At 38.3% G+C, this 72,089-nt stretch overlaps 1 non-coding gene across 1 annotated transcript; it reads left to right on the top strand.

Annotated features, from left to right (window-relative positions):
• The first annotated feature begins 37,439 nt into the window (after positions 1-37,439).
• Positions 37,440-37,573, top strand: LOC125939215 (small nucleolar RNA SNORA70). Its single transcript, XR_007462968.1, has one exon. It is a non-coding gene; the product is annotated as a small nucleolar RNA SNORA70 (small nucleolar RNA).
• Positions 37,574-72,089: the final 34,516 nt, after the last annotated feature.

Raw genomic sequence — 72,089 nt, forward strand, 5'->3', positions numbered from 1 at the left:
GAGATAAAGTACTTTCTTCCTCTCTACACATAATTTGCTGCAAATTCTGTTAACCAAATATATATTTCAGAACGAAAATTATTAAAAATTCTGCATAGGTCTTAAATAGTTTAATTATTTATGGCTATGATATGGATTGATTTTTATTTGTTTGTGTATGTAATTGGGGTAAATCCAGATAGAAGTAAGGTAAAAGACATATAATCAGATTAGAATGCTTGCCAGAAAAGTAATGATTTTTTAAAAGCTATGCATTAGGGGGGAAACTTTGCAATCTGCTATTAAAAGCATTCTATTTTTATCATTTATTTAGTTGCAGATTGAATCTGAGATAAGGCTTTATTGTTATTTGTTTTTAATCCACCTCTAAACTCCTGTCCTGGTGGAAAATCTTGTTTATAGTGTGATTTGTGATTGCTGACAGGAAGTTTTCACAGATGAACTCTTATTAATGCCTTTGTTTTTTTTTCTTACTGAGGAAAGGAGTGAGCAGCCAGCAGTGTTTTCTGTAAACTACTTTTATTTAATACTAAGAAGATACAGTTTGATTCTTTTCTGTTGTTATCTTTTTTTTTGACTGATGCTCACATCCTTCCCAATTGGGTGTTTGTGATATGGAAAAGTTATTCTCTTTCCAGGTCCTCATTAATCTGAGGTGTTGGGTATTGATTAGGTAAATGTTAACCCTACACTTGAGTTTCATTACTTTGTAAGCTCTGTTGGTTTCTGTTCTTTTCCCTCATCCTGTTTCCCAAGTGATCAATTTCTGTAATAGGCCTGTTTGTTTCCAAAGGGATTGTTTTCCTATGCAGTTTGATTCAAAGAGATTGATTTATTTCCCCCCTCCTTCCTCTGGAATGATATTTTGATCTTATTTTACTTCTTTATTTATATCCATTTATTTGCTTCATTAACTTGCTCGCAAAGAAATCAGTCTTCCCTTTTCCCCTCTGCTTTCTTGTAGAAAGTTATTTTAATGGGCATACCCTGTGGTTGGTTAACACACTTGCATGACAGGTGAATGAAAGTGTTCTATTCTTTCTGTGGAGAACGTAGTCTAGCTTCCTTCTCTCCTTCCCTTTCTCTCTCTTTCTCTCTCCTTTTCTTTTCTGTTTTCTTTTTTTCCCCCTTTTTGTGGCCTATTATCTGCTTCAGGAAAACATATTTCAGATTTTAAAAATGGAGCCAAAGAAGGTACCAGAAGACATTGAATTAGGAATCAGGGTCCAATCCCCATACCCCTAAATGTTAAAAAGATCAAACAGGACAAAGGAAATTAGGCAGGCGTCTTTTACAAAATGGGCATAATTTTCTCTAAGTTCCTTTAAGATCTGATTTTTCATGACCATCAGTGGAAGGCTGGCCCAACACCAATTCTTGTTATTTTCATAGGGCTTTCAACAACTGGATTAAAAATTAATTGACTTTTATTAATTAAAAATAATTGTTTGACTTCTCCAAAGGGAAACGTGAAGGGAAATGCTTAGGAGATAGAATGGTCTTTAAGAACAACGGGGCAAGTAGTAAGTGAGGAATGAGGGCAGAGTGAGAAGGGGGATCCAGGAGGCCGAGTCCTGGCGGAAAACTAAGGCCCTGTGCCTTGGTTCACTCTCCTCTGTGCCTCACCCTGGCTGTATTACTTTGGGCACAGTCCCTAACCTTTCTGACTTCAAATTTCTTCATTTGTAAATAGGGAGATAGTACGTACCTTGCAGGGTTTTGTGAGAATTCAAGGGGGTAATGTTCACCCTGGACAGTGCCGCCCTGAGTGCAAGAAATTTGTCTTCTGTACCTTTCTATGCCCCGGCATCTAATATGGGGCTCACACAGAGTAGGTGGTTAGTAAACATCTAGTCAAAAGGGAGGAAGGGACAAAGAGCCTGCAAGAGCAGTATATTAAAAAAGTGGGTCAAGAAGATGAGCAGGAAAACAAAGGAGGAAAAGTGGAAAGAACAAAAAAGGTGGAGCATAGAGAGCTGGTCAGACCTTCAGGTTAAAACTGTGAAGTATCTGTGAGCCACCTGTCCCCCTACTTCTCATATCTCCTATAGAGGGGCTCTTCTGCTATTTATTTAAAAGTCCATCAAGATCTAAACTGCCAATAGAGGATAAAAGTATTCCGTGTTAGTAAGTATGCTGGGGATGGTCTTTTCTTAAATGAGTTTGTAAACCAAACCCCTCTTCCCTTCCCTGTCAAACACTGATGGTAATTGGTTCAAATATTCCCATCTTAACCCACATGTGTATGAAAACTATAATTTCAGTGTCACTACTCACCCTGATTCACATGAAGTAACCACTAAAATTGTCCTGTGTCATTGTTTTATTTATTTGGGCTAGCAAGCACTGAGAAATGTTAGAGAGTTGTGTTTCTTGTTTTCTCGGTGATATTTATTAATCTGCATTTGACACCTTGAGAAACGTTCATGGGTTGTAGATGGTCAGTTCAGAAAGGTCATCTAATGTCAGCTCAGCCCATGGTGTATTGCAAATGAATCCTGACTGCAGCGCCCTGGCATTTTAGTGCCTTATTTATCATAAGTTTGGAATTGTTCTCTCATATTTCACCCTACACAATCCATCAAGACACGATGGATCTGGGGGGATCATTCTCCTCTGTTTACATCAAGATCAAGAACTTGAGGATTTCATGGGATTTTTTAAATGCAAATCTACTTTTGATGTTTATTTGTGTCTCAACACTCAAAATAATGAAATCCTTACATGCCAATAAAAAAGAAGGCACTGGTATAAACAGGGATGGACATTTAATAAATAATCAATATCAGAGAAGTTGCCAAATTCAAATACAACTAAACAAAATAATGAAGCCTCAAAATATAATCACTCCACATTTAAAACTCTGATGTTTTAAACCAAACGGAAGACTTGAGCATCTGTTGGGAAGAAGATAGTTAAAGGAGAAATAGGACCTTTACCTCCAGCCCAGAGGCACCTGCCTCCTCCACTATTGAGCTGTCATCTCAACAGGTCCTCAGTCATCACTGACCATTGGGTGGTCAGGGAGTGTGACCTCTGGGCTCTAAGAAGGGACAGCTGCTGTGCTGTTTCCTCACCATTCGTTTAGACAGACCCATGGGAGGAGTTCTTCCATGTGGGTTCTTCCATGTGAAGTTGAAACATAGGAGTGATTAAAGGCATCTACTTTGCAGCTCTCCTTCCCATAACACAGATTATGTCTCTGTTCAATCTATCAATGGCATGCCCTTTGTACATATTAAATCCTCAAAACATTTCCTGTGTATGAAAATTTCTTTGAATGAGCAATTAAATCTGATCTTTCAGAACGGACTTTCAACACAAGAAGAGTGTTAATGAGGAAGGGATAAGATAGTAGATTCAGTATCAATGAGTTTTAATTAAAAAACTATTGGGGCGCCTGGGTGGCCCAGTCGGTTGAGCGTCCGACTTCAGCCAGGTCACGATCTCGCGGTCCGTGAGTTCGAGCCCCGCGTCGGGCTCTGGGCTGATGGCTCGGAGCCTGGAGCCTGTTTCCGATTCTGTGTCTCCCTCTCTCTCTGCCCCTCCCCCGTTCATGCTCTGTCTCTCTCTGTCCCAAAAATAAAAATAAAAAACGTTGAAAAAAAAAAAATTAAAAAAAAACTATTATGTTCCAGCACTGTTCTGGGCATTTTCAGAGCAGGGAACGTGGTAGCTACAGAAGGTTGACACATAGGTCTGTATCATGATTATTGTCAAGGTAATGGTGCAAGTGTAAGTCCTACAATAAATTATGTTGACATAGCATCTCAGATGATGGTAGGATCATTCTTACTTGTTTTACTATCTTGTGCATTTTGTAGCCTCCTGGAAATGTCAAAGTGAAGTTCCATTTTGGGGAATAATTCACTTACTCTATTAGAGTGATAAGTGGTAGCCCTTTGCTAAAGCAGAGAGAGCATAGAGAGCCAATGAAAATAAAATGTCCTTGGATTCTATCATTACTCACAAACTTGTGACACTGTGTTTCCTCTGTATTATAAAATGGCCGTTCCTCATGCTGTTATGAGGGCTGAAATGTCATATAGCCTTTGGTTTATTATTCAGAGCTCTCAGAGAAGAGTTTAGTATTTTTTAACTGCATCACCCCACCCCCAAAACGACATTAGATGCGTGTCAGATTGGAAAAATCAGGCTAGGATGGGCTAAGGTGCCTCCTTTACCTGTGATAAGCAGCAAATATTTTCATTACTGAAATAATGAATAACTTATGAAAAACTTGGGATGAACATTTATTCTGAAGGACATTATGTTCTCAAATATTTCCCTCTCTGTCTTCAAAACAGCCCTAAGAGGTAAAATGATGGAGCAAATATTTCTGACCCCTTTATACAGATGTGGCAACTGAGGCTCAGAAAGATTGTCTTGCTCAAAGTTATCTGTGGGTTTATTTGTTGGCTCAATAAATATTTGTTAGTCATAGAATCATTGACAGAGCTGAAAATACAATTTGATTTTCTAGCTTTATGGTTTCCCACTGAGTTAGGTTTCTACTACTTTATAAATGACCAGATTCAAAATCTTATTTTGTAAAGACATGATTATATAGGATCTAAAACACAAAAATATGTCTACAATGGAAGAAAATTGTCTTTGATTCAGAACCTATCTTCCCAGACATGGACAACCTAAGCCAAGTAGGAGATGGCTTCTTCCTTTGGAAAGCCATTGCAATAAATTTTTGAAATACCTATCATCAGTCACATGTAGCAATTGACAATGAAATGATAATATATAAATATTCCTTGTGTGTTTATCAACAACCTCAGAAAACATTTATTTTGTTCTTCCCATTACATGGGAAGGGGCCTTGATCTCATAAATCTTTGAGAGATTTTTTTCACCCTAGTTTTGAAGATGTCACCTCATTTCTTGTGACATTTAGATGGGCCAATCTCAACATTGGTTTAACAGCAAAGCAGAACATTTTCATGGAAGACTATCCTTGGAAGAAGGATCTGGGTCAGTGAGTGTAGGTAGGGTATACCATGTTGAATTACTGGATTGGCAGCATACCAAACTGAGATCCTTCTCTTTTCATCTCTGGTTCAAGCCACCTGCTCATTACATCTGCTCATTTCTCCATACTTTGGTGGTTCACACACAGGACCAGAAACAAAAGAACACCAGTATGTGTTTTTGAAGAATACTCCTGTTAGTGACAGCGTTTTAAAATGTTGTTGCCTTAAGATTTCTATCACTTAGCTTTAGAGTGAACATTATTTCAGTAACTACACTCTGCCAAGTACCTTGATAGATGCTTCTGCCCTGTGTGGCCTGAGGTCTTAAGAGCCAACAAAGGGAATTGGGGAAGAAGAAAGAGGTAAAAAGGAATTCAAACACAAGAGACTTAAGGCCCTCAGTAAACATTTGTCATCTTTTCAGGTAAGTGGAAACTAATATTTGTATTAAATATTGATTTTAAAATACATCTTAAATAGGATATTATTATTAAAAGTTCTCATCACAAGAAAAAAAATCGTAACTATGTCTGGTGTCGAATGTTAACTAGACTTATTGTGATGATCATTTTGCAACATACGCAAACATTGAATCATTATGTTGTACACCTGATACTAACATAATGTTATATGTCAATTATGTCTCCACAAAATTTTTAAAAAAGAATAATGATATTATTCTAATACTATTCTCTTTTTACTGATATTCTAATTCACCCAGCAATTAAATTGGAGTGGAGAGCCTCCTTTGCTCCAACTTCTTTGTCCCTTTAATTACCATGGGGGCTCCCTCAGGGCAAGGGCTGTGTCTTTAATAGTGTTACCTCCCTTCCCAGCCTATAGAGTCTGCACACAGTGGTAAGTCAGTAAGAGCCGTCATCTGTCTGATGGGTAATACAATTTTGTGCATTAGTGCAATGGTGATTTTCCTTCTCAGTGTAGTGTGGCTGAGCGACCCCATCTGCTATCTGCACTGCTTGCTATAATCATGGCAGTAGCCTGTGGCTAGAGGGCCAGTTTTTGATCAGAAAGTCATCTTTCGGTCTCTCAGATACATGTGGTTTTCAACAGAATGGCTGATTTTCAAGCAGTGTAGAGGAAGATGAAATTTCATATCCACGAAAACAAGACAGCAATTGCTCTGGTAAGCAGACATGGTAATCTAGCTAAGTTTGGTCTTTATGATGAATCATCTAGAGACTATTACTTGCTCTGGGTCATTAGCTATTTTATTTTTAGAAAATCTGAATTTCAGTTCAATCCTTTTGGTGGTACATAATCAGAGTGGACTTAGTCCAAACTAGGTAATTATAGGTCAGCTGGAGGTGATTATCTCCATCCACAAGCCTGCCTGGGGGTATGAGGCTCTATGTAAGGCTTTTAAAGCAACATTTTCTTCCTTAGGACCCATTTAGTATAAATGAGGCTCATTAAGGGCTTTTCTTGCATCATCTTAACTCGGCTTGTTGTCATTCTGCCTATTCTGGGGAGTGGGGGGGAATAAATCTTCTGGCCAAAATTCTATCTGAAACAGTGAGAAAAAAAGAGTGTGGTTGTGCTGAGCTGATACCAATGGACATGTTTGCTGTTGTCAGGCCACCTTTATTTTGGGTGTCCTTTTTGAGGATTATTTTACCAGGCTTTCCAGGACAGCTTCAAACCATCCTATGATCAAAGAAGAGATTTCACAGGGATACTCTTTCTCTTTAAATTTTGTAGCCCTTAAAGAAAGCTCTAAAGAAAGATCGGCAATACACTTTTCTTTATAACCATTAACAGGAGAAAGCAAACACAACCGTAGTAAATGGTTTAAATTTGCTGGGCTGGTTTGTGTCTTTAATGGGAGAAAGAGTGCTTGGTGTGGCAATGAGAATTTTTCATCTCCCGGCAGGTGCTTTTTCCCTGGGCACCAGATGTTTTTCTATTGTCGAGCAGTCAGTATCTCTCTCATCTGGTTGACTCTTCATGGAGGCTCTGCTTCCTCTTCATGCCACCTCACTGACATGATGAAGTTCAAGAGGTTCTAATAAATGTGTCATTAACATTACAGGCTTTAGATCTTCTATTTGTCACTATCTGCTTAGGGATCTTAGCAGGGAAAAGAAGAAATGTCTATCACTTAGATCCTGCTGGAAATAAGCCTGAATTTCTCCGGTAGTGGTTGTATGTTATTTCAGAAGACGTTTTCTGGAAACCCCGTCGATGACCACGTAAGCCCATTGCCTTCCTTCACTGATCACTGGCTGCAGACAGCATTTCTGGCTTCATATAACCTGGAAATGTAACTTTCGTGACCCCTTCTTCTGTCTTTCACTCTTGAATCTAAATTGCAACAAGTGCTATATGTTTGTGCCACTGAAAACATGATATGGTGACAGGAAATTAATTTGTTAAGTTAGACGAATATGGGCCAACTAATAGAATAGTGATTCATTGACTGAGTAATCTTGGCATGCTTAATCTCCCTGTGTCTCATTTCTTCATTTAGGTAGTGGGATAATGTGTACCCTACAGGATTATAGAAATCATCAGATGTGGTTTATGAACCAACGAATATTCCAAAGTTAATAATTGTTAGCCTACTACCAATTTATGCATCCATATGGTCTAATTTTGTCACATTTATAGGTGGCAGAATTCAGTATTTTATATGAGTATGTGTTTAGGGTCTGTATTATATATATGATCATTTCTAAACTAGCAGTATGAGAGGTATGCATAGAAACATATGTCATATAAGCATGGAGAAGATGAACTAATAACAGAAAAAGAAAGCTTAATTTAAAAAAAAAAAAACTCCCTTAGGGTGTCTGAGTGGCTCAGTCAGTTGAGTGTACGACTTCAGCTCAGGTCATGATCTCACAGTTCATGAGTTTGAGCCCCGCGTTGGGCTCTGTGCTGACAGCTCAGAGCCTGGAACCTGCTTCAGATTCTGTGTTGCCCTCTCTCTCTGTCTTCTGCCTCTCTCTAGCTCACACTCTGTCTCTCTCTCTCTCAAAAATAAATCAACATTAAAAAAACTGAAAAAAAAACCACTCGCAGAGTTCTAAAATCATAAAGCTGGAAAAGACTTTAAAGTTGATGTAATGCATTCTGATTTATGGAAAAGCAAGGTCCATAGATAGTATGGGACCTGCTCAAAATCTCCCCAGCTACTTGGTCACGGACCTGGCTTAGCCCCAAATTGGACCTGAACTGTCAGTCACCCCTTTGCTCATCCTGCATGGTCATTATAACATGGTCTTCTTAAACTCTACATGCAAGCACATTGGGTAAATATGAAATGTTTCCAATTATAAGAGAACAATAACCTAGAACCCATGGTATATTTCCACATGAACAAAACATTACAATAGGATTGTACAGTGCTCATTATTTCCATTCTGTTTTTACCTCCACCCTAACTAAAGAGGTTGGTTTAGCTTATGTTGCTTCTCTGACATCTGCCTCCTTCTGTGATCATCTCAGATATGTTTGTGAGTCTTAAGATGGCAGGGAATACTGGAATCTCTCTCTTTTTTTATTTACTTATTTTGAGAGAGAGAGAGAGAGCATGAGAAGGGGGAGCAGGGAAGGAGCAGAGAGAGGGAGAGATATCCCAAGTGGGTTCTTCATTGACAGTTTGGGGCTCGAACACACGAACCCCATGAAATTATGACCTGAGCCAAAATCAGGATGCTTAACCAACTGAGCCACCTAGGTGCCCTGGAATCTCTTTTTTGTTTTCATCCAGTAGGAAATATGCTGTGACATCCAGAATCAGACTTTTAATATTCTGTCTAAATATCTTAAATTCTGGTTGTTATAATACATTTATGTTTGACTTGATGAACTAGGGTGGTCCAGCAAAGTGAGGGCCAAACTTCTAGATTGAAGTCCAATAGTTGACATATATAGTGGTAAGAATGGAGATCCTGGGGGGTCTGGGTGGCTCAGTCAGTTAAGGGGCTGACTTTGGCTCAAGTCGTGATCTCACCATTTGTGAGTTCGAGCTCCACATCGGGCTGTCTTCTGTCAGCATGGAGTCTGCTTTGGATCCTCTGCCCCCCTCTCTTGCCTCTCCCCAACTTGTGCTTTTTCTCGCTCTCCCAAAAAATAAATACTAAAAAAAAAAAAAAATGGAGATCCTGTTGTAACTACATCAATTCTCCTTTAAAGATACAGAATATTTCCCAAGATTCAAACCAATCCCAAAAACTTATTTTAGGGGTAAACAGCTGTTGGCCAATAACTTGACCAAATAACAATCTCATCAGGCCTCAATTTCCTCTGTAAAACAGGGATAAGAACTATTAGCAGTGCTAGAGGGAGGATTCAATGAGGTAATGAATTTAATGTATTTAGCACAGTGCCTGGCATAGAGTAAGTACTACCGATAAAGAAAAACTATTTTTTTCCCAAATCAAACAGAACTTGAAGAAACAGGAAAAAACCCTCATTTTGTAATAAAAATAAAGAAGGGTGATATTTGCAGGTTATACTGGATAGGATGTAGACGTGAGTTTGTGTGAACTACTTTGATCAGAGGACACAGAGAGTGAGTCAGCCTCCAGGTCAGCTCATTGGTCCATTTCTAACTTTGCAGGGTGTTAACTTTAGATACATGACCTATTCCAAATAGGAAGCATGCTGCCCATCTTAGATCAAGTTTTATAGGTGAATATTAAAAATATGTTTGGTTCATTAAACTTCCATTTAGATTAGCTTTAAGTACTTCCTAAACTGATGCTTAAATTTGGGTAACACTGCCTGATTCTAAACTCTCCTAACCCCAGTCCCTGGAGTAGTTACACTTCTCATTTCTGAATCATCACTAATTTCTGGAATGGTCTGGCACAGTGTAGCATTGGCATTAGATAATGGCACAAAGAAAAAGTATAGAAAATCTATAAAAGACTCCATTTTACTTACTGGCTGTATGGCTTGTAGATAAGATATAATACTATATTAAAAAACCCTAATGATTAGAATGGATATTTAAGAAAAAAAAACAAGCTAGAAGTGATGCAAACTTTTTATCATCTATCAAATTTTAGTAAACTTCTTTTTTGAATTTTATTCACATCTGTTTTATCTGACTCATTTTAAATTGGTAGACATCATTATTTTAAAACAAAACAAAATAACCACCAGACTTTTAATTAAAGAATCTGAATTCATAGTTTTCTGAAAATGATTTGAAAATGGAACTGTATTTTAATTGAGCAAACCTTAATGTAGTAAGATTTACAGACTTGAGGTACTTCAAAGATAATTGAATTCTTTTAAGAGTATTCTAATTTCAGTGGAAAGAAGAGTGATAACTTTGAACTAACATTTCAAATAGCCCCCCAAAATAAGGAAATTGATTTATTTTTTCCTCTCCTCCCATACCATGGATCCTCTTTCTCTCACAAGATCTCATGATGGTGAAAAATGCTCATTCAAGTTTTAAACTGTTTCCCTTCACTTTCTGCTCTATCTTTAATTATTCTGTTAGCTAAGCATATTGTCAGATATCTTATTTCTATATTTAAACTTAAAAATCTTTTTTAATGTTAATTTATTTTTGAGAGAGACAGAGCCTGAGCGGGGGAGGGACTGAGGGAGAGGGAGACAGAATCTGAAGCAGGCTCCAGGCTCTGAGATGTCAGCACAGAGCCCAACTCGGGGCTCCAACTCATAGATTGCAAAACCATGACCTGAGCTGAAGTCGGCCGCTTAACCGACAGAGCCACCCAGGCACCTCTCTATATTTAAACTTTATAGTGTAATAAATCATCCACCAATTAATTCAACAAGCATTTACCTAGTGCTTACCGGTTCCCTAGGTTAGGAAAATATGAACTTGCGTAAGACACACCCTTGTAATAAAGGAGCTCATTAACCTTTGTCAACTCTCCCTATCCAGGCCATTCCAGGGATAGTGACCCAGTACAGTGGTAGGATCCCAGTTAGCACAGACTCAAGCTGTTAATTTTCTTTTGTCTTCATCACAATGACTTATAACTCTTGCTTGTGACACTTTGTTGCCTTCTTTGTAATTTTTGGACTGGAAGTTAACTAGTGAATTAATCAGATTTCTTTCACAAAGGTGTAACATCACTTTTCAAGGATATGATAGACAGTTTTTCTCCAGAAATAAGGTTTAGAATCCTATTTTTTTTCCTTATTCTGATACTAATTCTTTGTATAATCTCACCAATGTTTTCTACTTCAAAATTCTATTAATAAGAGCTGTTTGAGGATTTGCCAAAATTAAAATCAGCCATAAAATTTTGAGCTTTTGAACAAAGTATCATAACTAAGTTTATCCCAGTAGGGTGCCTTTCATTTTCCTTCAAATTGCTTGATACAAAAAAATCCACTTTGCAAAAATCTAATCAATCACTAATTAGTAAATAGTGGGCAAAAATATGTCAACATCTGATCTCATTTTCATATTAGGGGATAGATCTGATTTTTATGTAATGCTTCCTATAGCAAATTACCTATTCCCATTGTCATATACAGGAATATGCTCCCAGAAAGAAAGACAAAGTTATGACAATCCCTTTCCCACCACAGCATATTTAATCTATTAACAAGCATTTTGTTTTATTTTATTTTATTTTTAAATAGACAATTTAAATAATTTACCTTTTTCTATGTACAAGCTTGTTCATGTATTTCTCCCATAATGCCTTTCAAATATATTAGTCAAATGGCTAAACTTTTGAAATTTGCAAACTCATTTTAGTATGGGCATATGTTTAAGTGGAGCACACAATTTCCCCATCCTCAGGGGTCCTCACTGAGTCTGGCTTTGAATATTTAAACAGTCATACTGCTTATGTCATTGCTTCAGTTATTTGCTAGGCCACACTAATTACCTAAAAGCCACTGGAGGCATGATTTAATCAGCTCACCCACAGCAAATGTTCTATAAAGAATGTAACAATTTCTTTAAAAAGACCAGACTTCTAGAATTAGATCGTCTAGCCCAACCTTCTTCAAGCATCCCTTTTAAGGTAACTTTAAAGGGTGGTCATCCATCCACCACTTGATTATGTCAAGAATTGGGTGACTCACTACTAGTTTATGGGGCGTTCCATTCTAATGGTGGTTAGTACAAAGTCCCCTCACAAATGTACTGGTTATGGCTTTTTCAAAAACAGAGGACAAATCTTCCTTTTTTCTCAGAACTGTTTCTTAAATATTTGAAGAGAGAACCATTTCGTAAATATTTGAAGACACTATAAGGTGGAATCAAGCTCCTGGCCTATTATTGTCTCCATTTAGATTTTTCCAATATTTGGACTAGCTATTCAGAAATGCTGGCTGAGAAGGTTTAAATACCTTAGAGGTTTCCAATCCAGTTTATAATAAGTTGAGACCAATGTGGAGGGCAAGAGTGTGGCAGACCTGAATCGTCATTGTGAAATCAGGTAGCTGGGCGAGGACAGAAAAGTATAAGCCTAGTAGAAGAGAAGGTCTAGGAAGCAAAGGATTTAAACAGTAGAAAGTCAGAACGCCCTGACAGCGGTTACTCCTATAGCTCCCTGAATGTATGTGCTTGAACCTTGGTAAGTGTTGTGAAATTAAGAGGTACTATAAGAGAGAAGTTAGTGGTAAACTGTCTAGGAGAAATCTTGGGTTGAATAAAATTAGACAGGTTTCTTTATCACAGGACCTGTCAGTCTTCAATATACTACAATAAATTGTCACTCCCCAGATGGGGTGTAAAATACAGTATTTTAAAGCATCTTTAAACCTGAAATCCTCTTTTGCACAAGCAGCTTGCATCTATCAGCTCATCCTCAGTTTGGATGGCCAGCATCTCTGGGCTTTAAGAGTTCTTAATAATTTCTCAAGTAATTAAGATGATCTCAAGTTGAAAGGAGACAATAAATCTATGTCAACTCATTATGGGAAATATGAATTCATATTACCTGTAATAGATGTTATCAAAACTGGCCATATATCAGAATCACCAAGGGATATAGTCCATAAAATAAGATATTTGAGCCCCATCTCAGAGTCAGAATCTCTAGTATGGGGACCTGGGATCTGCATGTTTAACAAGTTTCTAGCTATCTTCTCTTCAGCCATTCTGTCACTGACATCAAGTCTGCAAGACCTTTCCCTCGTAGACCTGTCTCTAAATATTGTGAGCAATGGAGAGAGTTAGGAACTGGGGCTTTGCAGCAGACCTAAGACCCATGTTGCTTGTTACCTGCTCTGTGGCCTTCGACAAACTTTTTAAACTTCCTAAACTTTGACTTCTTCATCTACTTAATAAAATCTTCCTCGTAGTGTTTTTCTGAGGATAATTTCTTAAAAGTAAAATACAGTATTTAAGAGTCTGGATTGACAGGGGCTGGGGGAGAGGGGAAAGTGGGTGATGGGCATTGAGGAGGGCACCTGTTGGGATGAGCACTGGGTGTTGCATGGAAACCAATTTGACAATAAATTATACTTAACAATAAAAAAAAAGAATTGCTAAAGAATGTATAACATAAAAAAATTAAATAAATAAAAAAATAAAAAGAGAAAAAATAAAAAATAAAAGTAAAATACATAGTATGTCTCATGGCACATACTTAGTTCTTACACAATACCTGGGAGCTATTATTATTTTCACAAGTTTGTTAAAATTAAATAAATATAGCTGAAGAGGATAATTTATTCAATATAACTTCAAAGAATTTTTTAGTTAAAAGCACATGGGCTTCCTAAAAGCCATTTTCCTTCACCCTCCTTTTACAAGGGGCAACACCTGCAGCTAAAAAGAGAAGGCAATCGAATGTTCCAGTTGACTTGAGGCTTTGTTTCCTTCTCTTTATTTTTTTTTAATTTTTTAAAATTTGTGTTTTTTTAATGTTTATTTATTTTTGAGAGAGAGAAAGTGAGAGTACAAGCAGGGGAGGGGCAGAGAGAGAGGGAGACACAGAATCTGAAACAGGCTCCAGGCTCTGAGCTGTCAGTACAGGGCCCAACACAAGGCTTGATCTCACAGATCATGAGATCATCACCTGAGCCAAAGCCGATGCTTAACCAACTGAGCCACCCAGGTGCCCCTGTTTCTTTCTCTTCAGAAGTGAGGCTTGACTCTGACAATGGCATAGGTTCAATGTAGTTTGAGAAACTTCTGTATATTATGGAATATGTCATTTAACAAAAGCTAAAATGTGTTATTTATGAATGTGTTTCAAGGATCCCACCTAAATAGCCTCTTTGCCAGATGCTGACTAGAGTTTTAGGATTCTGTCCAAGTCGGTGTTTTCTTGATCATTTCCATGACACAAATGGCTAGGATCTCACCAACTCCTGAGACAGTAAATCCCATTTCTGGGAAGCATCAGCTGGGAGAATATTCTCTCTTACAGTAGAAAGTCTCGTTAGCCTGAGCTCTGGAAGTTTCCTTCCACCAGTGCAGAGACAAACCTCTCTCTGAATTGGTAGGCAGTTTTCTCCAACCACCTTTTTATTAGGGCATATCCTTCCAAGTTTCTGCTTTCTGCATGGGTTTCTGTTCCAACTCTCCACTCCTCCCTGGACTCCAAAATCTTAAATTCCATCCTCTGTCAGTGTTAAAGCCATTGATCATTAGGGACAATTTCTGGGTCTGATAAAGTCTTCTTCCTCCTACTATCTTAATCCCATCTGAGTTTGCATTCTTTTTCACTTATGTCCCATGGAGACTTTTCTTTCCACCTGTTGGTTTTTTTGCTATCTTCTGGTGTCACCCAATAGGTCTTAATCCTTTTCCAGACCATAGTTCTTCATATATTTGCAGATAGTTGTGTAACTCTACATCCTTTCCATGGATTTAAAATTCACAATTACTCAGTATATACAGACTGTGGTCCGTGTTCTTTAAATGCTTTTTACTTTTTCAATTTACCGTAAACTTGCAGATCCAGAGTAACGCCTCAGGTGTGTTTCAACCAATGTAAGTAAATAGACTGCACTATCCCCTCTTTTGCTCTAAATGCTATTCTTCTGCTAATTAGCAATCTATGATTGTACTGGTCCACTTGGACAGTCTTGTTGACTCAGATTAAGATTGGTCAAAGAAAGCTCTTTTATGTCCTGCTGTAATGCTGGGTAGAATTGAAGTTTAATTCTGTTGACTGATTTTGGTCAGTTAAAAGAGATTGAAAGTATATGTTAATTGCATTGGTTTTTGGAAGACTTGGTGATTTCTATTATCTATCTGAAGTATTTTGGTTGGGCTAAGGAGAAATGAAAATATTCACAAGTGAAATCTGTGAAATTAATTCAGACCCCATAATTTACCAAGTATAAAAAGGCAACACTTCACTAAAATGTATTCAACATGTGGCCGATTTGGCCTTTTCACTTTTACTGGCTCAATTTATAGATGTTTTTAATAAACATCAGTGTTTTATACTTTCTATTTTGATACTTTTTAATTTTTTTTTTTAATTTTTAACATTTATTTATTTTTGAGAGACAGCGACAGAGCATGAGCAGGGGAGGGGCAGAGAGAGAGAGGGAGACACAGAATTCGAAGCAGGCCCCAGGCTCCAAGCCGTCAGCACAGAGCCCAACGCCGGGCTTGAACCCACAAACTGTGAGATCATGACCTGAGCCGAAGTCGGACGGTCAACTGACTGAGCCACCCAGGTGCCCCAATTTTTTCTTTGACATTGGCCTTGTGACTATATATTTCATTTAACATATAAAATATTCAATCTGTTTTTTTCCTGCCATCATACCCCCCCTCCCCAATGAATTTTTAACTCTACAAAACACTTGGAGATAAATTTGGTTTAATTCAGCATGTGGTTTCCATTTTTAAAAGAATAGGTGGTGCATTTACTGCCATCTGGTGGAACATTTTAGAGGAAAGAGAAATAGCAACTAGAATAGTTAAAACATAAAAATATGTAACCAGGTAAAATTGCTCCATTGAAGCAATATACTTGTTAACTGGAGCTATGTAAAATTAATTCAGACCCACATTAAACCTAAATTAATTGAAACCAAAGAAAGAGTGGTATTCAATTTTATCTCTTCTTCTGGTTGTTAATTTACTATCCCAACTGTGTGACAATACTTCTGATTGTAATTCCCAATTGGTTGCTTAAACATGGAGGTGAAAGTCAGAAAAAAGGAAACTAAATGATTTCTATCTTAAATGTTCTTAATTTTTGACTCTGTGTATCAATGTTTGATCTCCTTGGTATATTAGCTTCATTTGGGCTTTTTTTTCCCCCTTAAACTCTCATCTGGGTTTTGCAGGTTGTCTGTTTAACATCCTAACAAATCAAAATCAGGTAAATTTTGTATTGGTGTTTCCTCACACTATTTTCCCTTTCTTCTCAAGGCTTCTTTATTATTCGTCTCCTTCGTTCATGAATAAATAGTGAAAGATCTAGTTCCATCTACTTGCTAAACATCTCAGGCAAGCAAATGTACTTTTCATTCTCAGATTAAATGTCTGTATAATGACACAGATTGACCTGTTTATACTAAATGGTTGTTTATAATTCTGAGACTCTATGAAGTCATGAATGAATTATTTAAATTGGTTTGACCAGTTAAATCCAATAGAAGTGTTAGCATTTTACTCAGAGCACTAAAAGCTGGTAGAATTGCCCAGACTTCAACACCAACCTGAAAAAATAGCATTCCCTGAAATCATACCACATGGGCGGCTGCCTGGTTTATTATTTAAAATTTATATTACATTTGTTGTTTCTTTTATTTATCAACATAATGACTCTGTTTTAGGTTTGGGGACATAGTTATAAACAAGCAAACATTAGGGGAAGATAGACAAACAACAAATGCTTATAATAAACCTCAGTGGTTCATCAACTTTAATATCCAGAAAATCAGCTTTCACATCAATTTGATGAAACTGAAGCTTCCTTACTCTCCAAGATTCTAGTTGAATAGGTTTGGGATAAAACCACAAACCTGTATAGTTCAAAAGCAGTTCAGGTGGTCCTGATACAAGTGATAGAACACAGCAGAAGAAAAGTTGATGTGAGGGATGGATATTATAGAAATGGTAAACACAAATGATAAGGGAAGGAAGGGGTTTTTAACTTAGAAAGATTTAGGGAGGCTTTTTAGGAGTAAAGAAAGAAAAGACTGAATCCAGGAAGAGGTCTTAGATTCCAAGCAAAGGAATGAGAATTCCAGGTGGGAAAACTTGGCACTTTAAGGGCATAGCAAGTGGGTCAGTATTTCTGAAAAGTACAATTTGGGGATGGAATTGACCACCTATTCAGATATAAAGCAGGTGGCAGGAGTGCCTGGGTGGCTCAGTCGGTTAAACGTCTGACTTCGGCTCAGGTCATGATCTGGCGGTTCCTGAATTCGAGCCCTGTGTTGGGCTCTGTGCTGACAGCTTGGAGCCTGGAGCCTGCTTCGGATTCTGTGTCTCCCTCTCTCTCTGCCCCTCCCCGACTCACCCCTGTGTGTCTCTCTCTCAAAAAATAAACGAGCGTTAAAAACATTTTTAAAAAGCAGGTGGCAAATTTCAGAGAATTAGTCTAATTTGGACAATGCTTTCTGATCACAATGAGGGTCACTCATTAAATTTTTTTCTAATGTTTATTCATTTTAGAGGGGCAGAGAGACAGAACACAGGTGGGGGAGGGGCAGATAGAGTGGGAGGCACAGAATCAGAAGCTGTCAGCACAGAGCCTGATGCAGGGGCTCAAACCCACATACCCTGGGGTCATGACCTGGGTCGAAGTTAGACACTTAACTGACTGAACCACCCAGGTGACCCAGAGATTCACTTAGAAACCAGTAAGCTATTTTACAACTGCTTATGTCTGGAAATTTAAAACCCAGATGTTTATTTTATTTTTTAAAAATTTTTTAATATTTATTTTTGAGAGAGGTAGACAGACTGTGGGCAGGGGAGGGGCAGAGAGAGAGGGAGACACAGAATCTGAAGCAGGCTCCAGGCTCTGAGTTGTCAGCACAGAGCCCGATGTGGGGCTTGAACTCATGGACCATGAGATCATGACCTGAGCTGAAGTCAGACGCTTAACCAACTGATCCACCTAGGCACCCCAAAAACCCAGATGTTTAAGTAGTTCATAGGTGAAAGAAGAAATCATAAGAAACATAAAAACTGACAAAACCAAACTTTCATGAAAATGCCACACATTGAAACTGGTGGGAAATAGTTAAAATCGCATTGAGAGGAAAATTTAGAGCCTTCAGATATGCATTAAAAAAGCAGCAAGCTTAAAAACTAAAGTGGAAGGAAGGAAATAATTGAAATATAAACTACTGAAAGTAGACTCCAAATGCAGCAGAATAAGAATACAATATCAATTAATAATGTTTTTAGCAATTAAAAAAAACTTGCATGTACATGTGTGTATATTTTTGACTTATGAATTATTTAAACATGTGAATTATTGATTATTTGGCCTTTGAATTAAACCTATGAATTGTTCAAACATGTAGGTTTTAAACTTCCAGACATATGAAATTTAAAAATAAGGTTTGTAGTTGTTATGGATTTCTACATCCAGGCCAAAGTTGGTGCCCCATGGTAATCTATCATAATATGATTCCAGCTGTATTTAAGAATATATATATATATATACATATATATATGTATGTATCAACATATATTAATATGTATGTATCACATGTTAATACACATATTATATACATGTTAATATATATACACACACACACACATAATTTTCATGGAATCAGTTACCAGACAAAAGAGCACATCATTAAGCCATAGATGTTCGTGTGATGCATGAAATGACTCCTTAGAGTGTTTTCACTTAGAGATCAGAAAAAGATGTATTGTTATCAGGGTTATTATGATGAAGATGCAATCCTATAGATATGTATCATGTAAATATCTGTCTTCTTTGTATGTCAATAGATAAAGAAAAAACTTATCTCCTAAGTAGTTGATATTCACAAATAAATGAATGAAAGTATTATTTTTTGCGTAAATATTCAACCTCAGTTGATCAGTACAATACCATTTTTTATTTCTTTTCAAAATAAATATTTTCAGTTTATTTATTTTGAGAGAGAGCAGCATGAGCAAGGAAGGGGCAAAGAGAGAGGGAGAGAGAATCTCAAGCAGGCTCCTCACTGTCAGCACAGAGCCCGATGCAGGGCTCCATGTCATGAACCTTAAGATGATGACCTGGGTCGAAATCAAGAATCGGACCTCTCACTCTAAAAAATGGGGCCCTACCATTTTTTATTTCTAATAGCAATTATAAATTTTTTTTAAGGTCTATTCATTTCTCAGAGACAGAGACAGAGCGTGAGCAGAGAGAGGGAGATACAGAATCTGAAACAGGCTGCAGGCTCTGAACTGTCAGCACAGAGCCCGACGCGGGGCTTGAACTCATGGACCGCGAGATCATGACCTCAGGGTCATGACCCTGGGGGTTCATGACCTTCAGTTGAGCTGAAGTTGGACGCTCAACTGACTGAGCCACCCAGGTGCTAATAGCAATTATAAAAACAGACAAGTCCTGATAATATGATTAAGATAGGAAGAGGTTGCCCAACCAAAAGTATTTTTTGAATACCTAGTGTAATGCTATTGCAGTAGCCCTATCTTTCTTAAAAGTTTGCCTCTAACACAGTGACACATGAAGAAAAACATCTGCAGCAATTTAGGATTCATAAACATGTTGTACTAGGTTGGAATTATAATGAAAAAAATGTTGATAATCCTGGATACTTCATCTGCCCCTCCCTTTTGACTGCTTGCTTTAGGAAACTTGCTGGCACTGCAGGTGTTGGGAACTTTGGGAGATCTTTGGCAAGGCAGGAAGCCTTAAAATGTTGGTTTATGAGCTTGGAGAAGGTGACAATGCAGAAAAGAATTAATATAGTAAGTCTGATATTGCTATTCTTAGAAAGGTCTGCTTGCAAGGTCGAACTTTGACTGGTATTTGGTAACTTGGCTGGTAAATAGTTCTCTATACTGATATAAAATTTTCCCTACTGTGAAAACAGTGCCTCACTGAAACTATTTGTGCAAGCAATGATTTATGTTGAATGCCTACTTTCCTTCAGGAATTTGGAATTTTGGTACACGGTAGACAGAGAGTACCTATGTTACCAGACTCCAATGAAAACTTGGAGCACTGAGTCTCTTCTAACAAGCTTCCCTGGTAGACAACATGTTGTCAGTTTCAAAGAGGGGGCGGGGGGTGGGGAGGGGGTGACTAAGAGTACCGTGTGTGATTCCAGCGATGGAAGCTTACACCTAGTTTCATCTGGACTTTGCCTGTCTGTCTCTTCCCTGTGCTGATTTTTTAATGTATCCTTTGACTATAATAAGTGACAGCCGCAAGTAGGACTATTGGTCCTCCTAGCAAATCATCAAATCTGAGGGTGGTCTTGAAGACCCCCCCACACAGTGGCACACAGGAATAAATGTTCCGGAATGATTGAACTGCCATGTAAGAGTCCCTATTCATGATGCTTGAAAGTGGAATAGTACAAAGGAAACAGAGGCATATAATAGACCAACCTGAGTTTTATCTGTATTAATAAACATCCTTTAAAAGTGTAAAAGTGTCTTCTAAAATTGCCAAGGGGTTCATCAGTTACATACCACACGAGCATTAATACTAACACTTAATACCATTGTAACACTTATACTAGGCATGTTCCTAAATTCTTTACATGGGTTATGTTATTCAATCCTAACATTGCCTTATAACAGTACCTATAATTATTTCTACTTTACAAATGGAGACTGAGGCTCAAAGTGATTAAGTAACTTGCCCTGGCCGCACCTCTGTGAGGAGCAGTCAGGATTTGGACATAGGGAGTCTGACTCCAAAGCCCACCCTCTTCACCAACAATCTTTATTGCATCTTGAATTTGGACCAGATTTGTTTTTTTCCAATTACCACAGAAAGAAGGATAATCTTGATTGGAGAAAGGAGAGATGGGTAATTTTGGAATAAGGAACACTTGATTCCTGGCATGTCAAGGTTGTAACTCCACTATATTCCATCACACTGTATTGCCAGATATATGTATATTTTAAAAAATCGCACACAGCACTGAAGACATAAAGGAAGGGTATTGGAGCTCTGTTGGCCCAGAGGCCCCAAAGAAGGACTTGGAAATGTCAGAGAAATGGAAAAATAAATTAGGAAAGTGACAAAGGTAAACTTTAACCTATATTTTTAAAAATGTGCCTAGAACCCAGTGGTCTCACTGAAGAAAAAAAAAAAAGCTGAGTCTGACAACCCAAGGAAGCCAGACTGGGAGGCAGGTCTGCAAAAGGGTCCTCTTTTTAGTAGAGGTTTGGTAGAATTCTGATCTTGGTTTGCATGTAAGAGACTACAGGAGTCAAGGGAGAAAAAAGTCATAGAAAAGAGCAGGCAGAACAATCCCTAGAGCTCACACAGGATGAGGGACAGATAGGGTGAAGGAGAGTTGCTGTTTCCAACAGCCAGAGTGGAAAAATGTCTTCATACACACAGCACTGAGTAGATTTCTTAAGGAGTTATTGTCTCATGGGCACCTGGGTGGCTCAGTCTGCTCAGCATCTGACATCAGCTCAGGTCATGATCTCACGGTTTGTGGGTTTGAGCCCCACATCGGGTTCTGTGCTGCCAGCTCAGAGCCTGAAGCCTGCTTCAGATTCTGTGTCTCCCTCTCTCTCTGTTCCTCCCCTGCTTGCAGTCTGTCTCTCTCAAAAATAAATTAAAAATTTTTAAAAATTTTTAAAAATAAAAAATTTGAAAATTTGAAAAAGGAGTTATTGTCCCAGTAGTGGTCCAGATTAGCCCCCAATTTACCCCAAGCAGAATAAAAATGAAGACAATGCCATAGGATACAGCATAACAAAATTGCTTAAGTCAGTGCTAAAGAGAAAATGTTAAAATAAGCCAGGCAAGAAAAAACAAACAAACAAACAAACAAACAAACAAACAAACAAGGAAACGATGTGAAGTATAGAGGAATGCCAGCAGACTTGTCATCAGAATCCATGCAAGCCAGAAGAAAATAATGCAACATCTTTAAAGTACTGAAAGGGAAAAGGAAATCAGTGTAGGATTTTATATCCAGCCAACATATATTTTTAAAATAAAATAAAATAAAAATGAAGACTTTTTCAGACATAAAAAGGCTAAGAGAATCTACTGCTACAGACCCTCACTGCAAAAAGTGTTAAAGTAAATCTTTCAGGAGGAAGGAAAATATTACCAGAAGTTCAATCTACACAAAGGAATGAAAAGCAGTTGAAGAAGTAAACATATATTTTGAAGAAATTTAAAAGATAATAGACTTTCAGAAACAAAAATAACTATATTTTGGAGTATACAACATATGTAAAAGTTAAGTCATGACAAAATAGCACAAAAGCCAGAAGCAGAAAAATGGAACTACACTGTTGTAAAGTTCTTATACTATATATGAACTTGTATAATATTATTGGAATGTAGATATTATAGAATTACCATAAAAAAGCAAAAAAGAGTTTTAGTTAATAAGCCAACAATGCAGATAGGCAAAAACACTCAATTAATACCAAAATGGCAGGAAAATAGGAAAAGAGAAACAAAGATTAGGAAGAATAAATAGAAAATAGCCAGAGGGTAATTTTAAGCTCTAGTCTATCAATTGCATTAAAAGTTAATGGTATAATTAAGAGGCAGAGATTGTCAAGTTGATACAAAAGCAAGACCCAATTATATGCTACCTAAAAAAGTCCAGTTTAACTATATTGAAACAGGTAATTTAATGGTAAAAAGATGGAAAATTATATCCCATAAATTACTGATCAAAAGAAAGCTGGAGTGTTTATATTACTATCAAACAAAATAGACCTTGAAACAAGGAACATTACCAGGGATAAAGAAGTTCATTTCATACTAATAAAGATATTAAGTTATCAAGACCTATCAATCTTAAATGTATATACACTTAGTAACAAGCTTCAAAGTGTAGGAAACAAAAATGTATAGAATAGACAATAAAGACAAATCCATGATTATATTTGGGTCTACTAACCCCTTACATTCAATAATTAATAGAAGTAAAAGAAAGAAAATCAGTAAGACTACACTAGTCCTGAATGACACTATCAACCTTTAACCAAATTGACATTTAGAGAATACTTCACCCAGAACAACAGAATGCGCATTCTTTTCAAGTGCACATGAAACACTTTCCAAGTTAGACTATTTTCTAGGACATAAAACAAGTCCCAAGAAATTTAAAATATTTGGAACCTTAAAAAGTATGTTCTTTGACTACAATATAATTAAATTAAAAAAAATCAACCTCAGAAACACACCTGGAAACTCCCCAGATATTTGCAAATTAAAAATCACTTTCCTAAATAAAACATGGGTAAAAGAAAAAGTTTACATGGAAGAAATGGGAGATACTTTGAACTACGTGAAAATTAAAATGCCACATAATGAAACTTATGAGATACAGTTAAAATAGTGGTTAAATGAAAATTCATAGCAATAAATGTTTATATTTGTAAGATTTCAAAATCATTGACATAAATTTATACCCTAAAAACCTATAAAAAAAGAGAAAATTAATTTCAAAGTAAACAAAAAGGAGGAAATAATAAATATGAGAAGTATTCAATGAAAAAAAAATATAAAAACAACATAGAATATCAGTGAATCAGGGGCGCCTGGGTGGCTCAGTCGGTTGAGGGTCCAACGGTGGCTCTGGTCATGATCTCCAGGTTCGTGAGTTCCCGCCCCGCATCAGGCTCTGGGCTCTGTGCTGACTGCTTGGAGCCTGGAGCCTGCTTCAGATTCTGTCTCCCTCTCTGCCCCTCCCCCAATGGTGCTCTGTCTCTCTGTCTCTCTCAAAAATAAATATATATATTAAAAGAAAAAAAGAATATTAGTGAATCAAAATTCTAGTTGTTTGAAAGATCAGTAAAATTGAAAAATCCACAGTTAGACTGTTGAGGTAAAAAGGAAAGATATAATTATTAATAACAGGACTCAGGCAAAAGATATCACTACAGATGATGCAAACATTAAAAGGATAACAAAGGAATAAAATGAGCAAGTTTATGGCAATAAATTTTCAACTTATTTGAAATAGACAAATTTCCTGTAAGGTACAAATCACAAAAGTTACTAGTGAATTTTAACAAACATATAAAGGAGAAATAATATCAATTCTATACTATATTATACCTATACTATACTACATGATACCATCTCTTCTTGAAAATGGAAGACTTTTCGCAAATCACTCTATGAAGCTAACATTACCCTAATACCAAAGCCAAAGATAACACAATGAAAAGGGAACTATTTATCATTATTTCTCATAAACATAGATGCAAAAAAATTCTTTACAAATGTTTAGCAAGCCAAATTCAGCAATATATGTATATGAAGAGGATTAATCACCACCAAATGGGATTTAGCCCAGTAATACAAGATTAGTTCAACATTTGAAAATCAATTGTTGTAATTCACCATGTTAATAGCTTAAAAAATGGAAACCATATGACTATCTCAATAGATGCAGAAAAATCATTTGACAAAATTCAACACCCATTCAGAGAAAAGTCTCTCAGCAAATTTAGGAAGAGAATGAGGCTTCTTCAACTTGACAAAAGACACCTAACAAAAACCTAAAGATAACATCATACTTCATGGTGAAAATTTGAATGTTTCTCCCCATAAGTTAGGGAATGAGGTCAAAATGTCCACTCGTAAAATTTCTATTCAACATTGTATTATATGTCCTAGCCAATGTGATTAAAGAAGCAAAGGAAAAACACATACAGACTCTAAAGAAAGAATTAATGTTTTTATTTATGAGCAACATGGTAAGTTATAAAGAAAATTTTATTTATTTATTTATTTATTTATTTATTATTAATTTTTTTATAAAGAAAATTTTATATCTACAAAATATTAGAGAAAAAGAGAGCTACAGAAAAGAGAGCTAAGTGAGTTTAACCAATTTGCAGGATACACAATCAACATACTAGAATCAATGTATTTCTATTTCACACAAAAAATGGACATTGATATTTTAAAACAATGACATATAGGAGTGCCTGGGTGGTTCAGTCAGTTGAGTGTCTGACTTGATTTCAGCTCAGGTCAGGATCCCAGGGTTGTGGTATTGAGCCTCACGTTGGTCTCCATGCTGAGTGTGGAGCCTGCTTGGGATTCTCTCTCTCTCTCTCTCTCTCTCTCTCTCTCTGCCCCTCTCCCCCACTTGTTCTCCCTCTCTATAAAATAAAAAAAAAAATTAAATAAAAATAAAATAAATAAAAAAATAAAAACAATTCCGTATAAAATACTTAGGAATAAATTTGACAAAGTATGTAGGAGAATGCCCTGTATCCTAAAGCTACAAAATAGTTTTGAAAGAAATTAATGGAGTAAATGGAGGGTTATATTAGCTTCCCACATCAGAAGACTAAACTATACTAAGTTGTCAATTTCCCTGCATTGATCTATATATATTCAGCACATCTCAATCAAAATCCCAACCGACTTTTTAGGTAAGAAATGACAAGCAATTTCTAAACTTTACATGGAAAAGCAAATGACAGTGAATAGCTAAAACAATCCAAAAAAAGAAACACAAAGTCACAGGACTTATACTACCCGAATTCCAGATTTAATCCTAGAGCTTTAGTAATCTAGACAGTATGGTGTTTGGATAAAAACAGATATATACCTCAATGGAACAGAATGAGGAGTTTGTATAGATCTAATTGATTTCCAAAAAAAGTGCCAATTGATTTTCAACAAATTTGGCAAGGTAATTCAAAGGGGGAAAAGATCTTTACAATAAATGATGTGGAAACAACCCGAAAACTATGTATACACACACACACACACACACACACACACACATACACTATATATATACACATACAGTATATATATATATATATACAGTATATATATATACAGTAAAACCTTGAATTGTGAGTAACTTGTTCTGTGAATGTTCTGCAAGATGAATAAACATTTCTAATAAATTTTAACTTGACAAATGAGTGAGGTATTGCAATATGAATAGCATGTGATGCTGAATGTCACATGATTACAACAAAGCCAATGGTTCTCTCTTCTCTCTCTCCCTCTCTCTGAGGGATTATGGGTGATTGTTTCCCATGCTTGGCTACTCAGTCTCAGACTGTGGTGTTTGGCAGAAATCAGTGATTTTTGAGAACATTGGAAGGTGCCCATAACTGGCACTAGTGTGTTTTTGTCACTGCAGAGTACCTATGGACAGTCCTTTGCTTCCCATTCAAGAGTAAGCTTAGGAATGCTTTTCTTCACTCTAGGTCAGGCTGCCTGCAGATATAGACCTTTTCTTCTGCTGCCTTATTGCCAGTTACATTAAATAGAGTATATGACAAGAGTTTATTAATACTGTACTGTAGTCAACATTCGTGCAAGCATATACAATGGCCCATGCAGAAAAAGAGTCCATTGAGCCAATAGACAGCAGTGATTCTGTTAGTGAAAGTGAAAGTTGTCCTACACAATAACGCTGCTCTCTCTTGTCTCCTGCACACCAGTCACAAAGGTTTGCAAAGGCAAGTACAGGTGATTTGTTTATTTTTCTTTATATTTTTTATTTCCTTTATTATTTTGTATTATATTACAGTTTTGTAGTCATTTTTATATGAATATCTTTGGGTTGTGGAACGAAGCATCTGAGTTTCCATTATTTCTCATGGGGAAATTCACTTTGATATACAAGTGCTTTGGATTACAAACCTGTTTCCAGAACAAATTACGCTCACAAGACAAGGTTTTACTGTATGTGTATGTATATATATTATGTCATATATATAAGGAAAGTGAGAGAAAGAGAGATTAAGCCTTGGCTCTTGGTTCTTAACTCACACCATCTACAAAATTTAACACAAAATTGATCATAGACCTAAGTTAGAACTCAACCTACAATACATCTAGAAGAAAACATAGGGAAAAATGTTTTTCCCTTAGTGACCTTAGATTGGGCAAAGATTTTTTTTTTAATAGGACCTAAAACCAAAAAGTAAGAGTGAAAACTTAATAAATTGGATTTTACCAAATTTAAAAATTTGACTCTTTGGGAAACTGTTACAATAATGGAAAGGAAAACCAGAGTCTGGGAGAAAATATGTACAAGACACACATTCCCTAAATTCCTTTCATTCAGAATATAGAAAGAATTCTCACTGCTCAGTAAGAAGACAAATAAAACAACTCTGTAAAAAAAAAAAATAACAAAAGATTTGAAAAAAATTTCAAAACCAAAGATACATAAATGAAAAGATTTTCAACCTCATTATTAGGCAATTTTGAACTATAATAAGATAGCACTAGTATTGCTAAAATTAAGAATTGATAGTAAATGGGTGAATAAAACGGACAAAAGTCATCGAACTGAAAATTTGAGATTGATGCATTTTATCACATACATTATACATTTTTTTCAAAATATCTACTTTAAAAGGTTCCATGATTACTAAGATGTTAAGTTGGAAAAGCTGCTTGGGTCATTCATCTCTGAAGTGAGAACTTTCATGCTTACCATTTCAGTGTCTTCCAGTGTTTCTAAGCACTGTTAATATCATATTAATAATAATAGTGGAGTAGAAGTAGTGGTGGGCAAAATAGTGAAGAGAGAGTGCTTCCGGTGCATGTAAAATATGTCCTCCCAGTTTCCTTGCTGATTTAATCTGTCTTGTTGCTGAATCTGATATGGGTTAAGCAGTTTTATAATAATTTGTGTTATTGACCCTTTCAAGATGAGAAGGATCAATGACAACGATCAAGAGACATCTTGAATGGTGAAGAATGATCAATCTTTATGCTGCTGATAAAATGTCTGTTCTATTACAAAATTACTCCACAAAGAAGAAAAGATGTTAATTTTCAACCTTACTCGTCAAAGCACAAATAAGGTTACCACTCAGGAGAAAAAAAAATATTTCAATGCCTGTAACAAAAAGCTCAATTTATTGTGACTTATCCAGTTAGAGCTCTTTAAATTGTTTTTTGTTTTTGTTTGTCTCCTAAAATACGAAGCAATGAAATAGGAAGTCCAAGACTGGTAAATTAATTCCATGATGCCATTAGAGACCCTGGCTTTTTCTTTTTGCTCAGCCTGCGATTCGATTCTTCATGAATGTCTTCTTAGGGCAAAAAAAAAAAAAAAAAGTGGCTGTGACATCTCTTGTATCACATCAGTGTTCCATGCAGGAAGAATGTTTTTTGTTTCTGCTTTTTTTTTTTTTTTTCACGCAGCAAGAATATTAAGAGCAAGGAGTCAGTGGCATTTGTTCATCTGCTTTTATTTTATTTATTTAATTAATTAATTTATTTATTTATCAATATATGAAATTTATTGTCAAATTAGTTTCCATACAACACCGAGTGCTCATCCCAAAAGATGCCCTCTTCAATGCCCATCACCTACCCACCCCTCCCTCCCACCCCCCATCAACCCTCAGTTTGTTCTCAGTTTTTAACAGTCTCTTATGCTTTGGCTCTCTCCCACTCTAACCTCTTTTTTTTTTTCCCTTCCCCTCCCCCATGGGTTTCTGTTCAGTTTCTCAGGATCCACATAAGAGTGAAACCATATGGTATCTGTTTTTCTCTGTAGGGCTTATTTCACTTAGCATAACACTCTCCAGTTCCATCCACGTTGCTACAAACGGCCATACTTCATTCTTTCTCATTGCCACGTAGTACTCCATTGTGTATATAAACCACAATTTCTTTATCCATTCATCAGTTGATGGACATTTAGGCTCTTTCCACAATTTAGCTATTGTTGAGAGTGCTGCTGTAAACATTGGGGTACAAGTGCCCCTATGCATCAGTACTCCTGTATCCCTTGGGTAAATTCCTAGCAGTGCTATTGCCGCGTCATAGGGTATGTATATTTTTAATTTTTTGAGGAATCTCCACACTGTTTTCCAGAGTGGCTGCACCAGTTTGCATTCCTGCCAACAGTGCAAGAGGGTTCCCGTTTCTCCACATCCTCTCCAGCATTTATAGTCTCCTGATTTGTTCATTTTGGCCACTCTGACTGGCATGAGGTGATATCTGAGTGTGGTTTTGATTTGTATTTCCCTGACGAGGAGCGACGTTGAGCATCTTTTCATGTGCCTATTGCCCATCTGGATGTCTTCTTTCGAGAAGTGTCTATTCATGTTTTCTGCCCATTTCTTCACTGGATTATTTGTGTTCAACCTGCTTTTAAAGAGCTTTCTGAGAAGCCACACATAGTAACTTTGCTTACATTTCATAAGCTAGAAGAATGTCACTGGCCATGCCCGCCTGCAAGGAAGACTGGGAATTTCTTTCTTCTTTTCTTCCCTTCTTTCTTCCTTTCCTTTCCTTTCCTCTCTTTTCCTCTCCTTTCCTCTCCTCTCCTTTCCTTTCCTTTCCTTTCCTTTCCTTTCCTCTTTCTTGATCAGGAGACAATATCACAGCAATAAATGGGCTCTGATGGTAAGAAGTAAAGGGAAATGGATATTTAATGATAACAAAGTATCAGCTACAGGCTCTCTTCCCTGCAATCAATGGAAGGCTTTCGTTGACTGGCTGTCAACTACTGAAGACATTGTATCTGTATACAAAACTTTAACCTAATTAGGTTTTGAATCTTTATAGACCTAGAGAATAATTCAACCATATCTACAGTAACTTCTGGTTTTCTTTGGTGTAAACTTTGAAGAAAAAGTGAAAGAATTGGTCTCCTGAGGTGTGGAATGGCTGAGGTCTCTCTCCATCAAAAATAAAGATTGTATTTCTTCAAGTTCTCCTAATCTTGACTTGTAAAACATTGAAGAAAAGGATTTCCTTTTTTCAAAGAAACACATGGGTTAGGTTACCCTACTTATGGCTTTTAAATATATGTCTGAATTGTGTCTACTCAAAATGCCAATTCATCAAAAAACTGCACATACCACCAATTATGCAATATTACTTTTTTTTGTAAACAAGTATATGGGTACTTGATAAATAGCATCCTGGGATGCTCATCAATGAGGAATTTTAATCTAACATGATTGCTTAGTTTGTCTCAAAAAAGAATTAATTTTTCAGTCAATGAATTGTGAAGTAATTCATTTACTTTAAAAAGAAGGAGAAACATTTTCAAAAGCAACTGTGATTTTTGAAAAAAAAAGCATAGATACATTTTAGAAACAATGAGGAGCACAGAAGCGTTGCTGCAAATGAATGAAGCATGATGAAAGGGGGACCTAGAAAATCTGGATTTCGTTCTTTATTCTTCTACTCTGATTTTCTAAGACTTGCAGAAATTTACTTTGACTCTACATAATGTCAAAAACATCCAGATGCGAAATGAAAAAGGTTTTGATATCTTTTAGACATAGCTTTCATCTATTTGCACTTCAATTTTCTTGACACTCAGAAAAGCAATGCCTGTTTCTTACCCACTGTGAAGAGATTTTCTTTTAAAGTTTGAATTCTTTAGCCAAATTGATTTCATTGCATGAACAATACACAATTTTTACCATGAGGAAAAGGATTTTATTGCCATCATTTTGGACCCCTTCTTCTTCTGTTCAAAATCAAAACAAGTTCCCAAATGAAATAAGCTTGGAGCTGTTGTAATTAATAGAAGTTTAGCTTGGAATAGGTGAAAAGAAAAGCAAAGGGAAATAAAATTAATACCTATTGAGTATGCTGGGAGTCAGACAACCTGACCTAGTTCGGTCATTAACTGGGTTTGAGGTGTTGGACAAACACACTTCCATGGATGGACCTCATGTTTCTGTTACAACATGGGGTTGTAATACAACTGATACCTAAATTTTAAAATGTAGGATCAGTTTGGGGCACCTGGGTGGCTCAGTCAGTTGAGTGTCCAACCTTGGCTCAGCTCATGATCTCGAGGTCTGTGAGTTCAAGCCCCACCTTAGACTCTGTGCTGACAGCTCAAAACCTAGAGCCTGCTTTGGATTCTGTGTCTCCCCCTCTCTCTTTGTCCCTCCCACACTCACGCTCTGTCTCTCAAAAATGAATAAATGTTAAAAAAAATTTTTTTTAATGTAAGATTAGTTCATTTTCCAGTGGTACTGTTTTCTCAAAGAGAAATGTGGATATAATACTGAGCCAAAATAACTTCCTTTGTGGTTATATTTATAAAAATGATTCATATTCTTCAGGGAGAATTTGACTGGGTCTCTCAAAGCAAGGCATCACTTGGGTTTGCAGTCAGCCATAGCTGAACTGTTCAGCTTGAGCTGTTGAGCTGAGCCTTGACTGACACATCTCACCTAAGTCCTGGAAAAACTAAATGAATTTATGAAGCTTATGTATGGACCAGGCTTGAATAATTGACTCACTAGAGTCAAAGTTTTGCCAGTTAACTAAACAGTAATTATATTTGGCATTTTCTTAGCACATACTTTTTTTGGTAGGCACTGAGATTTGTATATATTATCTCAAATCTGCAGAACAAAAACTCAAAAGTGGTCATTAGCAGTCCTATTAGAGGAAACCAATTCTCATAGAGGTTAAGTAATTGCCCATGTCCAACTAATTGTTAAATCCCAGAGATGAGATTCAAACTCTGCTAGACTTCAAACCCCATGCTCTTTCTTTCACATACTTGAGCCTCAGTCAGGCCTCAGCTTGGAGGGGTATGAGGTTCCTTATAGGTCATTTCTCAGGTAACACTGCCTTTGGCAAAATTTAAAATCCTTGGTATTTCCAAAGTGATATGAAACTTGTCGAGTCCCTGGAAAGTGTAATAAAATACACAGGAGTAGAATGTTGTTTTAAAAAGCCACAGAGCTCCCTTAAATGAGAAGACTAGGCAAAGGATTACAGATGGGTTAACATTTGAGCTGGGCCTGTGAAGGAAAAGGAGGGTTGACAAATTGGGTAAGTAGGGGCAGAAGGGACATTGGAAATTTTGCAAGAGACACTGAGATGTCCCTACCCACAGAAGCACGGAGGGAGTTGTAGTTAAGTTGGGCAATAATATTCAAGGAAAAGAAGGCAAAGCAAGACTTAATGTGTGCCAATTATACCCCAAGCCTTCTGACAGATTCTTCATAGTTAACATCTTGAGGCCCTTTCAGTAGGGAGGGAGGGTGTCAAGATAAAGAGTGTGTGTTTGAATTATTTGACAATGACAATCCATTGAAATCTTTTGAACAGAATGTAACCAGATTAGTGGCAGGTTTTAGAGAGATTACTCTGTCAGTCCTCTGCCAAATGCATTAATCATATAGGGGAAAAGTTGAAAGGAGAACTGTTAAACTGTAAGTAGAACGCTAATCCGTGGCCACAAATCCATTAGATATACAAATGTTTTCTTCAACTCCACCTCACAAGCAATGATTTGCATTTTTTTCTCATTTTTAGGGCTATTCATTACTTTTTAATTTAAGACAATTATTTTAATGAATAACAGCTCATATTTTCTAAGTACTTATTTATGACTATTCTAAGTGCCTTATATCCATTTTTTCAATGTATATGAAGGCAGATAGTTAGCCTTATTTGATAGAAATGGAAACTGAGATTTAGACAGATTAAGGCACATGCCCAAGACCACACAGCTGGTAAATTCTGGTGCTGGCATTTATACTTAGCTGTGAATCCAGAGATTTTGTTCTTAACCACTGTGCTACCAAAGAGCAGGCCAAGGAAAGAAATGTCTTGCCACTTTGAGAAAAACCTCATTTCCTTTTAGTGAAGTTGAAAAATTGACTTTTGAGGCCTAGATAGTGAGAGAGCTAACAGAATGTTAAGAGCACTCCTGATATTAGATTGCTAGAGATAACTCTTTGGGTAGAGAGCCAATAAAACAGGCCCACCAAGAAGGAAGAAATCTTCAAAGTTCTATTTAAAGGAGATCCAGTGAGAATCACTTTGAAAATAGGAAGTGGGACCAAATGATTCAGTGAAGCACATCAAATACCCATTGTGCTTCCAAAATCAAGATCCGGCTGAAAGAACTGAGGAGAATTATGGGGAAGTCTCTTTGTGAGCAGGTGGGTGGTGCCACAATGTGATAGGTTAAGGGGAGAATGTGTTAGAAGGACTGACTCATTCTACTCCCTGCTGCAGCTATTCTGAGTTTAAAGATAAGGTTTAAGCATTGAATTCAATTTGCTTTAAGGTGACTTGTTGAGAGCTGGAGATAATCACAACTGGATCTCAAGTCTCTGCTAAATAGGCTCTTAAGTGACATTATCCACAGTGTTGTGGACACTCATGGAGACCAAAATGTTTCCATTGTAGTTCCAATACCTGCGAAAGATCAGGGGTTGTTTCAGGTGGCTTTATGGAGTGTCATTTTAGCAAATTCACCATTGGTCCAATTGCTGGATCTGTGGCACTGAAGGCTAGTTTATCATAAGGAGAAATTGCACTGGAATTTATTCATGCTATCCAATTGTACAGGGTGCTGATTTATAAACCAGAATTCAGTTATTAATTTTAAAACCTCAAATCCTTCATGGAATGATTCAAAATACAAATAATGGGAGGCTGGGTGAAAATATGGAGAGAACAGATGGTCTAGATTCAGAAACAGACAAAGCTGTTTCTGAGAACCCAGTTTAGCTAGATGACCTTGAGCAGCATCTTAACAGCTCTGAGTCGCAGTTTCTTTTGGGAAATGGAGATGATGTTATGGAATAAGGCTAGTTTGACTCTAGAATACTCAGCTCAAAGGCAAGGGACATGGTGGGGAGAATCGCAGCCTGCTAAAGCTGGCCCCAGCAATTACAGATGTATGTTCCAATACTCAGGGTCCCAAGAGAAGCAGCTGTCAGGTATGAGTTAAGCTAGGTGTGTTATCAGGAGTCTTAATTTGGCGATTGGACTGTAGCAGTATCAGTAGATCCTTTCCATTTTAGAAAACCCTGGACTGCAGTATTCTTCACCCCAAAGTACAGAATTGCCAAGACATTAAATCAGGTCTTTGATCACATGGCACTGGTTTCAGTGTCTGGTCCAAGTGATAGAAGAAGAATGGCAAAATAAGGCGGGTAGCCAGTACAGTTCTAGATGGAATTCTGTGCAATGAACCATCTATCATCATCATCATCACCACCATCATCATCATTGGAGGAGAGTCCCTGGTGCATCCAATCTAAGCCCTAACATTTGATCCAATTCCTTCTGTGTGATGAAAGCAAGGTCGTTATCTTTCCCGCCAACTGTACAGCTAACTTTGGTCAACTGTCAAAGATCAAATCAGGGAGGCAAGGCAGAGTTTCTTAGCATCAGCATAAAAGACATTGGATAGTAATGAGGCTCGAGGGGAGTTTTGGAAAGTGCCCCAACTTCATAAGGAGCATCTCTTCCTAGTGCCAGTAAGGTATCAGTTGGGACCACTTGTATGTTGGATCTAAATAGCATTGGTACTGCACCCTCTCCCAATTTCTCAACCTATAGAAGTCACACGCCAAGATTTCTCAGAATATTTTTGTATTTTCAAGGAGATATTTTTTTCTTTTTTCCTTCCATCCCTTTTCTTTCTTTCCTTCTTTTTCTTTTATTTTTCGATACCTCTGTTACATACCACAATGGCCAAGATATGAAATCCAGTCCATTCTTCAAGTTTAAAATACCCCTACCCGCCCCCCAACACACTCTCAATAAAGTGATCATGACCCTGGTAGACTTCACTAGTGATTTTTGGAAATGAGCAAGAGGATAGGTTCACATAATAGCATGAGAAAAAATAAGTATAATGGATAATTATCTCATCTGGAGATTTCATTACTCTTCCTCCTCCTTTCTCATTCCTCTTTATTTATCTTTTCCATTTCCTTTTGGGTGCAAACTCCCAAAATTACTCTTTTCTCAAACAAAAGAGCTTTCTTCCTCATCAGTTACAACATCCTTTATTGATGTTTATCCCCTCTGCTAAGTTCTTGTCTTTCTAAAGGGAACATAAGGCAGCTTTTGAGGAGCATGATCTCACTACGAAAAGTTCTTACTTGACCAAGAAAGACAGTAAAATAAATTTGATCTTAAGTACTGGTGACCAGGATACTCTGGTGCTCAAATGATTCAGAATTTTTCTTGAATGATGCCAAGAAACACTTCGCACGTTTTTTAAAAAGCCATTTCCCTTCTTTTTAACATTTTAAGCAAATGGCTTTATGAGTCTAATGTTACCTAATGATAATAAAGTTTAAAATTGTCAACTTTTAAGCTGATCTTGTGTGGCTCAGCCAGTTGAGCCACTTGGTTTCAGCTCAGGTCATGATCTCATGGTTCCTGAGTTCCAGCCCTGCATCAGGCTCTGTGCTGACAGTATGGAGCCTGCTTGGGATTCTCTCCCTCTCTTTCTGCCCCTCCCCTGCTCTCTCTCTCTCTCTCAAAATAAATAAATAAACTTTAAACATTTTTAAAAAAATAATCAAATCTAGCTTTCCTTGGGTTTATTGCATTTTCAATGGAGGTCGGAACATACAGCGTTTACAAAACACTGTGCTCTCATCAGCAATACTTTTTGATGAAATATCTATTAGAATATGATTTTTTCTGCAAAGAATTCCACAGGAGACCAGAATCTATTTTATTTTCTTTTTGTTAGGTTCAGTTTCTGAAAGATACTTTTTTTTTTTAATTTTTTTAACGTTTATTTATTTTTGAGACAGAGAGAGACAGAGCATGAACGGGGGACGGTCAGAGAGAGAGGGAGACACAGAATCTGAAACAGGCTCCAGGCTCTGAGCTGTCAGCACAGAGCCTGACGTGGGGCTCGAACTCACGGACCACGAGATCATGACCTGAGCCGAAGCCGGCCGCCCAACCAACTGAGCCACCCAGGCGCCCCATCTGAAAGATACTTTTTAACCCTCTCCCTTGATTCTGAGAGTGGCCCTTATATAAAATCAGTGATTTCCTGTACTCTGAGAAGTACTATGATGGCAACTTTTGTCAATTGTTGCTGCCAGTATAAATGGAGGCACAATCGACAGGGATCCAAAAATATTGCTTCTGATTTTGTTGTGCAGAAAAATGTGATTAGTGTAACCAAAATTTTTGCTGATTCTGCCAAAAATAATCTGTCTCTGTGCAACAGGAAATTTCACTTTTTTAATGCAAGAAATTTATTTTAAAACATTTTTCATATCATTGGTATTTCTAAAGAAAGCAAAACAAGTCAACTTCATGAAGAAAGATGTAATTCTCAATTTTTAGGAGGATATTTTGAAGCATTGTAATTTTTTTCTATTTCTCTTTATAGTTCCATCAATTTCTGACTTATTTATTTTTTTAATTTAAATTTTAGTTAGTTAACATGTAGTGCAATATTGGTTTCAGGAGTAGAATTCAGTGAGGAAAATTCACTTTTGGGATACTTCATCATGATGGTGGCCAGCAGTATATTTTAGAATAAAAGTTACCTTATACAACCACATTAACAGCAAAACATTCCAGGTATTGAAAACTACGAGGGGAGGAGATGAAAAGATAAGGAATAAGTAAAATAGTAGGGTAAAATAAAAGAAAAGGATACGATATTGTACCTCAATGTTTAAGCATAAAACTGACTGACTTTTTATAGAAGTTTTCTCTAATACTTAGTTACAAATCTTTTTGGTGATTTAAAATACGGCACATCTTTGCACGTATCTTCCATTGGTATTGCCTGGAATTGGGGCACTTGGCTGGAGAAAGTTGATGCAACATCACAAAAGAAAAGATAATATAAAACTAAAAATTGCTCACGCATGTTCCAATAATTTCCTGTCAATGAACCAAGGCAAAAGCAAACCTTTCTTGGCATCACTGTAGTTTGAATGGCACATTCAGTCACTGGCCAAAAACTTTGTGTGTCTGTTTTCTTTTCCTAAGATTCCAGCATATTAACTAGAAGAAACAATGAACTGTTTGGTGGTCCATAATTCCATTGGTGGATTAACATGCTTAATCATGCATACTTTTTCCACTTCAATTCTGAAAACATTAAAGAAACATCAAGAGTAATAAAATAGCTTCAAAACACACAGCATAATTTAAACAATAATTCCCATATATAAAATAGATCCCTGCCATTTGTATCAGTGATGGGGCTGCAGCTGTGCTGCCTTATAAATCATCCTCCAAGACAGAAATGAACAAAGCAGGACCAGACCATGGACTGAGGTGAGATGGGGGAAGCCTAAGACAGTAAGGCTGCTTGCTTCTTTCTTTCCTCTTGGGAAGGGAACAGGAGACCAGATCAATGAGTATGTGACAACCTGGAAGCCCTGCTCAGGCGTCACAGCTCTATGAAATAAGTGTTGTCCACAGCCCTTTGGGGGAAGAGGTCTTCTCGGGTCAAATGGAGGTTGCCAAGTTCTTAGTTGGAAGGATGGCGCAAGCTGATACCAAGAACTGTGGGAATATATCTGGAAGAGATGGGGAGGAAGAAGAAAGACTGAAGGCCTCAGCTCCCCAAGCCAGCCAGCTGAACCCTCAGGGAGAGCCACTAACCCTGTAGAGAGCTAGAGAGCCACAGAAAATCAAGGGTCTTCTGCAGCCAATTAAGCTGACTGTAATCTTTCCCCATGGGAGCCTGGTGTGCAATGGCTGCAAACAATAGCCTCCTTGGTAGTGTATGCAGCCTGTTGAATGTATGGGTTGCTCTAAGGAACCTTGGAGATGGCCCTTTCCAATGGACATTGATGTTTGACCTCATGCTATCTCCAATCTAGGCTCCAGACAGGTATGCAGGGTGCCTTTGGAAAGCCATAGGGCACAGTGATCAGGGTCCACATTGGCCAAGCATCATGTCCATCTGTACCAACTTGCAGAACAAGGAGCATGTGACTCAGGCCCTATGTAGGGCCAGTTCCCTGGCTGTTAGAAGATCCATATTTCCAAGAAGTGGGGCTTTACTAAGTTTAATGTAGACGAATTTGAAGACATGGTGGCTGAAAAGTGGCTTATCCCAGATGGCTGTGGGATCAAATACATCCCTAATGATGGCCCCTTGGACAAATGACAGGTTCTGCACTCATGAAAACCTCGGCACTGCCCTTCCCTATTCATGCCCACCAATAAACCTTACTTCCTGTCTGAAAGAAAGAAAGAAAGAAAGAAAGAAAGAAAGAAGAAAAGCCAGGGTCTTAGTAGAAGGACCATTGAGGCTCATTCTTATATGAAGTGGGTAGTTGGAGAGATCTAGCCTGATGCCCACAGAATAAACTTTCTTTCTGAATTTCCAAGAGTATTTCCAGAGACATGTTGCTCATTTAGAGGACCTCCTGATATACCAAAGGCCTGCATTCCAGTGGCCCAGAGACTGAGTGGCAGATATTATTAGTATAGGTATCTAGGTCCAGATTGTAGCTACCTGAGAACTACAGTTTTGATATGGCTTAGAGAATGATTTGAATATATTACAAATTAAGTTATATACCTTTCCATAAAAATTAAATGTTAAAAAAGTGAAATATTAAAATTAGCCTGTTACAATATTATGTTTATATGGGCTTTTTGTTCTTATTCCTTTTGATCCTAAAGAAGAGTAAACAATGTTTTCTTTCCCCAGTGTCCTGGGGTTGGATTTTTTTAATGTTTATGTATTTATTTTGAGAGAGAGAGAGAGAGAGAGATTGAGAATCCCAAGCAGGTTCCATGATGTCAGCATGGAGTCTGATGCGGGACTTGAACCCATGAACTCTGAGATCCTGACCTGAGCTGAGATTAAGAGTTGGATGCTTAGCCAGCTGAGCCACCCCAGTGCCCCCTTGGGTTTGATTCTTTAAGAACTGCGTGTATAGCTTGACAAGTAGGAAAGAATTATATCCTGATTTATTACCCTGGGTTACCAAAGAAGATCATATTTTTTTCATATTCAAACTAGATGATGCTGACCCCATACCCCACCTGTTACAAGAGTATCTCTTCTCTGTCTGGGATCTCTCTCTTGTAATAACTGCAACAACTTCAGGGATGCTTTGTAAGCCCAAGTTAGTCCAAAGAGTCAGACCTGGTTATTCTGTTTTTCACTCTATTGCTGCCATATCAGATCATGAAAGCTCAGTTGGTCTTGCCATTCTAATATCGACCTTGTCTGCTGAAGGGCAGTCTGCCTTGAATAGAGCAGGTGCCTCAACACTGGGCTGGTAACTCAGTAAAGTGGTGCAATCTTGGTCTCCCTTGAGGCACTTTCTACAGTAGGAATGAGGTATGACATATACTTGGGTATAACAAACGACCACAAACAAGGTAGGTTAGAGTAAAATGGATTTACCATCTCAGAGTTCTGGAGGCTAGAAATCCGAAATCAAGTTTTTGGCAGGGCTTGCTTTCTGAAACCTCTAGGGGAGGATCTTTCCTTAGATTCTTCCTAGCTTCTGGTATTGCTGACAATCATTGCTGTTCCTTGGGCTTGTAGCCACATCCGATCTCTGCCTCCATCATCACTTGGTAGTCTCCTCATGTGTGTCTGTGTTCACATTTGCCTTATCTTACAGGAACATTAGTCTTTGGATTAGGGTACATCCCAATGCAAAATGAATTCACCTTACCTTGATTATCAGCAACTTGAGTATTTAACCTTCCTCATGATCTGCATCTGGCTCTGTTGTTCTTCCCACTGACTTGCACCATGATTTCAGCTTCACAAAAAAAGAACTTCATTGACCTGATGTCCTTCATCTTCCAGACAGTCCAATTTTTTTTTGGCATGGCATCTTCTTTCTATGTCTGCTCATGCAGACCGATAGACTCTTCTATGGACACTGAATTCATCTCTTACGTTGGACACTAGCCTAGCTATATGCTTGTAAGAAGCGTGGCTATATTCTAAAAAAGTTGAGAAGTTTAAAAATATACTGAAAATATCTGATCCCAGTTGAATTGAAGAATTAATTAATTTCTTTAATCATTTAATCTAGTAGTGTCTAATGTAATTTTCTGTGAAAATGGAAAAGTTTTATTTCTGCACTGGCCAATTCAATAGCCAGTACCCACATAGGATTATTGAGCACTTGAAATGCAGCTGATGTGGCGGAACAACTGAATTTCTAATTTTATTTAATTTTAATTAATTTTCATTTAAATTTAAATAGCGACATGCAATTAGTGGTTACTGGATTGGACAGCCCAGATCTATTCCAATCTGTTAACATAAAGGAGTATGTGATAGAACAACATTTAAAACCTCAGGAACAAATAATCAAATTGAATTCATTTGTTATGATAAGAACTTTTACGCTCTTAAGGGTTAAAAAAAAGAAAAGGTGATGAAGCGGATATGGGAGCTTAACCAAATAATTCTAGGGCAAAATGAGTGAGGTCCATCATCATTTATGTGTTGTTGAAGACTGACATCTTCATTTTTCTAGCTTCAAGCATACTTCAAGTGCTATGGGAAACCTGGCAAAGGTGAAAATGTTTAAAGTGTATTTAGCCATGTTTTCAGAAGCCAGATGAGATCCTGGAGAAGCCAAGAACCTAGCCTTTCCTGATGAGTAGCTCAGCCACTTGATAAAACTTCTTGGCTCTCATTTGAAGCTACTGCACCAGTAAAAGATAGATTAAGGTATTATCTTCCCATTTTCAAATTGTCTTAATTTCTCTGAGTCCAATTTACTGTTTTCTTTAGATAAATTGCTTCATTAGCATTCATGTGCAAAATGTTATCCAGACTTTAAAAATAGAAGATGTCAAAGTTGAGGTAATATGTCTGATTGGGAGATTATCTTGCTCCTGAACTGGAAATCCAAAGAAAACAAAGAAAGAGAGAGCAGTTAAGCAGAAACATGTTATTGACCCAGGGAGCATATCCATCATAAAGCCTGGAGGAAATATTTCCTTATGCCTCAAAAAAATGAGTTACTTTATGAAGAACTTCAATCAGTTTGATTCAACTTTAAGATGTTAGGGTTTCTGAGTTCCATATGTTTCTGTGGTTGTCAAGAAATCCTTGCAGAGAAAAGTTTTAATGAAAGGTAGCTGAATCTGGAATTAGTATAATGTACCTTCCGATCTCATGGGATAGCTCTAGAGAAGATGGAGGTGTACCGAGTAGACAGGGAAAAGGAAATGGACGAGTTGGAAATAATTTAATAACATAAAGACTGCTAATACCTAACTCATATAAACTTACATAGGCACAAATTCCTCAGTCTTTTTCTTTATGAATTCTATCCTAAAGACCAAATAATCTCCAGCTTATATGAATTTGAATGTCCACATATTTACATACTGGCTTTCCAGTTATTCCCCCAAATGATTTTTTTAGAATACACTTATAAATAAAATCCTCACTTTCCTTAGATAGGAATCAGCTCCTCTGAAATGTAAACTTTGGGTAATTTGCTTTATTAAAATGAAATACTAAGTCTGAGTGTCTAGGTGGCTAAGGAAACAAGGCCCCTCTATCTCTCTCTCCCTTCCTCCCTCATTCCTTCCTTCTTTCATTCTTTCTTTTTTATCATATTGCTTTCTAGATATTGGTAAAAATTATGAGAATTAACTGAGAAAATAAATCATTTTAATATTTTATCTTTCAAAAAATTAGTGAAGCCTTCAGTGGTCAAGCCAATCTTGTTGCCTGATTTCTATGGTGAGGTGGGAATCAACTGATTATGAAACCCTCTGCCTCCTCTGCTACCCATCCCTCATATTCATCTAAGACAAGAATGCTTTTCTTTTCATTCTCAGGTTCTCCTTTTATTTATCTTATTAAGTCCTTTATTTTGCATACAGATGAGGAGATGTTTTACTGTTCATATCACTGTCACTTGCCAGGAAACTGATTTATCATATGTGACACTAGAAAAAATAAAACACTAATTTATATTCATGAAGTCCTCATTTGTGCTTTCTAAACAGATATAATGCAATCTGTCTAACCTCCCCGGGATGTTCCAGAGCCCTGTCATTTTGTGACATTTTCTGTCCAGTATAAATAGGAGAAAAATAGTACATGAAAGGCAAAAATAGTACAAATAAAACAGAATTGAATATCTAAAGGATATCTAAATGAAAATTAGAAGGAATTATTAAGTGATGTTTTAGTTCCTAAACTTAATTTTATAATATGTCAGAAGATGGAATAGAAAACTTGGACTTGAAATTTGAGGATTATCATGACATATCTCTCATGTACAAAGGGATATCTAAATTGACAAACAAGCAAACAAAAACCAAAAAACACTCATCAGTAATAATTAGCACATTCAACCACAGAAACCTATATAAGAGCCTCACCTGAAAACTTACAATGTGTCAAATCTTTTCTTTTTTTTTTTTTTTGATAGCCTGTAAAATTTTTATCATAATGCATATCTAAACCAACCAACCAAAAATAAATAACATATATCATTTTTCAATTAATGCCATAACATTCAAGATTCCCAGTGAAGGCAGATAGGATCAAATAGTTTTTAAAGATCCCTTTCTTAGAACAAGTTTCCCCAAGTTGCCAGACTTAGCTAGGTCCCCCTCTATTTACCTTTGCAGCCCTATTCCCCCCGTAGAACTTTGTACAGTTGAAGTGTGGGCAGTACTTTTGCAAACATTTTTCTCATGGTTGTCATTATTAGACCAAACTCCACGATGGAGACACTGCATTGATTCTGTTCCCTCGGCACACCCAAGACTGAACACAAGACCTCCCTGATATGTATACCATACTTGCTAAAACAAAAACAAAAACAAAACACCACATTGAATTAATGAGTTATGACTCTTACAATCACCTTTAAGGTATTTAAAGCATTTCACCTTTGCATATGGAGAGGGATCACTCCCTCTGAAGGGAATTGGCTTTTGGGGTAAACCTAGCAGTCTGGCCCAGCATATCACAACATTGGATTCTGTCAAAGGCCTAGGGGTGCATTCCTTTATATTTGCAATTATATCCTGAAAATAAAAACAGTGAGTAATGTGTGTCTAAAGTATGTATTTATGCAATAAGGTCACAATTAGGCTTACTCTGTGACTAACTAAGCTAATTCTTCTTCCATCAGAAGTTCAAAGCTAAGGAAAATGAAATGCTGTTGAGCAGGGAGGTGACAGCATCATTGACCAAGAGCTGAGCAGGCATAGGCAGCTTCAGAGTTGGAATCCAATGCTGAACAATTTCCTATCTCAGCAGGGCAAAACCAAGTAAATTGAAATAGGATAAGAAGCTTTTGTGAAGGGTGAGTTGGAATAAAGTTTGTCGGTAAATATACCAACCAAGACGCTGGTTACGAGTCTGGTCTTCCGGAGTGTTGAATGCAAGCACTCTTGAAGTACCACTAAAAAGCTCTGATAATCAGGGAATTCTGAGCTTATTATTCACAAGGTCAAGGAGAAGGGAGGGCAGAGTTAGGATTTGGGGGGGGGCTTTATAGTCTGATTTAGGGTTAAGACTGGGTAAGAATCATGACATAATAACAAATAATGCTTTCTATGAACATAAGAACACAGATACCTAAGGTATGGAAACAGCTTAATTGTCTGTCATTAGATAAATGGATCAAGAAAATGTGGTATATTTGTAGAATGGAATATTATTTAGCCTTTAAAAAGTAGGAAATCCTGCTCTTTGTGACAATGTGGATGGACTTTGAGGGAATTATGTTAAGTGAAATAAGCCAGGCAGAGTCAGCTCATAGAGACACAGAGTAGAAAAGTAGTTGCCATGGATTGTGGAGGGTGAGGAGAGAAATAGGGAGAGGTTGGTAAAATGCTACAAACTTTCAGGGGCGCCTGGGTGGCTCAGTTGCTCAGGTCGTGATCTCATGGTTCATGAGTTTGAGCCCCGTGTCAGGCTCATTGCTGACAACTCAGAACCTGGAGCCGGCTTCCGATCCTGTGTCTCCCTCTGTCTCTGCCCCTCCACTGCTCACACTCTATCTTTCAGCAATAAATTTTAAAATTTTTTCTAATTTTTTTAAAAAGCTACAAACTTTCAGTTCTAGGATGAATAAGGTCTGAGGACCTAATGTGTGACATAGTGACTGTGGTTGATAACACTGTATTGTATACTAAAATTTTTTAAGAGAGTAGAACCTGAATGTTCTCACCAAAGAAAAGAAAAAGGGTAAATATGTGAAGAGGTGGGTGGGTTAATTAACTAAATGATGGAAATCCTTCTACAATGTATATGTATATCAAATCATCACAGGTACACTTTAAATATCTGACCATTTAATTTGTCAACTATACATCAGTAAAACAGAAATAAAAAATAAAATTGACGGTACGGCACAAAAAGGGGTTTATGGTGAGGTTTCCAAGAATCTCAGAGAGTAAACTGTCATTTGATGCTATCTATTGAAAAGCTGGTCAGTCTGGTATTGGGTGAAATAAGATTTTGGAGAAATTTCCAAAATGAACAATGATGTTTTCTGCAACTTTTATCTTCATGGGCAAGAGTTTCCTGGAATAGAAAAATCCTGTTGATGAAGAGGGTCAAGTGGTTAGTCCTGCCAAAAGTGGACAGTGATCAGTATGTGTGTGGATAATTTCAGGTCTTTGTATTCTTGTTGCTCAATGACACCCTTCTGTTTCAGATAAAGGAGGCCCATTGGAGGAGGACTGTGAAAATAAAGGTCACCTTACTTCAGAACTGTAAAAGTCAGCAGTGGGAAAGCGCTATGTCTTTCAACCTACCTACTCTATCATGAGAAAGACTTATTACTTATCCTCCACTTCAGAGTGGCTATTAGGGCTCATGAATTTAAATCTCCTCACTCCCAGATTTCTAATGAAATAAATATAAAGCAATGAACAGGTACTAGAGCAGGAAAAGAAGGGTAATAGCAGATGCTACATTTACTTGTTTAATTCATATGCTTTATGCTTTGAGGCTTCCAGAAATATTTGGCGGGAGGAATTATTATATGGGAACAGATAACATAAATTTATAAGGTTAGTTATTAACGCATATGCATAATATAATAATAGTATAAGCAGTATAATACTTCTGAAAGGTACGTGGGGGAAATGCTATTAAGTGGGCAGCTATAATTTGTTTTGTCTTATTACATACTTGGTTAAAAATGGCCATTCTCATAATCAAATAAATACTAGGTGAAGTGAATGCTGATTCAATTTTAAAACATGGAAAATATTTTTAATAAAATACTTATTTAATTTTGGGGGGGGTGGATATTGCAACTTGATGAATGCATTAAAATGCTATGCAGAATTCTGAAAAGAAAGTCAGTATGTCAAGAACCCTCCATGGAATGGGAAGCTAGCAAATCCTCCTGACCTGAACTGAGGAGACAAGAGAAACCCATTAAAATTCTTACGGTTACAAAATTCTACATGGACACACACCTGACCAACAAGGGTCAGATGGTAGCAATAGCATCATCATTATTTTAAGTGATATAAAGGGAACTGGACTGGCTTAGGTATGCACGTTGTACCTCCCTTCTCTTGGACCTAACAGGACCCATCTTCTTCCCCAGATGCTTCCCTCTGAGGGGATGGTGGCAAGTCCACGTAATGGCAGAAGTCACAAACTCCAAAGTCCACAGAAAGCAGGAACTCAACATAAGACAGTGAAGTGGGCCACAGTAAGATTAAGGTGTGCACTTGGGAACGGTGGGGACTGGTAACTTAGAAGGAGCACAGCTACCCAGGTCTAGTTGATTGTTACCATGTAGGAGTCTATGCTCAGTGTGCCAAAGGTTTCAATGTTTCAAGAAATGCTAGCAATTCAGATTTTTATATACTAGCTTTCTATTTATAAAGCATATTTAATTGCCAAAAAAATCCCACACATCTGCAGGTTGAACTTTGTGGGCCTCATCTTATTTAAATAGCTGAATTCTAAAGACACAGTAGCCAAGATGGGATTGACTTTGCCCTTGCTCCTCTCTTGTGTCAGAAATCAGGCCATTCATCCTCTCCTGCCTAAGGCAGGATCTGAATTTCCCTTGTTGGTGACACATTATTCTTTTAGGACAGGGGACCTTTAGTTCCCTGTTAAACATTAAAATATCTCTGGTTATTAACTTATTGAGGTAATAGAATAAATCTAATCTAGTAGTAGCTTCTGCAGAAACTGATGAGAAGAGAGCAAAGCTTTGGGGGAGTGGTTCTACTGTGTTAAAAAAAAAAAATCACTTCTTCAAAATGCAGATGCCCCGGCTGCGGCCCTAGAGATTGGAATTGTTGAGATCTAGAGGAGCGACTGGAATGCCTGCTCGGCAAGCACTCCTGGGTGATTCTCAAAAACAAAACCCAAGCAGCGGTTCTCAAACTTTAGTGAGTATCAAAGCCACCTGGAGAACTTGCCCTAGCAGACTGCTAGCCCCCATGCCCAGAGCTTCGGGTTCAGTAGGCCTGGGGTGGGGCCTGGGAATTAGCATCTCTAGCACATGTCCAGGTGATACTGAGGCTCTTGGTCTGGGGACCACACTTCCTGTAGACAGGTTGTCTGGGGTGAGCATGGTAAGAGCGCGCAAGGGCTGCAAGTGAGGACGCAAGAGGTGGGACAACTTCATCTGCTTCATGAAGTCACCTCGGGTCTGGTGCTGGAACTCGAACTGCATTGCAGACTTTGCAGTTGGTTCAACCACTCATCAAATATTTAGTGACACTTGCCATGTGCCAGATACTACGCTAGGCCTAGGTCTATAAATTAATAAATCTATCTTGTTAAATCACGAATTAATAAATTCAACAAATATCTATTGAGCTTCCGCCATTACCCAGGCCGTGGGCTAGCTGTTGCTAAGAGTCAGGTCTCAGCTTTCAATGAATCAGGAGCCCAGAATCTCTTGGCTTCTCTGCTGTCATTCATATTCAGATGACAGCTTGAGGAAAATATTGGTTCTTTCTGCATAAACAAAACAGAGCACAGTAGAGCCAGTTTGTTGTGTTATCCTGTGGAAATCGTGTTCTGCACAGATCCCCGAAGCTCAGAGCGGAAGGCACTTCTGTCTGAGCCGAGCTGACAGCTGCAGTCCCGCAGACCCAGTCGGGACAGTGGGCACTTTCTTGTTAGAAGCAACCAGGCTTCCCATAGTCACCCTGTGCTTGGAAGCAGGACCCCAGACACACTCCTTCTAGAAACGGTGCCTTGCCAGTGAAGACAAACGCATATGAGACAGGCTGTCAAAGCCTGCCCCAGAGCAGCCCTCCTGCATTTCTTTCTAGAAAACACATCCCATATACCCCACAGGAGGCCCACCCTTGCTCTGTCTGCAGCCCATGGATTATGGAGGGCTTGGTGGTCAGAAGCACATATATTTCTGACATTACAGAGGCTGCACCATAGTTTACCTGACGACAAATAATTTATTATTATTATTATTGTTATTATTATAAAAGTCAGGGCCAGAGGGAATCGGGACTCTTCTGGTAGCTCTGCATTGGATTCAGATCTCTTTTTACAAATATGTGGTACAATTACACCAAAGACAAAAAAGGGACTCTTGATTCCGTCTGATTGTTTTTTTCTTTCTTAGTTTCCTGAGTCTATCCATTTTCACAAAGTCTAAAAAGTGAGTTATTACTCAGGTAATGAATATTGAACATTTTACATATGTTTAAGTGGATTGGTTACTTTGTCTTCAAAACATAGATCATTTCTTTGAGATAGCATTGTGGTTTTTCAATATTGCATTAATTAAAAAAAATTTTTTTTAATGTTTTATGTATTCTTGAGAGAGAGACAGAGCATGAGCAGGGGAGGAGCAGAGAGAGAGAGGGACACAGAACCCTGAGCAGGCTCCAGGCTCTGAGCCATCAGCACAGAGCCCGACGCGGGGCTCGAACTCATGAGCTGCGAGATCATGACCTGAGCCGAAATCGGTCGCTCAACCGACTGAGCCACCCGGGTGCCCCATTTTATTAATTTTTTAAAATCACAATTAATTGCAATAAAATTGCAATACTTGTGCTGAAAACTCTTTGAGGATGGGAACTGGCTAATTCTCTGTAAGAGAGATACAGACATGCTTATAGTGGTCACTCAATGTATACTTGTTGAATATATGCATGATAGAGCAAAAAAAAAAAAAAAAAATGAATGGCCACCAGAGAATATTGAGGAAGCAGGCTCAGGGGAGTGTGGTGGTGTCTTCGAGATTTTCTTGCTACAGAAGTAAGTGAGAACATGTCTCCTGCCTTCCAGGGTGGGGTTCACCACACTACCTCTGTCAGAACCCTGCTGACTTTTATCGAGAAGGATGGATGCTTGTTCTCAGTTGCTGAATTTGAGCTTTGAAGACTCCAAGGAAAAGTGAGCCACAATCAGAATAGTATATATTTTATATAAGTTAAAATTAAAAATAATTTACCAGGAAGGTAGTTTCTTTTTTTTTTTTTTCCTTCTAGGGGGCAAATGTAAGTGAAAAATTTAATTTATAATTCTAGACTCAGGATTCCCATAATACTCTAAATCCTGCGAAAGCAGTTGCAGGGAAACATAGGTACGCACTTTACTACAGATATTTTAATTGACTTGATAAATTGAGTTTACCAGGAGGTGGTAAAATCTCAGACCGGAAGGAGGAATATCTAATTTCCATATCTGCTCAGGAAACTATTTAAACAGAATACTTATCTTTATGGCTGGATAATAAGTATTATTTGACTATAGTGAATCTAAGACTTAGTGAATATAAAAACATAAGTAGCTCTAAGAATTCTTTGTGTTTATCTCCTCCGTGTTCTGTCTCAGTTAACAGACTGCTCAGGTCACAAGCTCCATGCCCTTGTCTAATTCTGCCAGTTATGCCTCTGAAATATATCCCAGACCTGTTTCTCTTTTCCATTTTCTTTGGCTAGCTTTACATGCCCATCACCTCCCTTCTCCTTCTTCTTCACAGTGTTATCAACGCTCATTTTGAAACACAAGATAGATTAGGTCATTTCCTAAAACCCCACAACAGCTGTCTGCTGCGCAGAGTGAAGTCCTAACCCTCCAGCAAAGGGTTCAAGGCCCCCTACAGCTTTGCTCCAGCTACTACTTCCAGACTTCTCTTCCACCACCTCCCTCCACACAAACTCTGCTCCAGCCACATTTAGCTACCATGGTCCCTCTTCAGAAGATAAACAAGAAAGACCACAGAGTGCAGGTGTTAAGAGTAGGAGCTCTGGAGGCACGCTGCCTGGGTTCAAGAGCCAGTTCTGCCCAGACTTGGTGACCTTGAGTGAGTTACACTGAGTCTTGATTTCCACCTCCGTGGAACAAGTAATGATGGAACCTCCCTTGCGGGGTTATCAAGTTCAACACCAGAGGACACGAGAGACGTGCCTAGCGCAGAGCACATCATCATCATTGTCATCTTTCACAATGTTGCTCACGATCCCCTCCTCGTGCCATCAGGCTCACACCCACCTGGCAGTGAGCACTTTCCATACCCTTTGGAAACCAACAAAGGGAATCGATTATTTTTCTGGATTCCTGCAGCAGTTTGGTTGCCTTGAGTGGTAACGAGGAGTTTTGCTGTCTTCATATTCCCCTCCAGATGATGAAATCCTTGAGGGCAGGAGCATTGTGTGATCCTCTCTCCATCTGCTGTACCAGCACAGGGCTTAGCACCCGGATAATGAACATTTAACATTGGGTGATTATCTGAAAGACATTCAAAGCACTTATGTTTAAATACACACATCCAGGAAAATAATCCGATTTGAACCTTCTACTCATTTACCTGATGTAAAAGCTAATCTCACTCATTCAACAAATATTTATGGGGTATCTATTATTTCCAGTCATGATTCTAGGCACTGGGAATAAACAGTTAAAAAATAGGTAAATTTCCTGCCCTCAAGGAGTTTCTTAAAATAAAAGATGAATAGAAGTAGATGAAAACAGTTAATGAAAAAGATTCATGAAGGTGTTAAATGCTATGAGTAAAAGGAAAGCAGAGATGAAATATAGATGAAAGATTACTACTTTGTATACGGATGGTCCAGATGGGCCTCGATGAAGGGAGACATTTGAGCAAAGATCTGAGGGAAACTTGTAGTATGTGAGGGAAGAGCTTTCCAGGCGGAGGAATGGCCAGTGCCAAGACTGTGAGGTAAAGTTCTCTTGGAGATGTTCCAGACCTGTGTGGCTGGAAGAGTGTGATACCAGGAGCGAATGTAAGAGTGATGTCAGAAGTAAGTAAAGCTGGAACTTACAGTGGCTGTGGAGTTCATGCAGTTTGAGTGTATGACTCCCTATCCTCACCCTATCACAGGTTACCCTCACCATCAGTCTCCTCTTCTCCATCAAAGAACACTTTGGGGCCCAGTTCACTGTCTGCTTCTCTTTCCCACTTTTTGAACCTTAGTTCTAGATTTTTTCAACACCCATGTAGACAAGCATCCAATGATACAGCAGACAATTCCAGGTCCCCTGGCCTCAGGCGATCTTTACCTCTTCTCCAATCATCCACTGTCAACCTGGACCATTACATCACTTGGAAACTGCCCTATGAGACCTTTACTTACCACCTTTCCAGTCTCATCTTCACTGGAACTGTCTGTGGAAATTTCTAGACCTCCCGGCTGTTGATGCTGCCACCTCTCTTGTTCTACCTGTTCCTCTGGAGTGTCTTTCTGAAAGGTCTGTTTAGTCCAGATGCAAACTTAATCATCTGAGTTCTTTTTATACTTTCATTATCAATTTACTGACACTTAATCCTTCTGCTGATCTGTTCTTCAAAATTCCAGTCCTATGTTAAATGCTTAAAATCTACTCTCTTCAAAATTAATGGCAGGATTCCTCAGTGTTGCTGAAAAACAGAAATGCATAACTAAACATGCCTTGACACCCTTCCAGATTTGTGGTCCCACAACTTACGTGCACCATTAAACCTGCCCATTGATCTTTTATTTCTCCTTTTTTTTCATTCTTGTTTTCCTTCCCTTCAACTGTCATTCTACATGGCTGAGGGTGGCCTTCAACCAAAACAGGGAGGCCACTCTGCTTTATGTAATTATTTCATTTTTTAGAAAGTTAACTTCTTTTCAAGTAGTCAATACATGCACAACATCAGAATTCAAAAGGTTAAGGGGCTTTTGGGTGACTCAGTCAGTTGAGTATCAGACTCTTGGTTTCAGCTCAGGTCATGATCCCAGAGGCATGGGATGGAGCCCTGAGTCGGGTTCCACACTGACAGTATGGAGCCTGCTTGGGATTCTCTCTTTCCCTCTCTCTCTACCCCTCCCCCACTTGTGCACACGCTCTCTCTCTCTCTCTCTCTCTCTCAAAAAAGAAAAGAAGGTTAAAAAAGTTAAAAAGGAAATTTCCTATAAAAGCGTCCCATTAATACCCAGTTTGCCTTTCAGAAGACCATCATGTCTTGAATTTCTTATATATCTGTCTAGAGACATACTTTAAAATACAAGTAAAGGGGCGCCCAGGTGGCTCAGTCGGTTGAGCGTCCGACTTCAGCTCAGGTGATGATCTCACACTCCTTGGGTTCAATCCCCGCGTCAGGCTCTGTGCTGATGGCTCCGAGCCTGGAGCCTGCTTCGGGTTCTGTGTCTCCCCTTCTCTCTGCCCCTCCCCTGCTCATGCTCTGTCTCTCTCTGTCTCAAAAATGAATAAAAACATTTAAAAAATTAAAAAAAAAAAATAAACTACAGGTTTTGGGAAGATGGTGGTGTAGGAGGACGCGGGGCTCACAACGCGTCCTGCCGATCACTTAGATTCCAACTACACCTGCCTAAAGAACCCAGAAAACCGCCAGAGGATTAGCAGAAGGGAGTCTCCGGAGGCAAGCGCAGACTAGAGGCCCACAGAAGAGGGTAGGAAGGGCGGCGAGGCGGTGCGCGCTCCACGGACTGGCGGGAGGGAGCCGGGGCGGAGGGGCGGCTCGCCGGCCAAGCGGAGCCCCCGAGTCTGGCTGGCAAAAGCGGAGGGGCCGGACAGACTGTGTTCCGACAGCAAACGCGACTTAGCGTCTGGGAGGTCATAAGTTAACAGCTCTGCTCGGAAAGCGGGAAGGCTGGAGGACAAAGGGAGGGAGAGCTGCTGAGCCCCCGGACGGCAGAGCTCAGCTTGGCGGGGAACAAAGGCGCTCGCCAGCGCCACCTCCCCCGCCCATCCCCCAGCCAAAATCCCAAAGGGAACCAGTTCCTGCCAGGGAACTTGCTCGCTCCGCGCAAACACCCAACTCTGTGCTTCTGCGGAGCCAAACCTCCGGCAGCGGATCTGACTCCCTCCTGCTGCCACAGGGCTCCTCCTGAAGTGGATCACCTAAGGAGAAGCGAGCTAAGCCTGCCCCTCCACCCCCCGTGCACCTTGCCTACCCACCCCAGCTAATACCCCAGATCCCCAGCAACACAAGCCTGGCAGTGTGCAAGTAGCCCAGACGGGACACGCCACCCCACAGTGAATCCCGCCCCTAGGAGAGGGGAAGAGAAGGCACACACCAGTCTGACTGTGGCCCCAGCAGTGGGCTGGGGGCAGACATCGGGTCGGACTGCGGCCCCGCCCACTAACTCCAGTTATACACCACAGCACAGGGGAAGTGCACTGCAGGTCCTCACCACGCAAGGGACTCTCCAAAATGACCAAACGGAAGAATTCCCCTCAGAAGAATCTCCAGGAAATAACAACAGCTAATGAACTGATCAAAAAGGATTTAAATAATATAACAGAAAGTGAATTTAGAATAATAGTCATAAAATTAATCGCTGGGCTTGAAAACAGTATACAGGACAGCAGAGAATCTCTTGCCACAAAGATCGAGGGACTAAGGAACAGTCACGAGGAGTTGAAAAACGCTTTAAACGAAATGCAAAACAAAATGGAATCCACGATGGCTCGGCTTGAAGAGGCAGAGGTGAGAATAGGTGAACTAGAAGATAAAGTTATGGAGAAAGAGGAAGCTGAAAGAAAGAGAGATAAAAAAATCCAGGAGTATGAGGGGAAAATTAGAGAACTAAGTGATACACTAAAAAAAAATAATATACGCATAATTGGTATCCCAGAGGAGGAAGAGAGAGGGAAAGGTGCTGAAGGGGTACTTGAACAAATTATAGCTGAGAACTTCCCTGAACTGGGGAAGGAAAAAGGCATTGAAATCCAAGAGGCACAGAGAACTCCCTTCAGACGTAACTTGAATCGATCTTCTGCACGACATATCATAGTGAAACTGGCAAAATACAAGGATAAAGAGAAAATTCTGAAAGCAGCAAGGGATAAACGTGCCCTCACTTATAAAGGGAGACCTATAAGACTCGTGACTGATCTCTCCTTTGAAACTTGGCAGGCCAGAAAGGCTTGGCGCGATATCTACAGTGTGCTAAACAGAAAAAATATGCAGCCGAGAATCCTTTATCCAGCAAGTCTGTCATTTAGAATAGAAGGAGAGATAAAGGTCTTCCCAAACAAACAAAAACTGAAGGAATTTGTCACCACGAAAGCAGCCCTACAAGAGATCCTAAGGGGGATCCTGTGAGACAAAGTACCAGAGACATCACTACAAGCATAAAACATACAGACATCACAATGACTCTAAACCCATATCTTTCTATAATAACACTGAATGTAAATGGATTAAATGCGCCAACTAAAAGACATAGGGTATCAGAATGGATACAAAAACAAGACCCATCTATTTGCTGTCTACAAGAGACTCATTTTAGATCTGAGGACACCTTTAGATTGAGAGTGAGGGGATGGAGAACTATCTATCATGCTCCTGGAAGCCAAAAGAAAGCTGGAGTAGCCATACTTATATCAGACAAACTAGACTTTAAATTAAAGGCTGTAACAAGAGATGAAGAAGGGCATTATATAATAATCACAGGGTCTATCCACCAGGAAGAGCTAACTATTATAAATGTCTATGCGCCAAATACCCGAGCCCCCAGATATATAAAACAATTACTCATAAACATAAGCAACCTTATTGATAAGAATGTGGTCATTGCAGGGGACTTTAACACCCCACTTACAGAAATGGATAGATCATCTAGACACACAGTCAATAAAGAAACAAGGGCCCTGAATGATACATTGGATCAGATGGACTTGACAGATATATTTAGAACTCTGCATCCCAAAGCAACAGAATATACTTTCTTCTCGAGTGCACATGGAACATTCTCCAAGATAGATCATATACTGGGTCACAAAACAGCCCTTCATAAGTTTACAAGAATTGAAATTATACCATGCATACTTTCAGACCACAATGCTATGAAGCTTGAAATCAACCACAGGAAAAAGTCTGGAAAACCTCCAAAAGCATGGAGGTTAAAGAACACCCTACTAACGAATGAGTGGGTCAACCAGGCAATTAGAGAAGAAATTAAAATATACATGGAAACAAACGAAAATGAATATACAACAATCCAAACGCTTTGGGATGCAGCGAAGGCAGTCCTGAGAGGAAAATACATTGCAATCCAGGCCTATCTGAAGAAACAAGAAAAATCCCAAATACAAAACCTAACAGCACACCTAAAGGAAATAGAAGCAGAACAGCAAAGGCAGCCTAAACCCAGCAGAAGAAGAGAAATAATAAAGATCAGAGCAGAAATAAACAATATAGAATCTAAAAAAACTGTAGAGCAGATCAACGAAACCAAGAGTTGGTTTTTTGAAAAAATAAACAAAATTGACAAACCTCTAGCCAGGCTTCTCAAAAAGAAAAGGGAGATGACCCAAATAGATAAAATCATGAATGAAAATGGAATGATTACAACCAATCCCTCAGAGATACAAACAATTATCAGGGAATACTATGAAAAATTATATGCCAGCAAATTGGACAACCTGGAAGAAATGGACAAATTTCTAAACACCCACACTCTTCCAAAACTCAATCAGGAGGAAATAGAAAGCTTGAACAGACCCATAACCAGCGAAGAAATTGAATCGGTTATCAAAAATCTCCCAACAAATAAGAGTCCAGGACCAGATGGCTTCCCAGGGGAGTTCTACCAGACATTTAAAGCAGAGATAATACCTATCCTTCTCAAGCTATTCCAAGAAATAGAAAGGGAAGGAAAACTTCCAGACTCATTCTATGAAGCCAGTATTACATTGATTCCTAAACCAGACAGAGACCCAGTAAAAAAAGAGAACTACAGGCCAATATCCCTGATGAATATGGATGCAAAAATTCTTAATAAGATACTAGCAAATCAAATTCAACAGCATATAAAAAGAATTATTCACCATGATCAAGTGGGATTCATTCCTGGGATGCAGGGCTGGTTCAACATTCGCAAATCGATCAACGTGATACATCACATTAACAAAAAAAAAGAGAAGAACCATATGATCCTGTCAATCGATGCAGAAAAGGCCTTTGACAAAATCCAGCACCCTTTCTTAATAAAAACCCTTGAGAAAGTCGGGATAGAAGGAACATACTTAAAGATCATAAAGGCCATTTATGAAAAGCCCACAGCTAGCATCATCCTCAACGGTGAAAAACTGAGAGCTTTTTCCCTGAGATCAGGAACACGACAGGGATGCCCACTGTCACCGCTGCTGTTTAATATAGTGCTGGAAGTTCTAGCATCAGCAATCAGACAACAAAAGGAAATCAAAGGCATCAAAATTGGCAAAGACGAAGTCAAGCTTTCGCTTTTTGCAGATGACATGATATTATACATGGAAAATCCGATAGACTCCACCAAAAGTCTGCTAGAACTGATACATGAATTCAGCAAAGTTGCAGGATACAAAATCAATGTGCAGAAATCAGTTGCATTCTTATACACTAACAATGAAGCAACAGAAAGACAAATGAAGAAACTGATCCCATTCACAATTGCGCCAAGAAGCATAAAATACCTAGGAATAAATCTAACCAAAGATGTAAAAGATCTGTATGCTGAAAACTATAGAAAGCTTATGCAGGTAATTGAAGAAGATATAAAGAAATGGAAAGACATTCCCTGCTCATGGATTGGGAGAATAAATATTGTCAAAATGTCAATACTACCCAAAGCTATCTACACATTCAATGCAATCCCAATCAAAATTGCACCAGCATTCTTCTCGAAACTAGAATAAGCAATCCTAAAATTCATATGGAACCACAAAAGGCCCCGAATAGCCAAAGTAATTTTGAAGAAGAAGACCAAAGCAGGAGGCATCACAATCCCAGACTTTAGCCTCTACTACAAAGCTGTCATCATCAAGTCAGCATGGTATTGGCATAAAAACAGACACATAGACCAATGGAATAGAATAGAAACCCCAGAACTAGACCCACAAACGTATGGCCAACTCATCTTTGACAAAGCAGGAAAGAACATCCAATGGAAAAAAGACAGTCTCTTTAACAAATGGTGCTGGGAGAACTGGACAGCAACATGCAGAAGGTTGAAACTAGACCACTTTCTCACACCATTCACAAAAATAAACTCAAAATGGATAAAGGACCTGAATGTGAGACAGGAAACCATCAAAACCTTAGAGGAGAAAGCAGGAAAGACCTCTCTGACCTCAGCCGTAGCAATCTCTTACTCGGCACATCCCCAAAGGCAAGGGAATTAAAAGCAAAAGTGAATTACTGGGACCTTATGAAGATAAAAAGCTTCTGCACAGCAAAGGAAACAACCAACAAAACTAAAAGGCAACCAACGGAATGGGAAAAGATATTTGCAAATGACACATCGGACAAAGGGCTAGTATCCAAAATCTATAAAGAGCTCATCAAACTCCACACCCGAAAAACAAATAACCCAGTGAAGAAATGGGCAGAAAACATGAATAGACACTTCTCTAAAGAAGACATCCGGATGGCCAACAGGCACATGAAAAGATGTTCAACGTCGCTCCTTATCAGGGAAATACAAATCAAAACCACACTCAGATATCACCTCACGCCAGTCAGAGTGGCCAAAATGAAGAAATCAGGAGACTATAGATGCTGGAGAGGATGTGGAGAAACGGGAACCCTCTTGCACTGTTGGTGGGAATGCAAATTGGTGCAGCCGCTCTGGAAAGCAGTGTGGAGGTTCCTCAGAAAATTAAAAATAGACCTACCCTATGACCCAGCAATAGCACTGCTAGGAATTTATCCAAGGGATACAGGAGTACTGATGCATAGGGGCACCTGTACCCCAATGTTTATAGCGGCACTCTCAACAATAGCCAAATTATGGAAAGAGCCTAAATGTCCATCAACTGATGAATGGATAAAGAAATTGTGGTTTATATACACAATGGAATACTACGTGGCAATGAGAAAAAACGAAATATGGCCTTTTGTAGCAACATGGATGGAACTGGAGAGTGTGATGCTAAGTGAAATAAGCCATACAGAGAAAGACAGATACCATATGGTTTCACTCTTATGTGGATCCTGAGAAACATAACAGGAACCCATGGGGAGGGGAAGGAAAAAAAAAAAAAAAAAAAAGAGGTTAGAGTGGGAGAGAGCCAAAGCATAAGAGACTGTTAAAAACTGAGAACAAATTGAGGGTTGATGGGGGGTGGGAGGGAGGGCAGGGTGGGTGATGGGTATTGAGGAGGGCACCTTTTGGGATGAGCACTGGGTGTTGTATGGAAACCAATTTGACAGTAAATTTCATATATTAAAAAATAAAAAAAAAAAAGAAAAAAAAAAGAAATGTTCGGTAAACATAATTTTAATGTTTGAACACTATCTCATTGTATGGATTAAACATGATTGTTTTAAAAAAATAAATAAATAAATAAATAAAATAAATAAAAAAATAAACTACAAGTAAAAACATTTGTATGTGTGCCTATACATTCAAGTCATAAGCGTGTAAGTATGTGTATGTTTGTGTGTGTGTGTGCACGTGGTGGAACGTTATAGACACTACCTTGCATCTTTCCATTTCACACTATAATTTGGAGATTCTTGCACATCAGTCGTGTGGATCTGCCTCCTTCCTGTAATGGCTGTATAACATTCCTTTGCTGCTCACACCCCCCTCTGTTTGGTCACTGTCAAACTGATGGACATTTAGGACGTTCTAGCATTTTGCTGTCATAGACAATTCTGCCATGAAAAACTTTCTATATGTGTCATTTCTCACAAGTACTAGTTATAATAATCCTAGAATGTTCCTGGAAGTGGAATTGCTGATTTAAAGTGCATGGAAATTTGAAATTTTGAAAAGCATCTTAAATGTAGATAAATAATACCCAAACACCATCCACAAAAGTTGGACCAATTTACACTTCTGCCAGCCATTACCATTGAGGGGACCTGTTTCTCCGCTAAGTGAAAATGGCATCTCACTGGAGTTTTAATTTACATTTCTCTGATTGTAAATGTTGACCATCTCTTCATATGTTTATGAGACATTTGTATTTCTTTTCTAGGAGCAATCTGTTCATATTGGAGTATATTTTGGACTCTGCTTAATTGTCATATGTTTGAAGCTAGATTGTTCTGGTTAATATTTCTTCCTATTGTATTCCCAGATTGAATAATGTTACAGTCTCTGTCATCCTGCTGCTTATCTATCAAACAGCTCCCCCTGAGTATTTTCCCTAAACTTTTCCCTGGAGAAGATTTGTGTATTGCAGATGTAGCTTGGGGACTGGGGTGGGGAGCTAGTATTGTCCCAGGACAGTAGGGCAGAATTCATTGGATCCTCATTTCTACAGTCTGTGAAAAGTCCCAACCTCCCTTCCCTTGATTTTTCATGATATTCAGGAGAAGGGGGCACCCTTCATTCTCAGGGTCTCACTCTTCCTTCTGTATGTTTGTGTGATATTTTTGTTTCCACTCTTCACTTTATTCTCATTTTCTCAGTATAGGCAACAAACTCACTCACACCCTTTACTGTCTCTCTCAAGCAATGCCACAGCAGTATTTCTTGCATTTGGATGAGTTTATCAATGGTGCGGTAGCCTCGAGAAAGGTCACTGTTCCTTCCTCTTTATGTCTCCCTCTTCTGTTTCATCTCCTTTTCTTCACTGAACTCTTTCCCCACTTTCTTCCCAAGAATAAAATACATAATACGTTCCTCTCTTTTATAAGTACATGTATGTACTGCAATCACTTTTTGGTGAACATTTTTGTGTATTCTGTGATATCACTCTCCATACACAATGGCACACTCAAGTATTTTTTTGAACAATGCAGCACTTCCACTAAGAGGAATTCTGGTGAAGAAAGTTTCTTCCATAAGTGTATATCTGCACATCTCTGTAATTTCACTGTGCATCTCACCTACTAATCCTGGGCATAAGAGATGGACGTAAGTGCTATGGTGTTGAGTTAAATGCCACCTGATGCTAAGACTTGATGAGACAGAATTTACAAGGCTCTTGCAATGGAATGTATTTTGAGGCAGGTGCAAAAGGCTCTGTGATAAGATAGAGGAAAGTGCCTGTCTCTTTCTTGTATGAATTTGTTCGGAATGGTCACTTAAGGGAATGCATGCCCAAGTTCTAATGGTGCTGCAGACTCATGGCATCAATATAAAATTCTATATGGCAGATGAGCCCTCAGATTCTTTTTTTTTAATGTTTATTTATTTTTGAGAGAGAGAGAGAGAGAAAGTGGAGGAGGGGCAGACAGAGAGGGAGACACAGAATCTGAAACAGGCTCCAGACTCGGATCTGTCAGCACAGAGCCCACTGTGGGGCTTGAACCATGAACTGTGAGATCATGACCTGAGCTGAAGTCGGACACTTAGCTGACTGAGCCACCCAGGTGCCCTGAGCCCTTGGATTCTATTAAATTTCTTGAAAGGCCCATGTGCTTTGGAAAAAGGGTGCTAGAACTAGCAAGTTTTTTTTTTCCACTTTAATCAAACTTTCCCACTGGACTGTTACTCCCTAATAGGTTTATGAGACCCTTATTAGATGACCTTTCTACCTTCTTGAGAAAATTGAAGTCATTGGACATAATGTTTTTCAGTCAACTACTGTTTCTCTTAACAAATTTATCTACAACCATTCATTCTTCCCATATTTCCAACAGTCTTAGTGGACTAGGGTCTCCACTTTCATCTTAAGGTCAACCCATTCCTCTGTGCCCTTAACTCCAACCACGGCAAACCCCTTTAGTTTGTAATTTTACTACTCCTGTTATTTCTCATTTCCTTTCAACTGGTTTCCACACATTAAACCATAAACCTGCTCAGATATAAGTAATCGCCTCCCTATCAAAAAGAAAAAACACAATCTCTTCCGAAACTTTTGACCCTGAATCATCTAGGAATTCACCAATCTTTTTTCCCCACCTCTTATCAAAACTTGAGAAAGTAACTCCATCTAATGTTCTGACTTCTTTCCCTCCTGTTCACTAAGCTAACAATTGTAGCTTGACTTCTGCCCCCACCAATTTACTAATTTCACCACGTCACCAATGATGACACAATTTCCAAACAAAATGGATTATTTTCCTGGATTTTATCTAATTGAACCACTCATCTGTCTCTGTTGTTGTTGACTCTTCCCTAATTCCTGAAAATAATCCTTCATCTTGCCTTCCATAGAACCACTGGTTCTCTGTAAACTTCCAATATCAATCCTGACCAGTATGGGTTTAAAATGTCCCTGTCCCTCAGACTCTGTCACTGCCACTGCCCGTGTAATCCTTCTGCTTCTTCTACCCTTCAAAATTCCAGTCCTGCATTTCGTGTGCAAACTTCTCTCTCTCCACCCACTCCCTGTGTGATATCTTGCCAAACTTCTTGGGTTCACCTACTGCTAATATGATAAAGACCCTCAAATCTCTGTCTTGCTCAAATCTCTCTACCAACTCCCAAATTTTACAGAGTTATTTTAACTTCTTGCTGTATCTCATCTTCATTGCAAATCCACCTTAATAGTTCACAAATCTTCCCTTTTCACTGCATCACTGCCACCACCTCCCCAGCTGGGACTTTCTCTCGCTTGCCTGTCATGTTTCAGCAGCCTCCTACAAGCCCTCCAGCCTCTCCAATCTTGGCTCTCTCTGTTGTTCAATGTATGCTAAGGTCGTGTTTCTGTAATGTAAGTGTGACACTGATCCAGCAGTGTGACTCCTGCTGCCTCTCTGTCTCATGTCTTACCCCTCCTTTCCTCACGACACTGCTCTTCTTTGACATCACGATGTTTCTTGTCCCAGGCCTTTGCTCAGACTCTCCTGTATCAAAGGCTTTCTCACTTATCATTTCCCAGTTACCAAACCACCAAGTAAATGTCAAGTGCTCCTTGTTTTTTTTTAAGATTTAGATAAGATGTCACCACCTCCAAGACACTTTCTCAAATACATCTTTTTTTTGCTCACGTCTAGTTTAGGGGATCCATTCCTGATCTCCCCTGGAACCCTGAACCTACCCCTTATTATCTTAACACATTTTATTAAGCATTGTCTGTTTACATAACTGTCTCTCCCCCTAGATTTGAGTAAAGTTTCTTTTACCTACTTATGTATATGTAATTACTAGGTCAGGGCTGGGCACATAGTTTATGCTTAATAGTGTTGCTGAATAAATGTATGAAAGAAGAGTTTAGATTAAAACATGGAATGGATATCTCAAAGTCAAACTGAATACTGGGCCAGTATAATCTTTTCACGTCTTTTAGTTATTCTCATTGTAGAATGGGGATAATGATAGTAATCACCTTATATGATTTTTTTTGGTGAGGATTAAATGAGATAATATTATGTAAAGTACTTGATATAATGCCTGACATAACAATTGCTTACTAAATATTACAGTGTAATATTGACAATCCCCTCTATCATTTCTAGTGATACTGTTGGTTAAGCATTATCAGGGGAACTATATGTGAAGTCTATTCTTTTCACTTACCACTATTATTAGTCTTCATAGTGAGGAAATTGGCCTTCAGGTGGCTCATTTTCTCAATAAGTGAGCTCAAGGATCATGCTGCTTTATTACTATTTTTTAATTACAAAGCCATTTTACTTTATTTTTCCAATTAAAAAACAGAGAATGGAAAGAACATATAAAAATTTCTTGTAACCCCACCCTCCAAATACAACCATTATTGATGTATATATTTTTCTCCTGAGAGCCCCTTTTTTAGGCATACACTGTTAGGAGTTGTTAGTGATGGTGGCGCCCCTGATGTTAAATCTGCTCCTTAATGCAAGGACAATAGTCACTGAGAAAGTGCAGATTAGAAGATCAGCAAGTTGGGGCACCTGGGTGGCTCAGTCGGTTGAGCATCCAACTTCGGCTCAGGTCATGATCTCGTGGTCTGTGAGTTCCAGCCCCGCGTTGGGCTCTGTACTGACAGCTCAGGGCCTGGAGCCTGCTTGGGATTCTGTGTCTCCCTCTGTCTCTGTCCCTCCCCTGCTCATGCTCTGTCTCTCTCTCTCTGTCAAAAATAAACATTCAAAAAAATTAAAAAAAAAAAAGATCAGCATGGAAAGGAGACAGATTTAAGTTGGGTCCAGAGCTGAACAAGAGCCCCAAACAACGACAAAAAGTGAGACCCTCTCTTGGTATCAGATCCTGCAGCAGACACAGAAATATACATTTTTCTTTATTTGTTTCAAAACTCCAAGACCTAAGGTTGGTGATATCCACAAATAACAATGGTAGCTCAACTAACTACTTGCTCAGCTAATAAGGATTTCAGCAACAACATCTAACTTCCAAAATACTTTGTTTCATTATACTGTGATTTCTCAGCATGTTACAGTTACTGTTTTATCAACAGCCATATGTTGTCACCCTCTGGGAGTGAACACCTGTCACTCTCAAATAGACTTGTCACAAATTCACCACTTGTTTAGCAACAAATATTAAGCAATAGCAGTGGACATTATTTCAGTTTGAGTCATGCTAAGACTAAAAGTGAAAAAAAAAAAGAGGGATTCATTCATTACTTCTTTAATTAATTCAATAGTTATCCATTCCCTGACTATTATATTCCAGGCATAGTCCTTGGCTGAGGTGAAACTGTCATGAACAAAACTGGCATGGTTAATGTTTTCAAGGTACACCAGCATAGCCAGGAAACTGATAGCATACAAGGAAACAATCAAATAAATACAAAAATTAGGATTATGATAAGTGCAATGAAGAAAGAACATGCATCCCTGAAACATAATAATAAAGTTGGAGAGAATGCAGTGGGGAAAACCACCTTCTGGTGTTCAGGGAAGACCTCACTGAAGTGGCAATGTTTCAGCTGAGACCTAATGCAATATAAGGGCCAGCCAGGCAACAAGCTGGGGTAAGAGTCTTTTGGCCTGATGGCTAGAAACAACTTGCTTCCTGGGGCAACCAAAAGGAAGTCAGTGTGGCTGGAGTGTGGAGGTGAGCAAAGGAGCAGATGAGGGTGGATGTACCAGATCTGACCACACAGGACCTTGTAGGCCAAGTTAAGGCATTTAAGTGTAACTAGAGCCTAACCTGCTGGGGTATAATGAGAGCCTAAGTCACCTGGGGAAGAGAAATCTCCAACTCCAGCCCGTACCAGCTATCTTGTCCCATCGATGGGGATAGAAAAAAACTGAGAAGCACTTATGAAGTTCATAGTCCAGAGGCGTGGGCTCACTAAAAGACTGAGATCTAATCACAGGACTGTAGAATGCTTCCTTTTCCTCCACTCATCATGACCACCTTACTAAAGACCTTTTACAGCAGTTCCTTTTACCCAGTATATCATGTCTGACTACCAAGGAAAAATTACAATGAATACAAAAAGCAAAAACAAAAACAAAAACAAACAAACAAACAAACAAAACAAACACCCAAAAGCCAAAAACAAAAATTGAAGAAACAGAACAAGCATCAGAACTAGATGTGGCAGGGATGTTGGATTATCAGACCAGGAATTTTAAATAACTATGGTTAAGATGCTACGGGCTGTCATGAATAAAGTAGACAGCATGCAAGAATAGATGGGCAATGTAAGAATTGAGAAAAAGAAGGGCATCCATTCACTAATTCTTCGATTATTTCAATAATTAACTATTAGAAATCCTAAGAAGCAACCAAAAAGAAATGCCAGAAATAGCTTGAGGGTCTTGAGACCTGTTATTTCCAAGCTAATGCCTTCCTCACTAGATGCTCTGCTCCAGAAGATTGTCACCATCAGTAGCTGTCCAACACACCTGTGCATAATGTTACCTTAGTGCCTTGGTGTTCCTCCTGCCTGGGATGGAAATAGTATCAACTTGAATTAGAATGTCTGCTCAGAGACCTAAAGCAATAGAATCCTGGGTAGGTATTGAAACCCTGCTGGGCCTCATATCTTGTAAAATTATGGAAAGGTGTATCTCAACATTTTGATGTAAGAAATAAATGAAAAACTGTATGTGAAATCCCCTTGCATGGGGCCTGATGAAAAACAGCTACTCAATAAATGTTAGTTTCCCTGTATCTCTCCCTCTATTGAATTTCTATCCATTCCATTCCATTGCCTTTTCATAGGATTTGGTTCTCACCACCGATTTTCTCTTATCCAATAATTCACTATGGATTCATTTTTATGTGTGTGTCTCTTCTCCCAAACCTCATAGTCATGAGTAGTATTGGACACAGAGGCGATGTCCAATAAGTCTGTTGGGTTTGTGTAATTATAAGCTAGTGAAGCAAAGGAAATCTTGACTGGCCAACCCGCAGAGGTTTCGGGTAACAAAAAGGAAAAAGAAAATGGATTTCATGAGCAGGGAATTTAAGGAAACTTGCAGAGGGAACTTGGGTAAAGAGGAGAGAATGCTGTTAAAGTAGGGAGAAAAGATCCTTTATATAATGATGGATACTTTAGACGTACCCCTGGTTATGCCTATAATCCCAAACTATGTAGTGAATTCACTGGTGAATTAAAACAAGCTGATTTTTTGGGCTCCCCATTAAGTAATTAATTCAACAAACATTTATTTAATATTAACTATTGACAATGTTATATCTTAGGCTAGATGTTGGTAAAATATCTGGAATAAGTACCTTAATCTTGCACAGACTGAATATTATATTGTTTGATCCAGGTGTAATTGTGAGTTGAAGCATAGATCTTACATTGTGTTTTCTACGTTAATGTTATAACATTTAAATTAACATAGGTTATCTAAATATATTTTGATTTTTTGTGCTATACACTAAATTAGTCAATGAGATTTTCAATTGTTAGAGATGATAAGGTATATGCTTTTTTAGATAGAAGAGAAATAGTATTTTCAAATCTTTTTCTTTGAGAATTATTTTCATAGGTACTTTTGCTAAGAGTATTGAGGCATCTTGATAGGGCAATGCAAATATATAATCTATAAAATACAAATGATTTGTTCCAAGTCTCCATGTAGAAAAGAGATCAGCAGAGTTTATGGGCCATATTATAGTTGTTATTTCAAAATTCTATTTTTAAGGGCATGTCTGTTCTTTCACTTTCCAAATAGCATTTTTTTTATCTTTATGTTTAACTTTCCTTTAATTTTTTTAACGTAAGCACTTTAAAAGCAGAGGAATTTATAAAGTTGAATAATCCCTTGAATATTTTTATGTTCCACTTTTTGGTTACTTTATCCCCCAGTGTCCCAAAGTAATATTTCTTTTTATTCCTTTCAATAAGCCAGTTTCTCAGATGTATAGTAATTTGATTTAGAGATGCTGCATTAATAAGTTTATTCCTCTAACTAGAAGAAAGACCTTTATTATATTAGTCAGGGTATTTCTCCAAGGTATTTAAATTTATCTTCAACCCCATGGTCCAGGTTCCAAGAGATGCCTGTAATTAGATGTAATTACATGTCATATGAATCAAATGGTGGCATATCAGGTTCCAATTCTGTTACTATCCACCTTTCACATTTCCCACGTTATCTCCCCACCTCCCTCTTTAGAGCCTCCCTTACGATCCCCACCAAGAAAATGTATCTAAATTACATCCTATTTCTAAAACTGTCTGGGAGCCGGCTCCCCCAAGAGCCTGAAATCAAACGTGATAACAGGGGCACAACATTGTTATAATGTCCATTTTCCCTGAGGAACATATCTTTAATTTCCAATTTTAAATCTCTGTTGAAATCCGTCTCAAAAAGGAAGCTACAATTGACCTGGAAGTCTTGCTCTGAAGGAGCTTCTTCTGCTTCTGTGTTTGCATTATTGTCTATGATACAATTTTTCTGCTTTATTTTTTCCTGCAGTTCCTTAGAGTGTAACAGCCAAATGATGGTATGGTTTCTCATGGATGTCAGAGGAGCAGTTCCTGGCCACCTTTTCCAGGATTTGCTTAAAAAGAAAAAGTTTAGACTATGGCTCAGGTAAACTCTGGGTGGAGTGTGAGGTCCAGGCAGATGTCAGGAGGTAAGTGTCTATTGGAGATTTGTTTCCATTCTGCACTCAGGGGCCTTAGATTCTTCAGAGGCCTTCTCCTAAGGGATTGCGTGTGGGCAAGGATCTTAGAAAATCTGTCATTTTCTCCCTTCCTTCTGTCTTTTTTTTTTTTTAACAAATTTTGCTTTTCATGTTCCAACATGTAGTTTTCCCCTTACAGATTGTCTTAAGCTGCTTAAAAGAACCACTTAAATAATATAAATAGCAGGTCGTTAACCTAGTTAGTATCAAACTTACAGTCCCCCTCTCCCTTAATTCACTAAGTTTTCCTGAGCTTTACTGAGCAGACCCAATTTGATGGTTTCCTAGTATCACACTGAAGCATGGGCAGATATGCTGTTGTCATGGAAACAAGGTAATTGCTCAGAGGATTCATCCTGCATGGGTGATATTGAACTAACTGCTGTACAGTTCCTCATTTATTACAAAACATTTACAAGGAAAATGTGATGTGTTTCACAATGTTAAAGTGTTTGCCTTTTTTTTTCAAGAAGCTAGGTAAAAATTTCTTATTAGAATGAATGCTAAATGAGATGGAGACTCTTCAGTGAAAAGTGAGCTCAAAATATGCAGAGGTAAGTGATGACACAGAAAATCAGTTTGTGGCCCTCAGGCTACCAGTCACCTTTGGGTCTCAGGTCTCAGGACGTAAACCAGTCACTCCTTTGGGTCTCAGGTGGGTTTCTGCAGTGATTGTCACCAGGCCTGCCTTGCACAATCATACATGACTGGAGTATACATTCTCTTGTGCAACTGGGACACCATATCATATTCCCTTTTCTTTGACTTTGCCCATAATGACCTGATCAACTTTTTCTGTCCTACCTTTCTTTCCCTTTCTCTAATTTTCCATATTCTCACCCATAGTAAATTCCTTTTAAAAGGAAAGCATTTTGGGGGTGCCTGGGTGGCTCAGTTTGGTAAGTGTCCAATTTTTTGTTTTGGCTCAGGTCATGATCTCACAGTTTTGTATTGGCAGCGTGGTACCTGCTTGGGATTCTCTCTCTCTCTCTCTCTCTCTCTCTCTCTCTGCCCCTCCCCCATTTGCACTGTCTCTGTCTCTCTCATAATAAATAAATAAACTTAAAAAAATTTTATAAAGCATTTTTTTCCTCTCCTTGTCTTTGGACAGAATAGAATTTACCACATATTTTAATTCTATTCTTAAAACACCACCTTTCATGTAGCAGGATCTTGGAAAATTTCACTGAAAATGGCTTCAGACAGGGCATTCATTCTTCTTTGGCTCCAGTGCTATCCATAAAACCAACAGCCAGATCAGTGCTTTCCAGCTTCTGGTCCATAGCTCACAAGTGGCTTCATAGATAGCACACCTTCTGGTTAGGTTCTTTGCTTTGCTAGTTTGAGTGCAATCCCACTCCTGTTCTCTAGCTTAAGAAAGCCCATTATATACTTTCTCACAGTGCACACCTGCTCACACAGCTCCACCCACTCCTAGTTTGACCTTGACACTCATGGATTAGAGCCAGAAGACCTCCAAATTCACTTTCTGTTCTGTTGCTCCACAGGTCAGTGATACTGTTGTCCTGTCACCTCATTTAGGAAATCTGCCCTGAGAAGATTTGCTTAACTTATCTTTTATGGACTTCCAAATAGCCTATGCATACTTTTATTATCACCCTCACCATATTTCATTAATGTTATCCCTTTAGCTATCTTTCTCCAGTAGACTTGAACTACTTCAGGAGGATTTTGTTTCTTATTTAGAATTGTCTGCATGTGGCCTAGCAGAAGGGGTAACATGGATCTTCAATAAATACTTGGTGAACTCAACAACTGGTTGGTTATTTATGTTGACATACTTATATTGTCTAGATTACAGCTCTATCCATGCATTAAAACCAGATTCCAAGCAGGGAGCTTTTGTAAACCTTTGCTAATATGGCTGTAACATCTCCTAAAATATATTCAAGTTCAACTGGAACCAAGAAGGGTTAAGAGACTGGTGAGGGTGAGATAGTTAAATTAATGTGACTAAGCTTGAAGAACACATCTGGGAATTTGTTTGTATTCTTGTTTGTATAACATCCTTCCCATGCCAAGTCTGATTGGTTTGCTTAAATGGTGTAGTATTAACATTCATGCTTTACAATGCTTGACCAATTATTTTTTCATAGTATTGTTCATTGGATGGCCACTTTGTTGCTTGCATTTAAAGGCCACAGGATGGAGCCAAGTGATGACACCTCTATTTCCTCCAGAAGAGTTACAGAATCGGATTTCAGTTTCACAAAAATAAATAAAAATAAAATATATGCCCTTATATAAAATGTCAACTAAAATTAATAGTAATCTATTTCCCTTGGAGCATGAGCTGGACCCAAACAATCAATTAGCAGTAAGCTTGTCAAAATGTACAGGACACAGGCTGCTGGGTGCTTTATCATAATTTTATTTGGCCAAGGCATTTGAATAAATGAGGTGAAATGTTGCCTCAAGTCTCTGAATCTTTGATAGATAATTTCTGGACCTGTGCTAAAATACTGTTGGCTAATCTTCTGCAGTAAATTCTCTCAGTGATTGTCACAGCCTGTAGTAATAGACGACTTTTCCTCCCATACGTTACTATGCCCGAGTGCAAAGAGATGACACACAGGCTGTGTGTATGTCTGTGAAAATGCAGCTGTGTGTGCATTTTTTTTTATGAAGAGAAATAGCTTTCTCCAGAGATTCTGCTGAAAATCCCATTCCTCCTCCCAAATAGCGGGCAGCCAATAAATATTCATTGGAGGCACACCGTATTTTGTGTTATGTATTGGTATTCCCCACATTTGCAGGATTGGACAGCAGAGTGGAAGGGTGATTAAGCTTGGAAGAAAAGTCTGGTGTGATATCGCACCAACACGGTCACAGATAGATGTCCAAATTGGCAATTAGATACACAAGGCACAAATAAACTTGAAGGCTACATTTCCTTAGCTTTATAGAAGGATACAGGCAAGTGCTTTAACAAGTACAGCATCATCTCACGGGGGCCCAGCAGACTCAAGTATACAGGTCCCTTTTCCTCCTCCCTCACTCGGGACATATGCAGCTGCTGCAGACAGGAGCCAAGTCCCCCGCACGTCTTTTATGCTCTTCTAGTCACATCGGTCCAAGTCCTGCCAGCTTTCAGCTTCACAGCCCAAGTGTAGTTCTACAGATCAGGCGTAAATACAACAGAGCCGGTACAACATTCCATCCTTATCTTAACGCTGCAGTTTTCAAGGAAGCAGTGCAGTGGGAAGACACTCTGTCCTGCATCAGCCCAAGCCTGATGAAAACCCTTGACACAGGCCTTAATTTCCGTATCACTTGAATTGCAAACTAGACACAAGAAATGACTTTTTAAAAAAGAGAATTCTATTTTCCACTGACTTTCATTGTCCAGTTGGAGAGGTGCCTATAGAGGAAAATCACTCTGTTAGAGTAAAATGAAAATTTCAACCATTAAGAGCTTAAGATGCTGATCAATCCCACACAGAAGAATAAATGTCTGTGCTCCTAACTGAACAGACAACTGGATGTTTGAATTAAAACCCATGGGGTTTCTTCTTTGCAGTCCTTTTCAACTCTTTCCTTGGTTCTGGACACCTTAATATTTCTCTCAGAGAAATCTTTCCTCTTCCCAGCAACGCACTTACTCTAAATTTCTGTCCTTCATAATTTTGCACTTATTCTCGCCTAAAAGGGAATCTAAAACACAGGCCCATAGGCACCAACTACAATTGGGTTAAAATCCCTTTAGCTGGCTTTATTCAAAAACTGTACTCTAATCTACTGATTACATGAATTCAAAATTCCCAGTTTAATTTTACCCAAGTTCAGCATAATTTGAAGTTTCTTATTTCTTTGAAAGGATGGATATCCTATGAATGAAATAACCACTAATTTAAGTCTTAATTTTTTTTAAAAAAGCATAATAATCCTGTTCATAATTTTCCAGAACTAAGAAGTCTCCTTATAATCAGAATGTTGATTCCAAAGGTAAATTTGAATCATGCTTTGCCTCCCCTCAAATGGCTCCCCTCAAATTGTATCTTCATATGTAGACATCTCCAGTGGGAGTGAAACAGAAGTTCATTCCCACTTGACTTCCCATTTCCCTTGTTGTCTGTTACTCTAGTGGAGAATAATTTAAACGTCGCTTTTTATGAAAAAAAAAATCACTACTAGAAAATGTACACATCGAGCATAGCTTCTGAGAAATATGGAAACAAATGTAATTCCCATACATGTCAAGGTTTTAGGCATAAAGAAGAATAGATAAAAGATGATTGAAATTGTTTAAAAATCTATCCTTTCAGCATTATGGTTAAATTTATATTGTTCATATCTGAGAACTTCTGTCATTGGGATGATTACTTTTTAGTGGAAATCTTAATTTAGGTACATTACTGACATAGGTCAAATTACTTGAAATAAGGCACTTAAGGAAAAATCACTAAAATATTATGGATAGTTGAAACAAAAAATTATAAGGATTAATTTATGTGATGTTACTAAAAATTTTTATGGTGCAAAACTTAACATAATTTCCCTCACACTGTTGGCTAAAAATGCTGAGGAATCTGGATTATCATATTTCTTACATGTCCACTTTTGTTGTAGATATACAAAGTGCCATTTGTGGCTTCTTTTCATCTAATCTTTAATTCCCCATAATTCCATTTTTTAAGGTTTAATGATAATACTCCTATCATTTCTTCAGTTTTCTCCATTAAGAAATTTTATGTAATTCACATAATTTGTATCAACACAGGTGTCCTGCATTCTCCATTTAAACAAAACTTTTCTTTCAATTAAATGATTCAGAAAATTAAGACTGACATCTTTTTTGCTTGTTTTTTAATGAATTGATTATTTCATTCGGCACATATAATGAAATTAAAAAGTCTTAAATTCACCAAACTTTCTGTGAGGAAGACAAGAACAGTGCATTTGAGGTCATAGGAGGATAAAGATTAGTAAGAGAATATTTTCAAACAGGACTATCTAGTCTAAATCTTGCTCACCCTTCCCTCCCCCTGCCCACTTCAGCGGTCTTTCCTTCTTTTGGAGAAAGATGACTTTTTCTTCCAGGCTGATCCCACCTGCTGTATTCCAAGATAATTCAATAACACACATGATACCACAAGATACACTTTCTGCCTTGAAACCCTGTCCACACTATCAGAAAATCAATCAGAAAGTTCCCAATTAGTTCCTATTTTGCTTGATTTCTAAAAGAGGGACACATGCTGGTTACTATACCCCCATTTTTGATGGAGGAGATGGGTGGAAGTGAAAAATGTACATCTCAGAAGCTACTGACTTCAAGCATACATTGCAAATTCATAAATGTTTCTCCCTTAATCTGAAAAGTACAACTTAGTTCGTATCTCCTGATCTGAACTTTATCACTTGGTAGGCTCTGACTCAGCAAGCTCTGAAGAGGATAGATACAACTGGAAAGTGCCAAATTCGATTGCAGCTAATTTGTTAATACTTATGGCCTCAATCCACAAGATGAGTTATGTGAGCACACAGCAATTTCCAGTAGAGCATTCATGGGAAGGTGAGATTTGGAGTAGGCAATGATAGCTTTGAAAAAAAAATCACAGATAAAATTTTAAGATAACTTTTAGTGACTCTAAAGCAATATTATGGGTATTTTGCATAATACATAAAATTTGGAAACACGCAAACACATCCATTTAACCCACACACTAATAAATATTTATCAACTTTCTAGATCACTTTACTATGACACACTAAGTTTCAAGACGGCAATAACCATTATCTGATATCACTTTTTAGATTAGAACAGTAAAAGAAAAAAATTTATTTGTTTCTATCCAATATTCTCTTTAATTTGGTTTGTACAGTATCTAGGAAAATGGCTGTTGTTATTGAATATGCCTGGAGTTTTACATCTCTAGCCATTTTAAAGTATTAAGAGCTGCCCCTGAGAGGCTGAAATAATAATAGAATGTGATAATACATATATTGGATACAAAGTAGTGTTTATATATAT

This window comes from Panthera uncia (assembly GCF_023721935.1).
Source record: "Panthera uncia isolate 11264 chromosome B2 unlocalized genomic scaffold, Puncia_PCG_1.0 HiC_scaffold_24, whole genome shotgun sequence".
NCBI lineage: Eukaryota > Metazoa > Chordata > Mammalia > Carnivora > Felidae > Panthera > Panthera uncia.